This window comes from Equus caballus, chromosome 1 (genome assembly GCF_041296265.1).
Source record: "Equus caballus isolate H_3958 breed thoroughbred chromosome 1, TB-T2T, whole genome shotgun sequence".
In the NCBI taxonomy this organism is placed as follows: domain Eukaryota; kingdom Metazoa; phylum Chordata; class Mammalia; order Perissodactyla; family Equidae; genus Equus; species Equus caballus.
Window position 1 is genome coordinate 82942572 of NC_091684.1, and position 60948 is coordinate 83003519.

Consider the following 60948-nt stretch of genomic DNA (forward strand, 5'->3'; position numbering starts at 1 on the left):
GGGAAAGACCAGTGTGTTCCTAACCCTACTCTGGGAGACCTGTTAACGTGTGTTTGCTCATATAAAGGTGATGAAGACACCTCAGGGCCTCCAGTGGTTTCCTGGGTAATACAACATTCTCCACGTGACCTGAACTCACCTCAGCCTCATCAAAATGCCACGTTAAGTTCTGGCTCTCTGACACAGTCTGTAACGTAATCAGGACAGGTCACTTTCTGAACTAATCCAAAACGGAATACCGTCAGAAATGGGAGGCCGTCTTGGCCGCCACCTCTGGTTCCCCGACACAGTCTTGTTTTTCATTCCATGATAGACATCAACATAAGGGAGGAATGAAATGACAGAGCAGCAAGTGGTGCTCGGCTCCTGAGCCTTGAGGGTCCTGGTCCCTTCTAGGGCATAGAAGACTTTGCTGCCATGGGGCTCAAAGGTACCTGGAGGACTCAGGAAGGCAGCAGAATGGAGGGTGCCTGCAGCCCTCAAAGCCCTCCCCGTGGGCCCTCCCCATTTACGAGCCCTCCCCGTGAGCCCTCCCCGTGACCTCTCCCCTTGCCCTCCTCGTGCAGCGGATGGCAGGATGTAAGGACACGGTTCTCCCAAGGGAGCTGATCCTGCCCTCCACTGACACCCGCTTCCTCTCCCAGCACTGCCCTGTGGAGGGAGGGGCAGGGGCCCGGAGAGACCTGGCTCCTACCCAGCCCCATTTCTGTGTCAAGTGTGTCATCTGGGACGGGTCACCCACGGTGGGTCACTGAGCCTCCTGAAGCCCCATTTTCTCCTGTGTCATCTGGGGGTGAGGGAGTGTAACCTGCAAGAGTGGTTTAGGGATTGATGATCTGTAAAGCTCCTGGCACACAGTTGGCTCTCAACACCTGGGAACACAAATTTCCTGGGTGGCGTCTTCAGCCACAGAAAGTGCAGCCCTCACACCTCCAGCTGCAGGCCCGGCTCTCAGCGCATTTACAGGAAAGGGAGAGGAGGAAGTCACCGGTGGGACATGAAGCAGCAGGCAGGTCAGCAGAGGAAACTGAGGACACCGCAGCCGTGTTATCATCGCCATCCTTGCGTTATCTCCCCCTGTCCAAGGCCCTGACAGTTCTCTGTCCAACTGGCAGCTACTCTGACTAGTCGGACAGTGGGGGTGTGGGGTGGGTTTGTGGGGAATCCTGCTGAAGCCAGTGAGATCTGTCTGAGGACCCTCAGCCTCTGGGGCAGATCCAGGCCTGGAGCCCAGGCTTCAAGAAGCCCCTTGGAGACAGCTGACAGCACTCGTCATCTCCTTCCTGACGGCTCCACTCATGGAAGCCACAGAGTGCTGGCCAGAGGGCACAGGGAGGGAGGAGGCCAGCCCTCCCCGCCCCCCGGCTGAGGCCAGCTCAGAGGGAACTCCACTCAGCCCCACGTGGAGGGCCACATGGGACAGGGGAGCACACCAGGGCAGACCCTTGGAGACATGCCCGGCCACTCGGATGCACTTGGAGAAGAGGTTCTCTGGGAGCCACCCAGGAAACCTGCCCTCCCCACAGGGACCGGCTCTCCTGCAGCGTCCTCACCTGCACCTAGTCCTGCCTCGCTTAGAAAACCCAGACCCTCGACTTGGCCCCAGACCCTGACTGCAGCCCACCCTGCACGGCTCCCAAGGCCCCCACTCACCCGGCCATCACTCCTGCCCGTCCCTCTGCCTGGAAGGCCCTGTCCCCACGTTTCGACCTGCACGACACTGAGTTGCCCCTGAGGTCAGTCCTGGGTGCAGCTGCGGTGGGAAGGTGGGGGCTCAGGAAAACCAAGGAGTAATGTGCACCCTTCATCTGTCCCGTCTCCCCCCCAATCCCAGCGTCTGCTGAGGGCACACTCTGGGCCGTCCTGGGGAGAGAGCCCACGGGAATGAACACAACGCTTTGTTCTGATTACAGCTTTTTCCCACAACAGAGAGAATTTCTGGACTCTCCCCAAATTTCCTCTCCTCTTAAAATTTTCGATTAAGAGCCTAACCTTGATGGAAAATGGCTGTTTTCCGGAAGGTTCTCCAAGGTGCTGACTCCTCATTGCTGAGTGCTTTTCCTAAACAGATGAAGACTCTTGATAATTCTGAATTAAAAATCAGAGCCCAGGACTTCACTCAAAGAAGGGAGGAGGGGACAAGACACCCTGGTGAGGCCGGCCCCGAGCTGGCCCCTCCCTGGGGGCTGTGGGCTGTGCAGGGGCTCGGAGGACCTTCCAGCCTGGAGAGAGGCTGTCGGCCGAGGAGCAGCAGGGACGTCCCGGGAGCCAGGCTGGGCTGCCAGCACAGCAGCTGAAGTCTTGAGGAAACTTCCTGATTGCATTAACGAGGTGGCACCACCAGGACATAATCAGATCTCCCTGGAGGACGTGGCTTCCAGAAGGGCTGCTGCTCACACGTGGCAGAATTAGGGCAGCCGGGGCCAGACCCAGTGGAAGGAGGGAAGCCCGTGCTGGGACCTAGGGCAGGAGGTCCGGGGCCGCCCCGCAGGGGCTTGTGGGTGCAGGGCCAGCGAGCAGTGCCATGGCCCAGCCCTAGGAAGCAGCATTTCCCAGCGATCACGTGTGCAGGCACCTGGCGTGGGAGGCCCAGTTGCAGGCCGAGCAGCCCCCCATCACAGGCCTTCCTGGTTTGACAGGTCAAGAGGGGTGCCTAGAAAAGCTGCGTGCTGCAGGCAGGAGCAGACCTGAGCCGAGCCTCTCACACCAGGGCTGGGCACCCCGCTCAGGGCCATGAGCCTGGACTCAGAGGACGGAGAGAGCGAGCTCTCGTTCCAGTTCCCCCGTCTACGCCTAGCTCTGGCCCGTCTACGCCTCAGTGGGGCAGGACTAATCACAACAGCTTGTCAAAATTGCTGTGAGGACCACCGAAAACCCCAGCACAGGGGCTATATGATGCGGGGTGTAGGTGTAAGCGTCAGAGCTCCACAGGCCTGGCCAACCTACGCGCTGCCTCCTGCTGGCTGAGACCTTGGGCATCTGCTTATCCTCACTGGGGCTCAGTTTCCTCATCCATGAAATGGGGTAATCCTAGGGTGGTTCTGAGGTTTGAAATATCAGAATGTACGTAAACCACAAAACAGAGCCTGGCCCAGAGAAAGCACCCAGTAGACATCAGTGGCTGATGTGAAGTTTACTGTCACTAGAAAGAGACGACAGGACCACTCCTGCCAGAGGTAGCAGCTGAGGCAGGTTGTGGTGGCGGTAATCTCAAAGTCTGCTCCTTCACTTTGCAGTTCCAAGACCCTTGGGGACACAACTCCTATTAACCCAACCTCAGAAGACTAAGGGTTATACCCCAGGCCAACGTCCTGCAATGATGCCTCCTGGTTTCCTCTCTAAGAATACTTTTTATAGAAGTTCCCAGGGCAGCCAGCTCTATATTCCTAACTCCTGACCATGAAGAGAAAGTGTATTTGAGAGTTTCTCAACATAGGTTTGATGAAGAAATGTACAAATGCAGGGATGAAGGACACAGCCAGAGACCACGACACAGAGCAGCTCAGGCGACCTGCTGACATGCACAGGGCAGCCTGCTCTGGGCCTCCATCCCCAGCAGGACCCCTAAACCCCTGCCTGTCCAGCACAGCCTCCGTCACCTGGGCCAGCCTCATCCTGCCCTCCTCTGCCTCCGACCCCCTTCACCTCTCTTCTCTTCCCTCGGCCCTGGGACTTTGCTGATGCTGACTGCTCTCACAGCCCCCAAACCTCACACCTGCCCGAATGCATGTCCATGTCACCCATTTGAGTTCTGGGAGAGGGCGTTTGTCCTGCTCGCCTGTATAGAGTGGGAAGGGCTCGGCTCTGGAACCTGGGTGTGGACCCGGCTCTGCCACATGGCCTCTCTGTGCCTTTGTCTCCTCGTCTGCCCAGTGAGGCTCACCGAGTCCTGGACTCACAGCGGAGCCCAGGCTCAGCACACTGAACGTGCTCAGTAGCTGCACCTGACACAGGAAGGCCTGGCATAGACTAAATGCCCAATGAATGCTTGGTGACTGAGGAGAGCATCGCTTCTTCCAAGAGGAAGAGAAAGAAAGAGGACTAGAGACAGCCGAGATGGTTTTGAGTGTGGCCTTGAAGGATGGGCAAGGATGGACAAGCAGGCAGGGGAGGGTGAAATTCAAGGTGCAGAAACAAGAGGGCGTGGGAGTGCGTGTGTGCATGTGTGTACATGCACATGTGTGCACGTGTGCCGGGAGGAGGCCCTGAGTGCACTGTGAGGCTCATAGAACAAGATCCCTCTAGAACCTCACCCTGCGCCTGAAGTCAGGGGGACAAGGTGACTGTTCAACAAGCATTTGTGGCTCCTTCATGTGGGCCAGGCCCTGTGGAGACCCTGGCGGCAGTCCGCCTTCCCAGAGCTGGGAGAGCCAGTCATCTCCATCCCTCAGGGAAGCCCTGGGGCTGAGGGGCCGATGGAGCTCCCTGAGACCCCTGGATGGACCCAAGGAAGCTTCTGGCAGGGTCTCTGTTAAGATCAGAAGGGAAGCTGGCACAGGGAGAATGGATGGGCTGGGGGCAAGCCAGAGGGGAGGAGGATGGAAACAGTGACACCCTTGGTCTCGTCACTCCACCTCTGCAAACTCCAGTGCCTCTTCAGTAAATGGGGTGACAATCGTGCCTCTGCTTCTAGTACAAGGGCGGAGACGAAGTTCCTGGTAAAGCACCTGAAATTGGGCTTGTGCATGGAAAGTTTCTCCATCCACACCAGAGTGATGGAGAGGATGGTGGAGAAGGTGGACGTGGAGATGGCAAAGCAGCACAGAGCCAGGTCCACCCGGGAAAGCCCACGCCCACCGGCCGCAGGGAGGCCCGGGGCAGATCCCTTAGGACAGGAGAGCAGAACGCTGACGACAGCCAGCAAGTCCAGCCGTGGGGAGATTTCAGCAGCGGTAATATCAGGACTAAGTGGCATCACAAAAGGAAACAATCCAAGTATTAAAATCAAGTGGGTAAGACAAAATTACTTAGAAGCGTACCTTTCCATGACTGCAGCGATGGGGAAATAAGCAGGCCTGGAAAGAGCTGTGGAAGGGGCTAAGAAAGTTCAAGCAGGTCCTTAGGCCACGGTCTTGGGGGTCTGGACTTTTCTCTCTTCCCCAAACCTGCAGCAGCAGGTGATGCTTGCGCCCAGGATGGTCTTGGGGTTTCAAACACTGTGTCTCCCTGAGTGTTCCTCTCTCCTGACCCAGGGAGCCTGGACGTGCAAGGCGTCCACGCTGCTGAGGAATCCCTGGGGGCAGCAGCAGGAGAGCCCCACCCCACCCGTGTTCTGTGTGGTCCTCAGAGGCCCCCCCTCTCCACTCCCTCACCCCTGCTTCCTGGGATCACCATCAAGTTAACCACCAGCTTTTCTTTTTTTATATTTCTTCTCTTTTTCACATTTAAAATTTTAATCCATTTATTCTAAAGCATAGTGTAAGAAGTGACTTTATGTTTTTTCAATGGATTAAGCACAGTCATGCACCAAGGAACAACATTTCAGTCCATGACAGACTGCATGTATGACGGTGTTCCCATAGGATTGGTGCCATATAGCCTAGGTGTGTAGTAAGCTAGACCATCCAGGTTTGTGTAAGTGCTGCAGGGGAGGAAGAAATTTTCCTCTACCCTCTAGGTTCTTCTGGCTGGCCTAAGAGTTAAATTGACATGAGACAGATTAACAGGAGAAAAACAAACAAAAGTTTAATAACATGTATACAGGGGAGAAATCCAAGAAAACTGAGTAACAAAATGGTCGAAGGCCTCACCTTAAATACCATCCTCAGCCAAAGACAAAAGAAAATGTTGGGGGTGGAGAGAGTCAGGGACGTTTTCAAAGGGAGGGAAAGCAACTCACAAGCAGGTGAAAAGGAACAAATATTTGGAAAACAAGTGTTTGGCTGCACAGAAACAGAACCCAGAGGGGAGCCCATAGAACAGGCTTCTCCAGGTTCCTCCTTGTCTGCCAGCTGGTTCGTGTTGTGCTAAGGTGAGAGCTCGCTTCCTGAGACAGGTTTTTTAATCCGAATTCTTTTAGGCAGTTAAGGGGGAGGTAGCAAGAAAAACTGAGTCTTGTTTCTTAAAAATAATCAGCCTAAAATAATCCTCATTTTGGCGTGGCAAATTTTGTTCCCCTTTGGCACACTGTGATGTTTGCACCATGAGGAAATCATCTAACAACGCGTTTCTCAGAACACGTCCCCGTCATTAAGCAACGCAGGCCTGTAGTTGTCTGAACCACACTTGTTAAATAACTCATCTCTCCCTCGTTTCCCTGGCGCCTTGAAGTGGCACCCCCATTGTTGTGTGTCCACTGTGTGGGCCCCCTTCTAGGGTTTCTGTTCTGATAATCCCATGAGCATAATCATGCGGAGCAGCCACCTTCCCAAGGGTCAGCCTTGGCCCAGGCGCCAAGATGCCCTCTCGGCAGCCTGTGCATTTCTTGATGTCTCGGACTTCCCCTGCCTTCTCCAACCACTCTCTCCATCTTCTCAGTCATGCTCCCTCCACCTCCCCTGAGGTGTAGCACTGTCCTGGTCCAGCCTCCAGCACTCCTATCTCCCTACCTTAAACAGGCTCCCCAGCTTCTTGCCCCAAAACATGACCCCCAGGAGGCATCCTCATCTCAGCTTCTCTCCTGGGCACCAAATGCCCAGCATTAGCTGCCTTCCCAGCATCTCCCCTTAACTCCTCAACTCCACCCTGGGGGCCTTAATGCACACGTGCAAGCACACACACAGGCACATATATGCCAACACACACACACATGTGTACACACACAGTTATGCTAAAAAATCTATTTTATGTAGAAGAATCTCAGGTTCGAAGATGTGTCGAAAGTCATGCAACTACTGAGTGGCAGAACTCAGGTCTCTAGTACTTTTAGCTCTACTCTGGGTATTTTTTAATAGCAGGTTTACAAAAACACAGGGTTCCAAATATTGGGGAAATAAAGTGAAAGAATCCACGTTATGTGGTCAGCCCAGTGCCAGGGAACATAAGAGCTAAATATGCACTAACTGTGGTGATTCATAATTATTTCTGTTCTTATTGTCAGCCTCTGGCATGGATGAGAGACGCAGACTGCCCGCTCCCTCAGGATGAGGCTGAAGAGGAGCCGAGTTCACCTGCGGCCCCTCGGCATTTGCTTGTCTTTGGCGCCCCCTCCTGGCCTCCGTGTGTAACTCCCTGTGACGGGGCCGGGAGGAGCCCAGCGCGCGGGCGCTCTCGCCCCAGGACATTCGACCACATGGCCGCTCTGAGACAGGCGCACTGTCCTCCTCCTCTAACCCCCAGGATCGTGAGAAGAAGAAAGTCCCCCGCACTGCTGGGAGCTGGGGCTGTCTCCTGTCTGAACACACAAATGCGCACACTCTCACACTCCTATGCGCACACTCAGGTGCGTTCACGCATGTGCCCACACACTCCCTCGCACACTCTCTCTCACCTGGGTGGGCCCATTAGGCTTACACGCGACTTGACACCACTTACCATCATAAAGACACACAGTATTAGAACGATGATGACCTGTTATGTTTATTGTATAGTTGGGGAAACTGAGGCCCCAAAGGAAGATACACTATGTCCAACTCACAGCATTGGCTGAGCGGGCACCCGGGCCAGGTGTTAGGGCAGCAAGGAACGTGACATTCGTCATCAGTTCCCAGCCCAGAAGCAGCACCACGGAACCAGGCTGGCTACAGTAGCGAGGGCCCAGCGAAGGTGCCCGTGCGACCTCGGTGAGTGACAGCTGAGGACCTCGTCCAGGACCTTAGCATCCAGTGAGGGAAGCAGGTGTCTCAACTACAGACACCTGTAATAAAGTGTTAGGCGAGATGGGACTGACGGCTGTGCGGGGCCCGCGCGGAACCGGGAGGCCCGCGGTCAGGGACCAAGGGAGGCGACTCCAGAGCTGAGCGTGAAAAACAAGACGTTCTTGGAGGTCATGGAACAAGAAGGGCACGATGGGCAGGGAGGGGTTGCGTAGGCTCCGGTGGGAGGAGAAGCATGGGAAGAAGGCTAGCGATTAACGAGGTGGTAAACCCAGGCCCCTTCTATGCAATCCCCACGGAAGCCCCAGGGAAGGCGGCCGCAGCCTCACAACTCCGCACGGGGGCCTCCTAACAGCTCTGCCAGCATCAGCCCCCGGAGCCATGCCTTCAGATACTAGGATTCCCGTTGCACAGAGGAGGCCTGAGGCTCAAGTAGGGTTAGTAATCTGCTTAAGGCCGTAGCACTTAGTGCTCGAGGCAGGATTTGAAACCCGCACACTGGCTCCAAAATCCATGCCCTTTGTAAAAAAAAATTGTGGTAAAATATACATAACATAAAACTTACCATTTTAAGCATTTTTAAGTGTACGGTTCAGTGGTATAAGTACATTTACATTGTTGTGCAACCATCACCACCGTCCATCTCCAGAACTTTTTCATCTTCCCATCCTGAAATGTGCAACCTATTGGACCACTCCCCTTCTCCCTTCCCAAGCCGCTGGCAACCACTGTTGGACTTTGTCTCTATGAATTTGCCTATTCTAAGTACCTCATAGAAGTGGAATCGTATAGTATTTGTCCTTTTGTCTCTGGCTTATTTTACTAAGCATAATATCTTCAAGGCTCGTCCATGTTGGAGTATGTGCCAGATTTTCCTTCCTTTTTTAAGGCTGAGTAATATTCCATTGTATGGGTACACCACATTTTGTTCATACGTTGATCCACTGGTGGCTACTTAGGTTGCTTCCACCTTTTGGCTGCGTGAATAATGCTGCTATGAACACAAGTATGCAAATATCTGTTCAAGCGTCTGCTTTCAAAAAATCCTCTCTCGGCACCATGCAGAAGTGGCTCTCATAAACCTCAGGGAAGTCGAGCAGCGTGGGAGAGCAGAGTGAGAGCTGAAGGAGCTGGGCAAATGTAGTGCAAGAGAGACAGGTTGCAGGCTGAGGGGCCGCCCTGAGAGCTGCCACAGGAGGAAAGCCTGCTGGGGAACAGGTGTGCGGTCTCCCAGACACCCTCCATGTCAGGGCAGCAGCACCCCCGGGGGCTTGGCGCTCTCTCAGGAGCCTTGGTTCCTCTTCACTCCTGCTGGCCCATCTCCACATAGTGGGGCAGCCAGGAGCCCAGGCCAGGTGAGAGGCAGCTAACCTACAAGAAGCAGAGAAGTGGGCAGTCCCTCAGCTGCAAGGACAAACAGAATTGGGACACCACCCCACCCTCACCCCCCTTAACCCAGGGGAAATGCACCCACCCTGCAACTAACCACCAACTGTGCTCACTACGCTCTGAGACAGCGGATCACTTACCTGGCAAGGAACAGCTAGAGCAGATGAAAATGTCCCCGTCCTGGGCAGACAGAGCTGGCCTCTCTCCACTGCCCCGCCTCCCGACCCCCTTCAGCCTAAGCATGTGTTCAAAGATTGACTAGCTCCAAAGATCTGAGCAAACTAAACAAAACAGGAGAACAGATTGCAGTATCTCGCTCATTTTTACAGAAAGATTTGAACCCACATCCGGCAGAGGGTCAATGCTCCTGTCCGGCTCGTGTAGAGCATTTGGGAATACTAACACTGCCAGATGAGCAAGGAACCTCCACACCTTTCACAAACCACATTCTCTCACCAGGTTACGATAAAAGTAGAAAGAATAAGAAGACAATGTTAAAAATGCATTTTCGAAACAAAATTAAGTTTCATAATGAAATGATGAAATGTTTGGAACTCAATGACAATAAGATGTCCACATAAAAATTATAGAATTTAAAATTGGTATTTAGAGGGAAATTTATGTCCTTAAAATGAATTTATAATAAATAGGATTAAAAAGGCAGAAGGAGAAATCTGATGGGAACTTGGGTTAAAGAGAAAATAAAAACTAAAATGAAAAATTATTGGAAACAGATAACAATAAGAGCATGACCTATCAAAACCCATGGGATGTGTCCAGAGAGGTATTCAGGGGCAACTGGATAGCCTTAAGTATACATGCGTGTACTTAAATATAAGAAAGCTGTAACTAAGCAAATAACACAAGAAGCTTTTTTTAAAGAAAGAAGAAATAAACTGATTTAATTTAAAAACAACCATAATAAAAGTAGATGATAAATAAAACCTCAAACCTGTTCTTTGAAAGGACGATTAAAATAAGCAAACTTCTGGGAAGTCAAGAAAAACAAAAAAGGGAAAAGGTGCAAATGTGAAAATAGAAGGTTCCCAAAAGAGGCATGACTAGGGATCTGAAGGAAATGTTAAACCACAAGAAGATGTAGGCACAGCTTCATCCTGGCCGATTTTGTTTTATCATGATAAAATGGAAGATTTTCTGATACATAAATCACCAAAATTGGCTTAACAGGAGGCAGAAAACAAGCAAGGAAAAAACTAAAGAGGTAGTGAAGGTATGGGAGGGGCCCCAGCAGCCCCAGGGCTGGAGCCAGCAGTATGGACGTGACCAAAGCGTAGAAGAAAATGGGAGGCTCCCCAGCTCTTTCTACGAGACTAACAAACCAAACAAGGGTCTCACACACACATTCACATGCATGTCTGCACAGATGAGCACACACAGACACCCCTCCCACACACACACACACTCACATGCACACACTGCTGTGATATGGAAAGATCCCCCAAGACACTTATTATAGTTAAAAATAGAAAGTTTCCAAAAAAAACAGTCCTGTTTATTCTTGGGGTTTTTTTTGTTTGGTTGGTTGGTTTTGGTTTTTTTGTTTTTTGCTGAGGAAGATTGGCCCTGAGCTAACATCTGTGCCAGTCTTCCTCTGTTTTGTATGTAGGATGCCACTACAGCATGGCTTGATGAGTGGTGTGTAGGTCCTCACCTGGGATCCGAACTCGGGAACCCCAGGCCACCAAAGCAGAAGGTGTGAACTTAAGCACTATGCCACCAGGCTGGCCCCTGTCTTTGTTTTCTAAAGACTCCACCATGCGATTTGTGTTTGTTTTTCAAAGACTCTGAAGTATATGGATGTAAGTGTCCAGAAAGAGATCTGGAAGACACACTCAGACAGAGGAGCAGGGTTAGCTGTGGAGAGGAGAGTCAGACAAGAGGGTGGGGAGGGGGTTAGAGAGGAAATTCGTTCTTTTTAAACTATTCCTATACTTGGAATGTTTACAAACTGAATATATTCATATATTCCTTCAAAATAGCTAAAGTAACTGTAAATCAATCAATTTATAAAAGTAAATAAAACCAATAATTAACTTAATTCAATTAATATGAAAAGTAATTAAAACTTCAATAATTATGAATTAAATACTTTTAAGCTCAAGAATAGAAATTAAAAATTTAGAAAACCATGTGGAAAGATCTTTTATACCAGGAGGATATTTCAAATAGAAGGTCATCTCTGTAACCAAAGAGGCAGGAACGACTCATCCAAACACGACACACAACCTGAAAGCCATGAAGGAAAATGCCAGATTTGACCGTACGGACATTTAAAACTGCTACACAAAGAAGGGCATCATGGACTAGTCAAAAGATAAGCGTCGTATTAGGGAAAAAATATTTATAAGATTCATAAACAGCCACAGGATTTATACCCAGAATATGTAAAGACCTTTTACAAAATCAATATGGCAAACAACCCAACAGGAAAATGAGCAAAAGATGCGCATAAATCACAGAAGATACGAGAATGGCCAATAAACGCTTGAAAAGATGCTAAAGCTCTCTAGTTAACTAATAAAAATGCAAATTTAAACAATAATGAAATATTTCTTGTGCCTACCACGCTGACAAAAACTAAAAGCACTGAGCGCATTCACCACTGGCAGGAATGGGGAAAATTTTCAGTTATTTTTTAGATATTTCCTCTTATCTATTGATCTTTTCCTCTCCTCCTGGCTCTCAAGTTAGATACCTGTGAACGCTTCTTCCTCCCACTCCGTCCCTCCTTAACTCTCTATCTCATCGGCCCCTCCCTCACTCTTCTGGAAGACCCCCAACCTGATCTGGCTCATTCTTTTGTTCTGTTCTTTAATTTTCCCGTCAAGTTCATAATTTTGGCACTTGCATTGTTCATACCCAATATCCCCAGCTGGTTCTTCCTCATAAGGGCTCGTCTAGCCTCCCATTTCCAATATCCTCCTGAGGATATTTATCACGCACACGGAAATGCTTTTCCTTTCTGGTCTGTTCATCTGCTCCCCCTGGTGTTCAGTTTTCCCTCTCGCAGTTTACTCTTCTCACATGTCTCATTTTTGGGCCACTCACTGTCCATGGGGAAGGTCAGCCACCTTAGCTGGTCAAGGACACTGGGAGGAGGGGCAGGGAGCCTTAGCCCCAGTCAACACCTCCCAGGTAAGGTTAGGGAAGGTGGGCGAGGGTGAAAGAACCTGGCTCAGCCTCCCCTCTTTGCTTGTCCCCTCAGGGCTAATCTGGCCCTCAGGGAACTCCCCTGTCCTTCTAGTCTGGGTGCTGTCTTTGTCCAGGGGCTGCAAACCTGCTTTGTAATTGACTGCCCCTTGGGATGGGGAGGTGCCATGGGGCAGCCAGTCAACCTGCCCAGGTGTGGCACTCACTCCAGGTAGGTTCCGGGCTGCTCTGGCACTGCCTGGACACCTGTGGCTGGTACAGGATCCCTGGGCAGGCAGTAACCCCATATCAGTGCAGGTAGGAGAGGAGCCACTCCAGCCTGGTCCTGGATGGACTCAGTAGCTGCTTCCACTTCATAATATGCCTCACCTCCCATCGCAGACCCCACTGGGCTCTGCCTCCCCAGGGATTTCTCATGGGTTTTCATCTTAGGTTCTGGGTTCCATCAATTAATTATACCTTTTGTGGCACCTCCAAGGTCTGGGTTCATAGGATACAGCCAGCAGCCCATATTAATTAATCATCTTATTAGGAACCAAAAGCAAAATTTAAAACAAAAATCATAACATCAGATGTTTTCATGGGTGAAGAAAATGGAGGCATGCTGACATTGCTGGTGGGAGTATGAATTGTTACAACCTTCTGGGGGTTGGGTGTTGTGGCAACATGTTCCAAATGCTTGAAAAATTGATGACAAGATGGTGTAGACTCACCTGTCACTGCTCCCTCCCTCTAAATATGACTAAATGCACTGGAAATAAGCTAACAGATAACCATGAGGACTCTATAAGGTGGAAAGAGGACGAGACTGGCTGGGAAGCAGAGGACTTGAAGGACTTGAGCTGAGTTTCTGGGTTTTCTTTTTATCTCCCATTGTCTTAGTCTGTTTGGGCTGCTGTAGCAAAAATGCCAAAAACCCCGTGACTTAAAAAACAGAAATTCCTTTCTTATAGTTCTGGATGCTGGGAAGTCCACGATCAAGGCACTGGCAGGAGGGGAGGAGGTGGAGAGGAGAAGGGAGAAGGGACTAGGCAAAGAGTTCTTAAAATTGACACCAAAGGTACAGTCCATAAAAGAAAAAATTGATAAATTGGATGGAATCAAAATTAAAATTTTTAAGACAAATTACAGACTGGGATAAAATATTTGCAAATCACGTATCTAACAAAGAACTTGTATCTAGAATGTATAAAGCACTCTCAAAACTCAACAATAAATAAACAGAATTGAAAATGTACAAAAGACATGAACAGATATTTGACCAAAGAGGATATACAGATGGCAAGCAGATGAAAGGATGGTCAACATCATTAGCCATTGGGGAAGTGCAAATTAAAACCACAACAAATTATGACTACATATCTATTAGAACGGCTTTAAAAAAAAAAAAAGAAAGAAAAGCAATAACACCAAATACTGGTGAGGATGCAGAGAACCAGAGTGTTCATACATTGCTGGTGAGAATGTAAACTGGCACAGCAAGTCTGGAAAATAGTTTGGCAGTTCCTTTTAAAGCTGAAAATGAACTTTCCACTTGACCTAGAAAATGCAATCTTGGGCATCTATACTGGATAAGTGAAAACTTATTTTCACACAGAATATCGTACATGAATGTTCATAGCAGCTTTATTTCAAAAACTGGAAACTATTCAAATGCCCTTCAATGGTGAATGGTTAAACAAACCATGGTACATCCATATTATAGAATACTATCCAGCATTAAAAAGAAACAAACTATTGATATGTGCAACAACTTGGATGAACTCAAGGAAATTATGCTGAGTGAAAGAAGCCAATTTTGAAAGGAGAAATACTACATAACTCCATAAAGTTGTGAAGTAACATAATTACAGAGATGGAAAATAGACTAACAGTTGCTAGGGGTTAAGGATGGGATAAGGGGGTGTGGCTATAAAGTGGTAGCATGAGGAGGCCTTGTAGTGACAGTAGTCATGGATCATGATTGTGGTGGTAGGCAGACAAAGCCACACACATGATAATGTTGCACAGAGCGACACACACACAATTACTACATGAATAACTCTGAAATCTGAATAAACTCTGTGGATCGTAGCAAGGCGAATTTCCTGATCGGGATACTGTGTTACAGCTACGCTGTATGTTAGCACTGGGAGAAACTGGGGAAAGGGCAGAAGGAACTTCCCTGTACATTTTTTTGGCAACTTCTGGTGAATCTATAATTATTTCAAAATAAAAAGTATTTTAAAAAATGGCCTCAGGATCTCACTTGTAGGAATTTATTTTGAGGAAAAAAAGGAAGGGGATTTCAGTTCAGGGAAAAATGGTGTAAGTACATTTCACTCCATGTCTCAGACTGAAATACAACTATAAAAACTGGGTAGAATGCATGGAGAAGCTATTTGAGGACTTTTAAAATCAAATAACAGCAGGAGACTTGGGAAAGGAGACCATAGTTCAAGGTAACACTGAGCCGGTGATGAGTTTTATGATTTCCCTTCCCCAGCACCTCACAGCCTCTCCTCAAGGCAGCCTGAACTCTGAGGTGGACATTGGTGCAAACAGAGAGCTCAGGAAACCCTCGGGCTCAGGCTGAGGAGCAGGTGAGGGTCTCCTAATACCCAGAAAGATGGCGAGAGAGTCCCCCTTTTCGCTACTCTATTTTCTCATGTCCTAGTCCCCTGCAGCCCACAAGTACCTCCTTTCTTGACAGGTAGAGCTGTGATCCAAGTAGGGTGGCGTTTCTGTTGTGTGTGTGTGTGTGTGGTTTTTTAAACCATTGTTTCATTACTCTCTGTCCTTTTACTGCTTGACCCTGGATGTGGGCATCGTCACTGCAAGGAAGCTGCAGAATGGAATAAACAATGCCCCAGTTTCTTGGATGGAGGACTAACGAAGAGAGCCCCAGGGAACTAGAAAGTACCAGGGAGATCATGGAGTGGGAGGAGTTCAGGACAGTGGCCCCCAAAAGTTCTTTATGAGCTCCTGGGCTCCCTCCTCAGTTGTGCATGCATAGATCCAACCCTAAACAGCATGCCATTGACTTTGAGAATGGACCTAAGAGATAGATCGATGTCTAGGTCCCACATAGGCTACTGGGTAGTGCACATGTGGAACTGACCCAGATAACACTGCAAGGGCTTTGTAAATGGAGCTGACATTGTGACCACAACCCACAGAAGGCTGGTTGGGACTCGCAGCTAAACAGTGCTTACAGGGACATGTACAGTATTCACTGCTTATACTAGAAAAGAAGACAGACCTCAAGTCATTTATATAAGCTTCAACCTTAAGACATTAGAAAAAGAAGAGCAGAATAAAATCAAGGCAAGCACAAGGAAAGAAATAATAAAGGACAGAAACCAATGAAATTGAAAACAGCAAAGGAATAGAGAAAAATCAATGAAACCCCAAAGCTCATTCTTTGAAGAAAATCAATAAAACTAATATACCTCTAGGAAGACTGACAAAGAACGAAAGTAGAGAAGACACAAATCACTAATATTAGGAATGAAACAGGTGATATCACTGTAGACCCCCAAGATAATAAAAGGATATAAGGGAATCCTACAAATAACTCTGGGCTCATAAATGTGACAACTTACACGAAATAAATCAATTCTATTTCATAATCTACCAAAATTCACTCAAGATGAAAGAGATAATCCAAATAGCCCTATAACTATTAAAGATATTGAATTCATTGTTAAAAAAACATTTTTAAGACATCTCAAGACCTAGATGATTTCACTGCCAAATTCTAACAAACATTTAAAGAAGAAATAACACCAATTCTACCCAATCAGTTCCAAAAACTAGAAGGGGAGGGAACATTTCCCAACTCACTTTATAAGGCCAGCATTACTCTGATACCATAATCAGATAAAAACACAAGAACTCTCCAGACCCATATCCCTTATAAACATAGATGCAAAAATCCTCAACAAAACATTAGTGCATCAAATCTAGCAAAATATTAAAAGAATAATATACCACAACCAAGTGAAGTTTATCCCAGGAATGCAATGTTGGTTCAATATTTGAAAAATACACCAATGTAATCCACCACATTAACAGTCTAAAGATGAAAAAAACCACACGATTATATAAATTGATGCAGAAAAAGCATTTGGCAAAATTCAACACCCATTCATGATAAAAATTCCTAGCTAACTAGGCACAGAAAGAAATTTCCTCAAACTGAGAAAGAGCATCTACAAAAAAATTGGGAACAAGGCAAGGATGCCCACATTCACCACTCCAACCATTCCACTTCCATATTATACTGAAGTCCTTGCCAGTGCAATACATCAAGAAAAAAGGGCATATAGTTGGAAAGGAAGGAATAAAAATTGAACCTATTTGCAGACAATACACCAAACATCAGGTCTATGTATAAAACCCCAAGGAGTCTTCCCCTGCCCCAAAAGACCCAGAACTAATAAATAGATCTAGTAAAGTTGTAGGATATAAGTTCAACACACAAAAATCAATCAGTTTTCTAAAAACTAGCAGCAAACAATTTGGCACCTAAATTTAAATAATTAGTATCATTTGCAATGGCTCCAAAATTATTAAAAACTTAGGCATAAATGTAAAGAAACATGCACAGGATCTGTATGATGAAAAGTATAAAATAGTGATGAAACAAATCAGGGAAGAACTAAGTAAATGGAGAGATATGCTATGTTCATAGATTGGAAGACTCGACAGAGTAAAGATGTCACATCTCTACAAATTCACCTACAGATTTAATGCAATCAAAATCACAGCAGGACTTTTTGCAAATGTAGGCAAGCTTATTAAAATTTATACCAAAAGGGAAAGGCCCTAGAATGGTTGCAACAATTTTGAAAAAGAGGAATAAATTTAGAAGACTCACACTACTCAACTTTGAGATACTATAAAGCTACAATAATCAAGGTTGTGTGGCAAAGGGATAGACAGAATAGAGAGCCCAGAAATAAACCCTCACAAATATGCCCAACTGATTTTTGACAAAAATGCAAATGTATTTTAACAGAGAAAGGATAGTCTTTCAACAAATGGAATTAGAACAATTGGTTGTCTATAAGTTAAAAAAAAACAAACACCAACCTAAATCTCACACCTTGTAGAAAAGCTAACTCAAAATGAAAATCATAGAGCTATAAAACTTCTAGAAAAAGACATAGAAGAAAATCTTCATGACCTGGGGCTAGAAAAAGAGTTCTTAGTCATCAAATTCACAATCCATAAAAGAAAAAATTAATAAACTAGGTACATATTTAAAATTTTGCAAGACACTGTTAAGAGAATGAAAAGACAGCTATAGACTAGGAGAAAATATTTGCAAATCACATCTGACAAAGGACTTATTCCAAAATATAGAAAAAAACTCTCAAGGTCAACAATAAGAAAACAACTCAAATGAAAAGTAAGCAAAATGCTTAAACATAAACTTCACCAAAGAGGACATTGTATATGAAAGGCAAGTAAGCATATGAAAAGATGCTCAATATTATTGGTCATTAGGGAAATGCAAATTAAAGCCACAATGAGATACTACTACATACCCACCACAATGGCTAAAATAAAAAAGTACTGGCAATACCAAGGGTTGGTGAAGAGACAGAGTACTGGAACTCTCCTTCATTGCTGGTGGGAATGCAAAATGGTGCAGCCACTCTGGAAAACAGTTTGACTGTTCTGTTAAACCATGTGACCCAGCGGTCCTACTCCTAGGTGTTTACCCTGGAGCAATGAAAACTTATGCTCACACAAAAACCTCTACACAAATGTTTGCAGCAGCTATATTCATAACTGCCCCAAACTGGAAACAACCACAACGTTCTTCCATTGGTGAATGGATAGCCAACTGTCGTCTATCTGTGCAGTTGGATACTATTTGGTCATCAAAAGGAATGCACCATTGATACGCAGAACAATTGGGATTAATCTCAAAGCCATGCTTTTTAGTGAAAGTAGCCAATTACTAAAGATTACCTACTGTATGTTTCCTCTTACACGATATTCTCAGAACAACAAAGCTGTAGTGATGAAAAACACATTCGTAGTTAGCAGGGAGTCAGGGCGGGAGAGGGTTGGGCTACACAGCGTGAGGGAGTGTTATACGAATCTATATATGTGTCAAAATTCATAGACCTATACACTTCTTTAAAGTGGGACCAGAGGTGAAACAAAAAATTTAAAAATCTATTCTGTACCAGTCACTTTGTATGTAGTATCATTAAATCTTCACAAACTGCAAGATCAGTTTATTATCCCCATCTTACAGCCAAGAAACTTGAAAGTTAGACATACTCAGGAACTTGCCCAGAGTCACATCACAGTGAGTGGCAGAGCCTGGAGTCCCCTACCCAGACCCTCTCTGCACCTCAGCACCGGCACAGTCAAGTCTGTGTGTAGTGGTCTAAGACATTGGGAAAGACAGGTTGCCCTCTTTGCTGATGTCGCTTACACCTCTGGCTTCTGTGCACAGCCTTGCTTAGCTGGACCTCCTCAGCTTTTAGCCAAGTGAACCCCAGCAAGATCACCTGGGCTTCTCGGGCACTGGTCTGCATAGCTGGGTTGGACTTGTGATCTTCTTTGCAGGACATGAAGATACTGAACTAACAGAAAGAATGTTGGACTAAGACCTACCTGTGTTCAACCTTGACCCCTCCCTAGATAATTCCATCCACCCCCAGGTAGGTGTTGATGCCTCTCAGGAGTGCATTTTAAGCTCAGATAAAACATCAACCTGAGCTTCAGACAGCGTTCCTAACTACCTCCTCAGATGTCTCCACATGGCTGTCCCATAGATACCATGCCCTAAATCTGAGCTCATCACTCTACCTGAATCCCAGCCAGCTCAGCCCCCAGTGCAAGCCAGACACCTGGGAGTCCTGGGGCCTTCTCTGACAACCCATTTCTCCTCACAACTCCCAGATCCAATGTACCTCCAACTTTACCTCCTAAAGCTCTAGCACCCACTTCCTCTCTGCACCACCTTCCAGCACTCCTGTGTCAGCCTCCTCCCAGGACTTATCCCTGGACTCCCTCCAAACTCTTCTCTACCCGGCAGTAAAGGGAATTTTTAAATCACGCAAATCTGACCATGTTGTCCCAGTTAAGTTCTCCAAGGTCTTCCCAGTATCTTGGGATAAAGATAGGATCTTAATGCAGCCTCATCCCTTGCCTCTCCATTTCCTTCTTTATCTTCCACTCCAGCTCCCTGCAACTCTCTGCCTGTCCTGGCTCCAACCACTGCCTTGCAGTTATCATGCTGCCTTGTGCCACAGGGCCTTTGCACATAATTTCCTGGTGCCTGACACTCTTCCCCTTCCCCATCTCCTATCCTTTGCCAAATTAACCTGCTTCTTCAGATTATGGATCAAGGTCACTTCCTTCCTTTAAGCAAGGCTTCCCTGATCTCCATTCTGTCTGGAGCCACAACGTCCTCAACATGGCCACTGACACAAAAGCCATCAAGTGATTGAAATGTGTGACTGCTGCTGAGGAACTGGAAATTTAATTTTAACTACTCTAAATTTAAATTTTAAAACTGGTACTAGATTCAGTTATATTTGAAACAAACCAGGGTATATGAATCTTACTTTTTCAACTAATTTTTGTGAAATCTAAATGTAGATCAAGTATTTTCCAAAAAACTTAGCATTTGAATTGAGAGGTGCTGAAAGTAAAACAGACACCAAATTTCAAAGACTTGACAAAAAATAAGAATGTCAAGTATCTCATTAATGATTTTTGTATTGATTATATGTTGCAATGATAGTATTTTAGATATATTGGCTTAAAAATATGAAAATTCATTTCGCCTATTTCTTTTTCCCTTCTGTTAATGTGGTAGCACCGTATTTCTATCAATCAGATGGCAGTGTCCAGAGAGAAAAACCTGGTCACGGTGGCCCTTCAGGCTGGCGCTCCGGCTGCCTTCCCTCGGTGGAGGGCAGCAGCTTGCACGGGCCAGGCTCTTTCTCCTTGAGTCGAGCCAGTCCTGTGTGCTGGGGCCATCTTCAGTCAGTTCACAGGAGGGAAAAGAAATTTAAGAGGATGGTGAAGCAGCTCCACTTAGATACCAACTTCCCTATTAGGTTCTCATCATGTTCTTTGTTAACTTTGCCAGAACTTATGGGTTTTTGTTTTTGTTTTTTGCTGAGGAAGATTCACCCTGAGCTAAAATCTTGACAATCATCCTCTATTTTGTATGTGGGTCACCTCCACAGCACAGTCAACTGACCAGAGGTGTAGGTTGATGCCTGGGAACCAAACCAGGGCCACTGAGTGGAACACACCAAACTTAACTTCTAGGCCACAGGGCCAGCCCCCAGAACTTATGGTTTTTAAAGCACATTATCACTTTCAAGTCCCCCCTAACCCTGAGATTGGCAAGCCACCTCCTACACATGAGGTCTTGGGCAGGTGGAGCATGCTCAGAATGGCTCAGGCAGGCAGAAAGCTCAGCAGCAGCTCCCCTTCTGTCTTCTGTGCACTTGCTGCCAGGCCACAGGGTCTTGGCAGGTATGGAAAAATCCCAAAGCACATTCACTGATAGAGCAGGAATTTAATTAGCTCCTCCATTTACTGCAGCCCCCTGAGGTGCCCGGCACCGGCAGCACTAGGTCTGAGGACACAGTGGCGAGCAGCACAGGGTGGCCCTCTCAGGAGGGAGTAGTTCAGGGCAGGAGCTCCCAGATATTTGGATCTTAAGATCTTTACACTCTTAAAAATGAATGAGGACCTCAAAAAGTTGTTTTTCATGTGGGTTGTATCTATCAATTTTTACTACATAAGAAATTAAAGCTGAGACAAATTTAAAGTATTTTTTATTAATTTGTTTTAAAATAACAAAAACAAGCCCATTATGTGGTAAGATAAATAGCATATTCTCGTGAAAAATATTTCCCAAAGCAAAAATACTTTGTGGGAAAGTGGCATTGTTTTACAGTTTTGCAAATCTCTGTAAATCTGGCTTACTAGAAGCAGCTGGATTCTCGTAGCCGCAGTCAGGCTGCTGCACTATTGCATGTCATGTGGCCTCTGGAAACAGGGCTGTGCACTATACCATACACTCTGCTTTAAAACTTTACTCTAAAGCTGAGGTTTCAAGTTAATATTTTTCCCCTTCTGGAAGACTCGTCATGAAGGTGGCAAAATAAGTAGTTATCCACAATCATCAAGCATTCATCCCTAATGACAACTACTAAGCCAAAATTAACAGGAAAATATTTTAATGATATTTTTGTAGCACAAATAATTAAACTGAGATAGGTAAGAGGAATGTGAGGGAATCTACAAAATCATAAATTATATTGCTTTAATCTCAACATAACTTAGATGCTGCCAGCAGTTTCCACTTCTCCTCTCAAAGGCACAGTCTGGGCGATATATCCAACAAAGACGGCTTTCTTGGGCTCGTCCCCTGACTTGTCGTTTATGAGTACTATAATATTTGAAACCATCCATCTGTATCTGTCTGGAGCTCACTTCGACTGCTCCTCAGGCCCCTTCAGGCTGGACTTCTGATTTCTTCTTTCTTTCTGACCCTGAATTCGGAAGAGCTTCTTCCTGAGGTCCTTCTGTCGCTTCAGTTTCTCTTCCTCCTCCTTCTGCTTCGCTTTGAAGTGTTCTTTATTGTGCAGATGCTGTTGCACCTTGGCCTTCTTCATCTTCTGACTGTGCACTGTGCTCAGGGCATCCAGCAGTGCAAGGATCTGACAAGGACAAAACCTAGTGAGCATCACGACATCCTTAACAGTTCAGCACACTTTCCCTCCAAGAGTCAGGGGCCCAAACACTTCAGCTGACTATCAAAACTAGAATTGATCCATGATCCAAATGAATATTAACCCAGCGAAAATTGATACTGAACTAAGAAAACATAATTTGCATGGCGATGTAAGTAGGAGCATCTTTATTTAGCAAAATACTTAAATAACAACCTTCACCACAAAACCACCTTCGTTAATCACTCTGTGGATACTACGTACCACTAAAACAGAGTGATTCGCCAGCTGTGTGCCTATTACTCCCCATTAAAATGCGTAAGGCAGAGCAGGACTAAACAAAACAAGGGAAATGGACTTTGGCCTTTCCTCCAACTTCTAGTTTCTAGTGCCTTGAGTAAGTCTGGCCCTTATCCTTTCCAGATGAAAAATGAGAATGCAGTAGAAACGCCAAGTGTGCTGCTGAAAGCATTATTTTCAAGTCTAAATGCAACGTGCAGAAAGCCATCCGTCGACAGTACCTTCCTTTCATGAGGCTCCCGTACGACAGCTGGTCTCAGCCTGTCCTTCGGCACCTTGCCTGCCTTTGCCTGGGTCTTGGGTTTATTCTTAAATGGCAGGGCCTTCTGCAAGGCTTTTGGAATGTGCAGCGAATTAAAATGTTTCTTTTGCCTCATGATCGGCTGAAAAGAAAAATAAAATACAGACTATGACATACTGATTTTTCACAAGATTAATAACACCAGAGTCTGCTGACTATCAGAAATGAGGATTTCAGCATCCATCAAAATATGGACTGCCTCAATGGACATGCACGGCTCTAGGCAAAACAGAAAGACAGCTAGAATGTATTTATAATTCTTCAAGAAATCAACTGTGCCCACTTCTACAGGATGGATTATGGGGTCTCAACAGAGCAGAGGAACAGATGCAACGTTTCTTTTAATGGAAAATTCAAACCTGATCTTTGGGGCACTGAGGTGTTTTTTCTCCTGAGGAAGATTTGCCCTGAGCTAATATCCACTGCCAATCTTCTCTTTTTGTATGTAGGCTGCTGCCGCCAAAGCATGGCTACTAACAGACGAGTGGTGTAGGTCTGCACCCAGGAACCAAACCTGGGCCACCAAAGCGGAGGGCACTGAACTTAACCACTAGGCTAGCAGAGTTGGCCCTGAGGTTTTTTTTTCCTAGCTTAACAAGAATAATCTAGCTGTTCATCTTGACTATCAACCTCTCTGGATTTAAGGATGTAGTTCTTCCTCCAATCAGCAGCCCAAGTGTCCCCATTCCTGATTCTCATTAAGTTTAACTTTACTGTGTTTCTAATGGAAGACCAGCTGAGAAAAATGAGATTTAAACAACAGAGGAAGGCAAAATACTCTCTACATTCAATTTTTAAGGTAATCTAAGTTCTATGCTTAAATTGAGATGACCAAAATTCTTAATTGCTTCAGAAATAGTTAATAAGTTGAAAGTTCTGCCCTAGACCTTTAAAAAGGTCGATGTCAACTATATAGACAATATTTCTTCTGTGTCTTTAAATTTATTACTAAAGACACCATCCACGATAATATTCAATACTCTCTGTTTAGGAACCTAAAATGCTTTAAAATAAAACAAATCAGAGAAATCACCTTCTCCAAAAAAGAGTAAGCACCACAGGCTGGACAACAAGTACCATGTCTTGAAGTGTATTTTCCCAGAAATTCATGTAGCATGATTCAAATTTTATTATTAACTATTATAGAAAAAGTAATGCTTGGGAAACCTCTGTTTCCAGCAGAATGGCAGACTGATATCCTGAACAATCCTCTTATTTCAAAACAATTAAATATCTTACATTAACACAAACAAATCTTTTCAAATGTAGTGTTAAACTGTGAAGAGAATAATGGAAGTTCTCAGAGACCAAAATCTAAATGAAAATGGAAATCCAGACAGGCACTGAGAACTTAAAATAAAATACTGATGAGGCCAACTACTGGCAAGGACGCGGAACAACTAGAACTCTGATAAACTGCTGGTGGGAGTCTAACCTGCTATGACTTCAGAATACTACAGGCGTCATCCTCTGTAACCCGGCAATCCCAGCCCTGGGGATCTATGCAACAGCCGTGTGTGCACACGCACACCAAACAAGTTGCACGAAAGTGTTCAGGGCAGCATTTGTAAGGGCCAAAAATTGGAAGCAATATCCATCAATGGAGAAATTGACATTGTCATATAATAGAACCCTACTCAATGATAACAATGAATGAATGTCTGCTATATACAAGAACATGGATGAATCTCATGATACCGAATGAAAGAAGCCAGGCAAAATAGTATACGCTATATTTTATAAAAGTCAAAAAGAGGCAGGACTGATTTACAAGTTGGGAGTCAGAACAGTGGCTATCTTTGAGGTGGAGCTGGGGTAGTGACTGGGAGAGGTCACAAGGGGGGCTTCTGTTGTGCTGGTAATTCTATTGTGTGATCCAGATGGTGGTGATTTGGGCGTGTTAAAATTCAGTGAGCTGTACACTTATAATTTGTGTACTTTTCTGCAGGTACATTAACACTTCAGCAAAACATTTATTAAAACTTTCAAAAATCCAACATTACTTCAGTAAGAATTAGCACATTGTTTGCAAAAGTAATACATGTATATGGTGGAAAAAAAATAGTTCAAAAGAGTATACAATGAAAAGTTTAAGTCTCCTTTTTAAACCTTAGAAAACCAACATTACCACTTTACTGCATTCTTTCTAAAATACTCTATGAAGACACAACATGTTCGTTCAAATTTAATGTTAGACTTTCTACTTGAAAATTCAAAGCTTAGACAACATTATGTAGAAGCATCTGGATGACCTCCATCTACAGGGCACATGCATGGCCGTACCTTATACAGAGAATCCTTGTTGGGCTTCAGTTTGACACCATGGGCAAGGCGGAGTTGACCAGTTGTTCGCATTCCTGACCAGGTATCTTTCTCACCAACTGGCTTCAACAAAGATGTTACTGGGTTATAGAAGGCTGGAATGGAGACAGGATACCAAGTTCTCATGAAGACAATATCTGGAAAGAGAGGAAATTACTTTAACATTTTCAAAAGAAGATTCATATCTATCTAGTCAAACAAAAGAACAAAACATTCACCCCAAACTTCCGTAGCTGGTAGCACAGCATTTGAAGAGAGACTTCACCTAGTGAACTGCTCTTGAATATCACACAACTTTTACTGGGTGTGAACCACATGGCTCCAGACACAGTGTGACTTGGCACACTGCACAAGATGCTCCAGCTGGGGAGGGCTGGAGCCAACCCTGCTTTTCTAAAGACCTAAACTACAGCCTCTACTCCACGCTGGCTAGAAGTCAACAGTGAATGGTGACATGCTGTCGTGAACACATCACAGAGGATATTTACCACTCATCAGCAACTTATCCTCAAAGCTGGCCCGGAAAGCTCCTTCTGGAGCTCGGAGTGCTTTCTTGATCTGCCCCCTTATTCCACTGACAGTTCGAATCACAGCACCTTCAAACTTTGCTACTTCCAAGGCAGAATTAAACATTCCCTACAGGTACGTGAAAAAAAATTAAAACACACAAAATCAGATACTTTACCTCTTAGTTCAAAAATATATCCTTGGTTAAAAAACTCATTGAAGGGGCTGGCCCCGTGGCCGAGTGGTTAAGTTCGCGCGCTCTGCTGCAGGCGGCCCAGTGTTTCGTTAGTTCGAATCCTGGGCGCGGACATGGCACTGCTCCTCAGACCACGCTGAGGCAGCGTCCCACATGCCACAACTAGAAGAACCCACAACTATCTACCGGGGGGCTTTGGGGAGAAAAAGGGAAAAATAAAATCTTTAAAAAAAAAACAAAAAAACAAAACTCATTGAAGGGTGATAAAATAATTAAAATGTATTTTTCCCCCTAAAAGTGGAATCACTAGGTCAAAAAGAATACAACTGTATTTTCCCCAAAGTAACACTAATCAAGACCCTATTGTGGACTCATTAGCATGTCCATCACTGGTATCTCTGTAGAAGAGAAGGTCAAAAAAGATACTTATTGGACTGAACTGGCCTAGACAGCCTTTGCTATCATCTCACAGGCCTGGACTACAGCTCATACGCTATGACTCAGGCGCACAGACTCAGAAAATAAACAGAGCTAGATAAACACTAATGGTACTATTACCTTATATTACAAGAACATTTTATGATAATCTTAACTGTGTTTTTAATGGAAACACCCCCACTAATGAAATTTTCAATAAATGTTGCTCAAATTATCCTCCCACGTTATATTGCAAGACAGAGTGCCCATTTTTCTGCACCCTTGCCAACAAGTATTTTTTTTTTAATTCAATTCTACTTGCAACTTTTTTTTTTACTCATTTTTTTTTTTTAAATCTTGAATTTATCTATTTTTTTTTTTAAGATTTTATTTTTTCCTTTTTCTCCCCAAAGCCCCCCGGTAGATAGTTGTATATTCTTTGTTGTGGGTTCTTCTAGTTGTGGCATGTGGGACGCTGCCTCAGCGTGGTTTGATGAGCAGTGCCATGTCCGCGCCCAGGATTCGAACCAATGAAACACTGGGCTGCCTGCAGCGGAGTGCGCAAACTTAACCACTCTGCCACGGGGCCAGCCCCTTGCCAACAAGTATTTTGCAAACTATTTTGTCTACTTTTCTACTGATCTGTTTGACAAGCCTATAATTTCTCCCCTTTCTTAACACAAACCAAAAAGATAGGAAACAAAGACTAGTGAATGATTGCATATTTTCAGTATTAGCTCTGTGACAGTCTCACACGGAAGTAACAAGTAATAGCCTAAATTATTAAATCTATTTTACTTCACCTGAAGATTTCTGAGCATATTTAAGTAACACAGAGACCAGTATAAATAAGTAAATTAAAAATATCAAAGACCAAGTTTATTAAAGATTTCAAATACTTTTCTGAAAACATTAGACTTATATTTTAGAAGTATTTCATTCCTCCTTTAACAATATACACTTTTATAAATATGTGAATATACCGACATACAGACCTTAATGAATGAAGTATTCTTGAAAATTTTAAATGGAAAACCAGTTAGCTTTAATTTCTTCACAATTTTTATGGATTTATCCAGATCAAGGACAACTCCTGTGGCAGCTATCCGGAAATCAGGCTAAAAAGGAACCCCCAAAATTTGAATACAGGACTAATATCGGCAAGAGAAAAACTACGATTCTTTGTAATGCAATAAATTACCGAAGTGCCTTTCACTTACAATCAGCTAAGAAAGAAGAACATCTGAAAGGCAAAACAGCATTTTAACAAAAGCAACCTGAAACTGTAATGCAACTAATGATGATGTCCTGAGTATTTTCCTGAGGGTGATTTCATATAACATAATTTCACAACAATGATCTATTTGGAATGAAAAGGAATATGAAAATTTGCTCACAACGTTTAATAAGTTAAACTGTGGACCCGCAGGGAGGACTCCATCTGCTCATTACCCTGTTTTCTGTTAAATAGGGCCAATAACACCTGCTCTGATTGATCAAACAAAGACTGTGTGAACAGACTTTGCTACACCAGCATTACTCAGGGTAGTCCTATGTCTGAATGGTATCTGATATACCTACATATGGTGTAAATATAACTTCTACATGCCCTGGGAAACCAAAAAGCTCCTGTGACTCGCTTTACTGCGGCATTTGCTTTTTTGCAGTGGTTTGGAAGCGAACCCGCAGTATCTCCGAGCTACGCCTGTATATCACTCAGCACATGGTGAACGCTGCTTAAATACTGTTCGAAAAGAAGTCCAAAAATACATAAAAATATGAAATGCCATCAGTACCATGACAATTATCCTTCTATCTCCCTCTTCTCTACTCCCACACCCTATTTAAAAAGATGTAAGAAAATTAAAAGCAAATTTTATTATAAATACTAAAAATGAGTCATTTTCCACTTAAAGTTTCATGTACATATTCCATATTCATATATACTTCTCAAACACAATCTGTAAAATAAAACATCCAAGATATTTACCATTACACCACTAACAGACTGGACTGCCAAGAAGCCAGTTCCCTGTGGAGTGATAGGACCTTAAAGAAAACAGAAACAAACAAACAAACAAAATATATATAGTGAACCACACATTTTGGATTCTGTTTTACATACATACTCCAATCCAAAAAAAGAGAAAAATCTTACGAATTGGGATTTCATGAAAGGAAAAAAGCAAAACTATTAATGATGAAGCCCGAAAGGTTTAAATTAACCTAAAAGCAAGTTATTCTAACCATATTTTACCCCAAAAAGTAGCTCCACAATGCATGTGCTGTGGGGTGTATTTCAGAAGCCTCTGTCTTCCATTGTGGTCTTCAATATAATAGAGCGGGATGGTCTGAAATCTCCTCCACCCTACAGAAAAAATGATTGGATCTCGGGACTTTAGGATTTTCTTATACCAACGATGTTTCTTCAGACGCATCTGAGGGAGAAGAGATTTCAGTAAGATTAGTGGTGGAAGCATGTTTGAAGACCCTCAAGTGTCAAGAGTGCAGCAAAGGGTACCTACCTGTACATAGCCGACATTGCCCTCACTATTGCCCAAACCACCCAAAATAATTGGGTAATGGGGGTCAAAGTTAAGCACGAATTCACAAGGGACATTTTCTATCTCAATTCGGACATACATCCCAGGTCGAAACCCCTCATATTGAACTCTGGCTTCATCGTCTTGATCTTCAAATTCTGCCCGGTTAAGCTATATATGAGAGGAGAAAAGAACAATGAAAACCCCACAATGCCGTTATCTTTAATAAATTAAGATTAACATTTAAAAAATGAGCAATTTCTAAATAAAAGAACCATGGACAGAATTATTTAGGCTTTATCGCTATTAAAAACAATATACATTTCACCTTTACAGTTTGTTCAGGATATGTCCCAATTGTTTTCTTCTCTGCTGCTCTAAGGTATAGAGAATGTAAACAACCCTGAAAGGAGCCCTTAACGCTGGTCAGCAACCACGCTTCACTTCCCCAGTCCACACTTTCTTTTCTTACTCTCCAAACAATTATTTCACACTTTTTCTCCTTTCTTTGAACACCCATTATCTCCTCCCTCATCCTTACTCTCAGCTGTTGTCTAATTCACTCAAAAACTAAGCAATCTAAAAGAACTTCCACAGTCACCCCATCTACCAGGGGTGACACTCATATCCAGCCTTTTATTATAGCTCTGCATTGTTCAATATGGTAGTTACATGTGGCAACTGAAATGAAATTAAAATTAAATAAAAATGTAAAAATTCAGTCCTTTAGTCACATTAGCCACGTTTCAAGTGGTATCAATATGTGGCTAGAGATTACAAAACAGGAGAACACAGATAGACATTTCCACGATCGCAGACAGTGCTGCTGGGCAGCTGTTACAGATTACTTATCCATGCCTCTATTTAATGCCAAACTCCGCTTGCACACTGGATATTCATCCATTCTTGTTGGACTTTATTCTAACAGATCTTGCCTGTTATTTCTCTCACCTTAAAACCTTCTTTTGACTTCACTTCCTCCAACTATTGCCCCATTTCTCTGCTTCTCCCTGAAGCAAAATGCCACAGAAGTTTTCTACAGTTACGGTCTCCAGTTACTCTGCTCCCATTCTCTTAAATCCCCTAAATTGGACTTTAACCCACACTCCATAAAAATGCTTGCCAAAATCACTAAAGGCCTCCACACTCCTAATCTAGTGGTCAATTTTGTTTTCATGATAGTTAACATATCAGAAGGGTTTAAAACAATTTATCACTTCCTTCTACGGTGGCTTCCTGCAAACCTCACGTTCTCTTAGATTTCTTCTATCTCCTGAGCATTGCTCAATCCCCACTGCTGCTTCTTCCTCTCTGCCCAGCCTCTTACTATGGAGCACCCAGTGTCCATCCTGGTCCTCTGTTCTCCTGTCTCTATGCTCATTCCCTGGGGTATCTCATCCATTCCATGGCTTTAAGTAGCATCTAAATGCTGAGGACTGAATACGTAAATCCCTGGCCCCAACCTCTCTCCCAAACTCCTCACTGACTACTCCACTGTCTGAAAGATTAGCTCAAACTTAACAGATCCAAATTTCATCTTCTGGGACAAACCTGCACCAACTACAGGCTTTCCTATCTTAGTTATGATGACCCAATCCTTCCAGTAAGCCACCCTTATTTCTCTCACACACCCGACATTCAATCCACCAGGAAATCCTATTGTTCTACTTTTCCAATAAAGTATATCCAGAATTTGACTCTTTCTCTTTCACCTCCACTGCCACACTGCTCCTCAGCTCCCAGCGTGAGGCACTTTAATCTTCCTGAACTCTCGCTGGAGCAATCCTTTCAAAGGTAAGCAGATCATGCATGTCTCTCCTTTGCTCAAAACACCCCACTGGCCCCCGTACACTTAGAGTCAAAAATTACAAGTCTTTTACAACAGCCCACAAGGTTTTAGGTAACTTTAAATTGTAAATGGCCTGAAGCAAACACTTCACAACTAGCTTTACATTTCTTAGTGATGTCTATCAAAGGTCCGCAAAGACGTGAAACCACTATGTTAATGACTAACCAGGAGATACTTCTTTGACTAGATGAAGGCCTACATTGAGCAAAGCCTGTTGTTCACATTTTCACAAAGTATATACTTAACTTACATAAGGCACATGAAGGTATGTTCCAGCTTAAAGGGTTTCTTGGGAGCCCCACTTGTCAAAGCACAACTTAAACACTCACCATGACTGCATACGTATCTTGGTGACTCCTTCAGAGTGAGTTCGTCAACTCAGCCTGTTCAGCCTCCCCAGGCAGGAGGGCCAGACTATCTCCCTTTCAGCGTTCCCCATGCTCCCTTTATCTCCATATCTGACCTTACACTTGAAATATCCTCTGAACTCTGACCAAGGTGAATTTTCAGAAACCCTTCCCTGGAGAGCACGGGTGTGTTCATAAGCCATACAGGCCAAGAATCACATACCCATTCAGAATATATCATTATGGTTCCAGGGAGCAGTAATCAGAATGCTAAGGCAACGCTTGCATTTAAATAAACACACTGTCTCAAATCACTACACTGTGAGACCCTCAAAAGTGGCGGCTGTATCTCAGCCATTTTTGCTTCCTTGACGCTTGGTACAAAATAGGCACTAATATCTTTCTGGTGAATTTCTGACTGAAGAAACAATTACAAGACTGCATGAATGAACACCCATCTGCATCTCGACCTAGGAGTCCAAACAACAGGCAGAGAAGCAGGTCAGGGAGCAGACACTTAAATAAAGTTACATATTCACAACACTATACTATAGCCTTGAAATGAGGCTGACAGGAACTGAGTTTTCGTACCTGTGCTTGTTTCTGCATTTCTCCTTTAAGATCGTCAAAATATGTGCTTTCTCCTTCATCATATTCTGCATCAAACATTTCCTTCAATTTTCTCTTCTTATCCAAATGCTTTTTCTTGGCGCTTTCCTCTGTGCTGCGGTCAATTTCTTCCTTAACTTCTTCCTCTACATCTTCAATCTTCAATTTCCAGAAGAAAAAATTGTATAAAAGTTTGCAGAGATCTTTTCTTTAAACATTAAAGCAGATTTTAAAAGTTCTATTTGAGCTGCAAAAATCTTAACAATCAATGAAACAAATCATAATGAAACAAATCATAATGAAAACAATCATAATGAAAACAAAACAAAACAAGCCTTTGGCTCTAAATAACCTGTATTGCTATAAGAGACATTTAGACATCTGCATTACAATTAACTGCCATTCCTTAATCTGGCTGGGAATGCCAAAGCACCCAACAGATGCTCCCCAGACACTGTTCTAAAGAAATATTAAGGAGAACAAGGAATTAGTATTTTAAAAAGGGCACTTAAATTTAAGAAGAGGAGAATGATGGCAAAAGGAATGGTGGAAAGGAAGACAGTGACTCAGAAGCTAAATCTTTCAATGACTGAAGAATCCTAATGACAAGAAGAGGTAGTAAGTGCCACCCAAAATATCAAGAATAATAAATAAACCAAAAACCTTTGATCTGTCCCCACCCTCCATATTTTTAGGAAGGAATCCATCCATCTATAATCTACACAGATAACAAGTAGGATTTGCCTTCTCAATATGGGCCTCTCTCAGAACATAATGACCACAGATCAAGGACCAGTGATTGAAACCTGGCCACAGCAAAGTCATACCTGAGTATCTGGGCCTGATTTTCCCTTGTGCACATCTCCTGTTTCCAGGTCTTCAAAGTCACCATAGAGCTCCTCTGGGAAAAGAACCACCAAATGAATCTCCTGTGAATACGGCCTGCATGTGACACTCGAGCACCACCAGGTGGACTGCGCACTTCAATTTCACTGTTCCTATTGCTGCACACTCCAGAAGAATCCTGTACTTACACAGGCTTTTTTTTCTTGTTAAATTATCAGTATTTCATCACCTGCTTAGATTAAGTAAATGGACCCAATCCACGTTTCCATACTTTACTTCGAGATCCCACTTAGCCAAGAGCTACTTTTTGAGTATAGGTGATGGATACTCTGTAGCAGAGAAGCACACAGGTGGGATGCATGGCCCTACAGGTGAGTGTCCAAGACCAACAGTCCAAGGAGTGACTTGAAAAAAATCAAGGCTTGATAACAGCACATGTGAAAAAGAGTCTTAATAGTAAGATCAATACAACACAATGTGTGCCCTACCTAGGGAAAATCTCAGATTACGTAAAAGACAGCATTTAGAGTAAGAGCAGTATGCAGAACAGCGCCGAGCCACATGAAGAGCTCACTCATTCACACATTTTTGGAGCTTTGACTTTAGTTATGGGTCCTACCTTTAAAAGAAAAGATGTTACAACATCTTAGGAGGCAACATCTAGAATGGTACTAAAATATTTTCATGTAAGAGCCAAAAAAACAAAGAGCCAAAGAAAATATAATAGATGGGAAGATTCCATTTGCAAAAAAAAATTTAAAAAGGATAAAATACTCAGGAATAAATCTAACAAGAAATGTGCTAGAAGTTTATTTTAAAATTTTAAAAGCTTTAATATGCTACCAAAGGACACATGGAATAACATTAGCTAACACTTTTAAGTGCTTTACACAGGCACTGCTCTAAGGACTTTACACGCCTTAACTACATTCTTCAACATGACCCAACAGAGGTGTTATTAATGTTACCTACTGAACAAATAAAGATGACCATGTATCTGGAAAGGAAGACTCAATATCAGGAAGATTCCACTTCTCCCTTTAACATAATTACAGTAAGAAACACCAGTAAGGATTTCTGGTCTGAAAAAGATAGTGTAGACATGTTTCCTCTGTTCCTCTCGACTAAGGATAACCAACTCCAGAAAGAACACAAGAGCACTGGAGACAACCAAAGAACTGTGAAAGGTGGGAAGAGAAAGAGGAGCTAGTGAGGGTCCCCAGGACCAGAGGAATGACATAGTGGCCAGTGTCTCACTACTTCACAACCCACAGAAAGGAGACTCAGGGACATTGTTTCCCAACCCCCAAGCTATCAACAGAAGGCAGCTCAGATGGGCTCATTCTTCCTCCAGCTCAAACTGGATCTCACCAGGAACATCAGGCAAACCAGGCAGCACTGGCAAAGGCGATGGATTGGAAGCCCCACTGACAGTGAGGGCAAGTGTTGCCTTCCCTGAAGATCTGAATCTCCTTTCCTCCACCAAGATACACCAGGTGGGCCATTGAGCCAGGCATGAGACTCTCCTCCCCTACCTAAAAACAATGTGTGCCCAGGCAGGACCAGCAAAGAAACCCCCACAACAACAAACTGGCCCCACTGGCCAAGACAACCTTCCCCCACCTAGCTACACCAGGCAGCCCAGCCTGGGGAGGCTTCTCTGTTCCCTCAGGTGACACCAGCAGGGATCAGTGGCACCAGATAAACCAGGCAGACCAAAATAGCACTGCAAAGGCTCTGAAATTAAATTGTCCTTAGAACCACAGTTCACAAAGTAGACCAGGACCTGCACACTAAACCTAAATAGGATGACTGCCTGCTAAACTAAAACATTACATAGGACCCAGTCTCCTAACATAATAACCAAAATGTGTAGGATACAAGAGAAAATCACCTGTCATACCCAGAACCAGGAACATTCTAATTGGAACGTGAAAAGACAAATGACTGACACCAATATTGAAATGAATCAGATATTGGAAGTATCAGACTAGCATCTTAAAGCAGCCATTATAAAAAGGCTTTAACAAGCAACTATAAACCCTATGGCAACAAGCAAAAAATTGAAAACCTGAGCAAAGAACCAAACGGAAATTACATAACTGAAAAACACGATACAAGAAATCTTTAAAAGCTCACTAGATGGGCTCAATATTAAGAGTAGAGATGACAGAGGATAGAATCAGAGAACTTGAGGCCAGATCAATAGAATTCACTGCGTCTGAACAACACAGGAAAAACAGACTAAAAACAGATAAACAGAGCCTCATGAACCTGTGGGACAGAAACAAAAGATCTAACATTTATATATCCCACAAGGAGTGGAGGTGAAAGAAATGATGACTGAAGCTTTCCAAATCTGGTGAAAGACATAAACTTATAAATTCAAGCAGCTCAGCAAACCTCAAACAGAGTAAACCCAATGAAATCCACACCAATCAAACTTCTGAAAACTAAAAACAAAGATAAAAATCTTGAAAGCAGCCAGAAAGAAATGACAGATTACCTGTAGGGGCATACCAATACAAACCACAGCGTATTTCTCCTCTAAAACCATGGAGGCCAGAAGGAAGTGGCACAACATTTTTCAAGTGCAGAAAGAAAACAACTGTCAGCTGCGAATTCTATATCTTCTGAAACTATCCTTCAGAAACGAAAGGGAAAAAAAGGACATTCTTAGATGGAGGAAAACTACAGGAATTTGTTGCCAGCATACCTACCCTTAAAAAATTGCTAAAGAAAGTTCTTAAACAGAAGGGTAATTACAAAAGGAGAAATCTGGGACCACAAGGAAAAAAAGAAAAAACAAAAAAGGCCAGAAATATGGATACGTGCACTAGATTGTCCTTCTTATGAATTTTTAAAATCATATTGAAGATTAAAAAAAATTACACCACCATCTAATATTCAAGCCAATGATATTTAAAAATAGGGAAAGTAAAGGGGTCTAAATGGACGAAAGGTTTCCACATGTTACTGAGAGTGATAAAATGTTAGTATCAGTAGGCTATGATATTACAGTATGGATGTCACAATACCCAGAACAACCACTACCAAAACTATACAGAGATACACTCAGAATACTGTAAACATATCAAGATAGAAAGAAGAAAAGGGAAACAGAGGAGAAACAGAAGAACTAGAACCAGAGTTCTAATAAAATATCAGACAAACAATTACATATCAGTAAATACCTTAAATGTAACTGACATAAATACACCAATCAAAAGACAGATTGACAGAGAAGATAAAAACAAATAACCCTACTGCATGGTGTTTACAAGAAATTCACTTCAAATTTAACAGTCTAAGTAGGTTGAAAGTAAAAGGACAGAAAAAGATATACCATGCAAACTCATCTTTTCAAAAAGCAAGAGTGGCTATATTAATAGCTCATAAAGTAAACTTCAGAGCCAAGGAAATTACCAGAGCAAGAGAGGGACTTAATTGAACTGTAGGACCTAGAATTTCATGTGCTGCCTTGACATCTTTGAGCCTCACAGGGCCCCAAAGGCCTAGCTGTGAGTAGGCCACCAGATATGCTGCACCCTTTGGGAAAGGATCCCCATTCCGCTAGTTCTTTTATCAGCTGGAGCAGCTACACCCCACCCAGTCCTCAACCTAACAGATCTCACTTCACCTCTCTGCCAGCCCATGAATTTATTCAAACAAGCTAATCACATTCTCCCAAGGGAACCACTGGTCATCCTAAGCTCTTTTAAGTATGAAGCCTGCCTCCCAAAGACCTGGTCGTTCGCTCTGCTCCCAAGTGCAATCCCTGCATGGCATGCAGTGTCCTCGTCCTTCACGCTCTGAGTGTCTGTGACTAATAAACTGCTCTCACTCTCATCTGTCCAGTGTCAGGTGTTGCCTGTTCTGCCATCCCCATGACTCTGGGGCTGGAATCCCTCCCTCACCAATGGAGTGAACAGGAGGTCACCATAATACATAATGACAAAAGGATCAATTCACCAGGAAGATGTAATAATCCTAAAAGTCTATGGACCAAATAGAGCCTAAAATATTGGAAGGAAAAATTGATAGGGCAGAAAAATAGACAAATCCACAATTGTGTCTGGTGACTTCAACATCCTCCTCCTAGCAACTGATAAAACTGGACAGAAAATCAGCAAAGATACATAAGATTTGAACAACACAGTCAACTCACTAAAATCTAACCGACATATATAGAAACTATACCCAACAACAGCAGAATATACAATTTTTAAAGCACCCACAGATCATCTACCAAGACAGGGCACATTCCGGATAATAAAGCAAATCCCAATAAATCTAATAGGTTTGAAACCATAAGAGTATGTTTTTAGAATATAATGTAATTAAACTGGAAATCAATATAGTCATGCATCACTTAACGATAGGGATGCGTTCTGAGAAATCCATCATTAGGTGACTTCGTCGTTCTATGAACATCAAAGAACGTACTTACACAAACCTAGATGATATAGCCTATTACATGCCTCGACTATACGGTACTAAGCTTACAGGACCATCATTGTATACGTGGTCCATGATTGACTGAACCTTATTCTATGGTGCATGACTAACAGAAAGGCAAAATGAACATTTCTAAACATATGGTAAACAACATGCTTCTAAATAACGCATGGGTCAAAGAGAAGTCTCAAAGGAAACATAAAAATGCATAGAACTGAATGAAAATGAAAACACAACATATGAAAGTTGGTGGGGTGGAGATAAGCAGTGCTGAGAGTGCAATTTATAGCACTAAATGCTCACATTAGAAATGAGATAAGGTCTCAAACCAATAACCTAAGAAAACTGAAAAGTGCAAAGGAACCTAACAGAAATAAAGAACAGAAATAATAAAGATAAGAGGAGAAATGGATGAAAGTGAAAATTAGAAAACAGAGAAAAATCAATAAAACCAAAAGCTGGTTATTTGAAAAAACCCAACAAATTTAATACATCTTACTGACAAAGACAGAAGACACAAATCACCAATATTGTAAATAAAACAGGATTCTTGAAACAGATCATGCAGCCATTAAAAGGGTATTAAGCAAATACTATGAACATTACACTCAGAATACCCAAGCTGGCCTCTTGGAGAAGGCACTTAATGGAACTTCCACTTCCCCAACAGGCTTTAAAATTCCTTGAAAACCATGAGCTACCAAGATTCAGAGAAGATGGAATAGATAACCAACCTAAAAGTCCTATAACCATTAAAGAAATAAAACTTGTGAATATAAGCTAAAAATTTCCAAGCCCTAATGGTTTCACTGGAGAATTAAACCAAATATTTAAAGAACTCATCCCCATTCTACATGATCCATTCCAGAAAAGAGAAAAATTGGGAACACTTCCCAACTCATTTTATGAGGCCAGTATTACCCTGTTATCAAAACCAGATGAATACAAAAGAAAAAAAAAGAAAACCCAACACTACAGATCAGCTTTTCTCATGAATGTAGACATAAAATTCCTCAAGAAAATACTATCAAATGAAGTTCAACAACATAAAAAGAATTATATACCATGACTAAGTGGGGTTTATTCCAAATATGCACAGCTAGTTCAACATTCAAAAATTAATCAATGTAATCCACTATATCAAAAGGGTAAAGAAAAATTCATACGATCACATCAATGGACACTAAAAGGCATTTGACAAAATTCAACGCTCATTCATAATTAAAAATAAAGCAAAACAGAACAAAACTAAAACACCTGTCAGTGCACTAGGAATAGAGAAGACAGAGCACATAAAGAGCATCTACAGAAAATCCAAACTAACGTCATACCTAACAGTGAAAAACGCTGGGAACAAGGCAGGATTTCCACTCTAGCACTAGTCCTAGCCATTACAATCAGGAAAAATATAAAAATAAAAGGCTCACAGCTTGAAAAGGAAGAAATAATACTCTCCCTATTGCAGATAACACAATTGTTTACGTAGAAAATTGCAAGCCATCTAAAAAAAAACCCCTCCTAGAATAAGTGAGTTCAGCAGAATAAAGATAAACACAAAAATCAATCAAAATGAAATACTTAAGTATAAACTTAACAAAATATACTCACCATCAGCATGCTGAAAATTATAAACCACGGATGAAAGAAATCAAAGAGTTTAATAAATGAAGAGACATATACCATGTTCCTGGATTAGAATACTCAAGATAGTAAAGATTCTGCCTAAATTGATCTATAGGTTTAACGTGACTCCTATCAAAATTTCAGCAAAGATTTTGTAGCCATAGACGAGCTTATTTTAAAATTTATATGTAAAGTCACAGGCCCTAGGATAACTAAAACAATCTTGAAAAAGAAGACTAGAGTGTGAGGAATCACTCCACCCAACACTAATATTCATTACATAAGGACAGTAACCAAGATAGTGTGGTCTTCGTGGAGGGACCGATATACGAATCAATGGAACAGAAGAGAGAACCCAGAAATAGACCCACACGAAGATGCTCAACTAATTTTTGACAAATGTGCAAAAGCAATTCACCGGAACAAACAGTGCTGGAGGAATGACGTACATTCACAGGAAAAACAAACCCTGACCTAAACCTCACATCTTATAAAAAATCAAATAGATCACAGACATCAACAGAAAACAAACAAAAAAAACCTGTAAAACTTTCAGAAAACAACATAGTAGAAAATCTTCAGAATCTAGGAATAGGAAATGATTCCTAGACTTGACACCAACTACACGATCCCTAAAATGAAAAAAACTGATAAATTTGACCTCATCAAAATTAAAAACTTTTGCTCTGTGAAAGGTCCTATTAGAAAACAAAAAGACAAACTACAGACTAGAGAAATTATCTGCAAACTACATATCCAACAATGGAATAAAATATATAAAGAACTCCCAATATTCAATAGTAAAAATACCCCACCCCAATTAGAAAAAGGGCAAAAGAAATCCACAGATATTTTACCAAAGAATATATACAGATGGCAAATAAGCATACAAAAAAGTGCTCAAAATTCTTAGCCATCAGGGAAATATAAAGTGAAACCACAATGAAATACCACTACTCACTTACTAGAATGGCTAAAATAAGTAACAGAACACCAAATATTGGCAAGGATGTCAACAAACTGAATCATCCATATATTGCTGGTAGAAATATAAAAATGGTCCAGCCACTGTGGTAGTTTCCTATAAACTAAATATGCAATTATCATAAGACCCAGCAATTGTATTATTGGGCATTTATGCCATAAAAATAGGAAGTTTATATTTACATAAAAACCTGTACACAAATGTTCATAGAAGCTCAATTCTTAACAGCCAAAAACTGGAAACCCAGAAGTACTTCACTGGGTGAATGGTTAAACAAACTGGTACAGCCATACCATGGAATACAATAAAAAGGAATGAAAGGGATACAGTCACATGCAACAACTTGGATGGACCTCTAGGGAATTATGCTGAGTGAAAAAAAAGTCGACCACAAAAGCTTAGCTACTCTATGATTCTATTTATTTAACATTCTTGAAAATGATAAAATTGTAGAAATGAAAAACAGCTAAGTGGTTGACAGGTAGGAACTTGGGAACAGGTGACAGCAGGGAGGTGGATATGTTTATAAAAGAGCAACACAAGGGATCCTGTGGTGATGGAAATGTTCTGTATCCTAACTGCTGATAGATAAATAAACCTATGCAAGTGGTAAAATAGCAGAGAACTAAACACACACACATAGACATGCATATGAGCATAAGTACAACTGGGGAAATCCACATAAGATCAGTGGATGCTATCAATGTTAATATACACGTTGTGGTCTTGTACTATATACATAGTACAAAATAAAAGATCTCTCTGTGTTAGTTCTAACAAGAGCATGTGAATTTACAATTCAATCTACAATTATCTCAAAATAAAAAGTTTAATTAGAAAAAAAACCCACCAACTTTTCTTTTGGATTGGAAAAGATAATTCTCAAGTTCATATGGAAAAATAAGCAAAATCAGGAGAAAACAATGAGAAATCTTTTTTCTATTTTCACAAAAACTTCTTAAGGATAAGATAAATTCCAAAAGCTCTTTAAGGCAAAACCGATATATCTAATTTCATTAAAAAAAAAAAATTCCAGGGGCCGGCCCCATAGCCTAGTGGTTAAGTCCAGCGCACTGTGCTTTGGCGACCCGGGTTTGGTTCCAGGCGTGGACCTACACCACTCATCTGCGACCACGCTGCAGCAGCAACCCACATACAAAACAGAGGAAGATTGGCACAGATGTTAGCTCAGGACAAATATTCCTCAGGAAAAAAAATTCTACATAAAAGAATCATAAATAAAGTTAAAATATAAATGTACAGTTAAAATATAAATGTTAAAATGAGGGGGGGTAAATGTAGCACCTCATTATCACAAAAAGCTAATTTCTCTAACATATAAAGAATTCTTATAAATAAGTAAGAAAAAGATCAATAATAACCCAATAGAAAAATGGGCAAAGCATGTGCAAAGACAATTCATGGAAAAGGAAATACAATTGACCCCTTAAAGGCTGCTCAGATTGGAAGAGATCCAATATTTTGTTAGCACTCGTTTATTAACTGTAACAAATGCACCATCCAAATGTAAGATGATAACAATAGGGCAAATTGGATATGAGGTATATAGAAACTCTGTATCATATTCACAACTTTTCTCTAAATCTAAACTATTTTAAAATAAAGTTTATTTCTTTAAAAAAATAGGCAAATGACTTGAACATCTCACAAAGGAAGATATTCAAATGGCCAATAAGCACAGAAAAAGATACTCACTGTCATTAGTCATCAGGGAAATACAAATTAAAACCTCAGTGAGACACTATTTCACTCCCACTGGGATGTGAACTGAAAATTCTCATCCTCTGCTGGCCTTCTCTTTGAAGACCTGTGGGGCAGTTTACTTTGTGGTCACCCCATAGAGACAGGATGGACCTCCCACCCAAAATTTGGTTTGGATACTAAGTCAGATGACAGCCCACCTGCATCAAGAGGATATGGAAAGATTTTTGACTTACATAATTAGTCTTTCTGGGGAGAGCAGAGCAGACTTCCCAAGGTAGTTCAAATATAGTTTGAGAGGGAAAGGAGAATAGCTTGTGGGTGTTAATTGCGTTAGCTGGTGATGCTTGCGTGAGGGCAGGGGTGTACGTGGTTTGAACTCATTCATGGTGCCAAAAGAGGAGCACCTGGGCTTTTTAATCAGCTTGCCCAAATGGAGGACAGGAGGGTACTTAAGAGCTGTCATCAGTCAAACATAGAAATGGAGTCAGACACTATTACAGCTTCTTATCAAGTCGGGCATCCGCCTCCTCTATAGTCCAGCCATTCCACTCCTAGGTGTTTACCAAGGGGAAAAGAAAACCAATTTCCACAAAAAAACCTTTGTTTTTTTTCAGAGCGGCTTAACTGTAACAGCCAAAAACTGGAAAAAATGTTCAAAGTAGCCTTAATTGTAACAGCCCAAAACTGCAAACAACCTAAATGGCCACCAAGAGAAAAACAGATAAATAATTGTGACATACCCATGCAACAGAATACTACTCAGCAATAAGAAGAAACAAACTATAACATGAATGAATCTCAAAAAAAGTATGCTAAGTAAAAGAATCTCTAAACAAAAGAAAGTATATTTTATTATGTAATTCTGGAAAAGGCAAAACTAATCTATAGTACAGAAAGCAGACCATTATTGGTTGCCACGGGGCTGGTGTGGTTGTGAGGGCAGGGACCGACTGCAAAGGAGCATGAGGGTACTTTCTGTGGGGATGGTACTATTTTATTTCTTGCTTGTAATGGTGATGTATGAGCACATACAATTGTCCAAACTATATTCTTAAAACAGGTGTATTTAATTGTATGCCAAATGCATCTCAACAGGGTTGATTTATTAAAAAGTAAAACATCATGCTGAGGGAAAGAACCCACTAAACACACTGTGATTACATTTGTAGGAAGTCCCAGATCAGGTGATACAAATCTATGGTGATAGAAATCCAAAAGCGGCTGCCTGGGGTAGGGATTGAGCACGGACGATAAAGTGCACAGGCAAACATTTTGGGGGTGATGGGAAATGTTCTTACCCTTGGCTGACGGGTATAGGTGTATATAATTGCCAAAAGTCATTAAGCTATAGCCTAATTTTTAAAAAGTGCCTTCCTTAAAAACAAAAATAAAAAATTTCTAATCCCACAACTAATGAATACAATTAAAAGGAAAAGTCAAACTTCATTAATTTTCTAATCATGAGGTAAACAGAATTGAAAAATAAATCTAAAAGTTATGGAATTAACAAAATAGATAACTTGCAAATCTAACTTTAAAAAAAGGGACAATATTAGAAATGAGCAAGTGCAAGTAACAGATGGCTTATGTGAGTTTTTCAGTAATGGAAACCTGTAAAACAACCCAGTTAGTGCAGCGATATGAAAGGGATGTCTATGAGAAAAATAAAAGTAATAAACTCGCCCCCAAAAGACTGATAGATCTAACCACACGATATTTTAAAATGTATGTTTAATGTAACACTAAACAAAATTTAAAAATTAAATGATAAAAAGCAGAAAAAAAATTTGCAACAAATGAAGAAGGATAAATATTCTTTAGAGAGTAATTTTGCAAATCAGTAAAAAATATATTAACATCTCCTTAGAAAAATGGACAAAGGATACAAACAAGGAATTCAAAGAAACGCCAAAGCCAACACACCTTAAATAAATATTCTCACTTACTCGTAATCAAAGAAATGCCAGTTACAAATAGAAGAAACCATTTTCATCTATTAAATTGGCAAAAAATCATTTTTTATGGTCAGTACTCAATACTGAATGAAAGCAGTAAAATAAGTCCTAAGATACACTGCTCAAGGGCACATAACACAACTTTCTGCAAAACTTTTTGGCAACTGCGGTCCACAAAAACGACTCAACAATTCTCACTTTATGAATCTATCTTATGAAAACAAAAAACGTGATCCAAGAGTTACTTCAAGGTGGTCCAACACAGGGTTATTTATAATATGGACAAAGTAAATTGCTTAAATGTCAAACAGAACTGTAAAGTGAATTATAATACTTAAATCATAAAGATGAAACCTTTGAAAAAATTTAAGGACACGATTTATATAAAGTATAATTATAACTAGGAAAGTTTATATTTATATATACATATAAAATTTTAAATGATTGGAAGGAAATATCTCAAAAGGTTAACAAAGGTTTCTTACAGGTAGTGGAGGCTACGGTATGATATGTACTTTTTATTCTAAATGTTCTACAATGCATATTACCTTTATCATCAAAATCAGAGCACATTTTCCACACACAAAAATCTATGTTTAACAAATGCATGATAAAATTTATGGAAAGCCTTCCTTTTTTCCTCAAGGTCCATATCTAATAAGTCAATTAACCAGGTGGGGAAAAGAAGATCACCACGAAAGGAGGAACCAGAATACCAACCACAAGTCCTGTCAGAGTTCCCCAAAGCATTTCACAATTGACCAGTATTTTCAACTTTACTGTTAAAGATAACGGAAGAAAATAAAGAGAAGGCAGTCTTCTCTGAAGAATACAGCCCTTTACTTACCGTCTTCTGCTAAGATCTTGGCTGCATCTTTATCCTCTTCCCACTTCCCAGTCACGAAGCAATCTCTGATACTGTTCATAACCTTATACAGAAAAGTCAGCCTGAGTTGACATGCTCCAATCACTCAACAAAACAACTCCTATTAAGTAGTAGTAGTAGGTGACAACTTGCCCTTAAATACTTTCCAAGCCATTTTATGGATATTCTAATTCCAAGTGGGCCTGAGATAGTATACCCTAGATGTAGAGAGTATAACCATAGAGATAAAAATATAAATGTCATAACATTAACCAGTGGAAAAGCAAAGTACTACCAGCTTCCCTTACCTCATAAGTAAACAAATACTAATTCAACAGATTTTCAAAGTTTCTTAGTGTTCCTAAGGTTTTTACATTCTTAATTAATGGATCTAGGCATTGACCATTTACAGTTGCTAACATCACAAGATGATGTTATGTGCTTCCTAATTAAAAAAACACCACCACCTAGGAAGCCAAAAATAAAAATCAAACCTACATCCAATCAAACTTCTAGATGTGCTGTCTATAAAGGAGCTACAACCATGTGGTTATTTAAATTCTAATTAATCAAGATTAAATAAAACAAATAAAATTAAACATTTAGTTGTTCTGTCTCATTAGCCAGATTTCAAGTGCTCAACAGCCACAAGTAGCCACACCAGACAGTGTATACATAGACCACTTCCATCAACACATTCAGCTTTATTGATATTGCTCTGTATCAATTTATAGGAAATACAGAGGAGAAAGGAGTCTGAAAAACTGAACACAGGGATGCAATGCAATCTACAAAATTCAGAATATGAGAAACTCTACAAATCAAATACTTGGTTTCTTAAACAAGTAAAATCTAAGGGAAAAAAAGAGATAGGCAAAGGCAAGGATTATAGATTAAGAGACTTAAAAGGCATAGTGAAAAACAACAACAAAAAAACCTGGTAAAACTACACTATGGTGTTTAATGAGGCAAACTTGGAGGATGAAACTATGAAGAAACGGATTACCATAAGAGTTGTGGTTCCCTCTGCAGGGAGGGGGAGGACTATGACCAGGATGGACACATGATGTACTCACCTAGTAAGCCCTTAAGTTAATCAGTTGTTTTTATGTGGTCTTCTGTAACCTGATTTACATTTTAATGTAAAAAATGGTTACATAAAATCTCACAAAGTACATAAGTGCTACCCAGTGAATTACAATTGGGAATGTGTGAGTGACTGGGTTTCTCTGAGGAGTGACATTTAAGCCAAACGGAATGATCCAAAGAAGCCAGCCTTGGGGGATCAGAAGTACACTTCAGAAGAGGAAAATAAGAGCGGGCAAGAGGTCTAAGATGGGAATAAGCCTGGCAAGTTTGAGACCTGAATGAATTCCAGTGTGACTAGAGAGTTGTGAGCAGAAGAAGAAAATTTACCATTGTCACGGATTTCTGTTTGCTTATGAATAGTAGAAACTCTAAATTTAACTCAGGGACACTAGGTATATCCTAGTTATAAAACACAAAATATTTCAAATGTGTGAAAACTTATGTGCAATGCTTGGAAATAAAGATTAATGCTACTATCCACACTAAAAGTTGAACATTTTCCTTTTCTCAGTAACACATGCACGTGGTCTGACTAAACTCTGAACATGTTATTGCCTAGGATGCAAGAAATATTTACTCCAGTATCTGGTGAAATGCCCTTTTATCTTAGAAAAAGAAAAAGCTAATAACAGGTAGGCAATACTGAAATCACATAATCTTCTTTCAGAAGAATTCCTTTATTCTCAAATCAAACATGCTATTCACACCCAGCCTTACCTCCTCTAAATCCCAATCATGAGGCGCCTCCACATGAAATCTGGAGCAGTCCAGAGAGTCGGCCTTGTGCTTACACTCTCTGGCAGGCTGGCTGACACGAAACAACCCTCCAATCTCTTCCCTGGTATCATCATCGTCTTCTTCATTATCCTCTGTCACTAAAAAGACCACCATGATGGAAAAGTGAGAACAAATCCACACTGTAGAGGACTTGGGACTGAGCATCCCTGTTCAAGGTATGTACGGTAGGGCCCAGGAGCGCATCTGCCACAGACAGAGAAAGGCCAAAGAACTACTGTCAACATGTCTGGACCATGTCTGCCCTCCCGCAAGACAGCAGCAAAGAGTCCACTGAGGAGGGAGAATACTAAGGGTTGTGGGAAGAAAGGGACATTTAAAGGCAGGGCTTTCAATTACCATAAAGAGTTTCTCTTGTAGAGTGTTGAGTCTCTAACCATTAAGAGTACTCAGGCAAAACCTGAGTGGAAACAGGTACACACCAATCCTCTGATTTGATGCTCCTGACTCATCTATACTCCTTTGGCCTTGGTCTAATCATGTATTAACAGAGGACCACAATATAAAGTTCACCACTTTATGTTTATTTTTTGCATCATTGATTTACATTTTTTCCAAAAACAACATATAAACAGTTTAATAAAATACAACATCAGAGGACAAGGGCAAAAGGGAAAAACAGAATGAGTTACACAGAGTTCTCATTCTCGGAAAGGAAAAATACACATTTACAGGTAGAAATATTTTTCTGGCACTAAATTCTATGCAAAAATTCCCATGTAGGACTTTGTATAGGAGGCATAAAATGATGTAATGGAAAGTATTCTCATCAAAAGTTTTACAGTAAACCCATAAATCTAGTTCATATGATTGATTTATGGTCCTCATGAGCTAATGGCTAAAAACACCTGCCGAATATAAACTATGACAGCCAGGAATATCTTATGGATATCAAAAGTAGCACCCAAATCCTCCAACCAATTCCTCACCCCCTTTTCAGAAAAGAGCCGAAGACACTAAAATGTTTCTAGATCTGAACCAGAGCTCTTTACCTGTTCCATAAATAAGCTTTCGAAGGTTTGGAGTTGCTTGTTGCTGCCTCAGAAAGGCCTCAGCTGCCTTCCTGGAAAGGTCTTCCTTCCACTTGAGGGCACCTGAAAGGACCAACGCCAACATCAGTTAAGTCTGTTTATCTTTCCTCTGTGTTTCAAGCTTACTGCTCATTCATCCTGAAATCCTTTTATGAGGTGCAATATCTGAACTGCTAATAAAATCTCCAAAACAGCAGACCCCCAAATGTAGACTCTATTTGTAGAACATTTTCAGTGTCAAGTTTAAAATGGCAGTTAAATTAAATTTGAGCATACCTGAAGTTTCTGTGGGAAACTTATTTTCTTCCTTGTAACTTTCTTCCTCCCTGAGTAAGTCTTCTACATCACTGGTCTCGTTAATCAAGTTCTCTAATCCCAGCTTCTGACCACTAACCACCTGAGAAGACTCTGGAATCTTTTTTCTAGTAACCTCTTCGTTTTCTGAATCCTCTCCCTCTGTACTGAGAGAGGAGCTTTCTTCAGATTCATCTTCAGATGCAAATGCCTCTTCAGCTGTGCAATGACCTGAATCTGAAGTGGTGAGGATTGCTTTTTTCATTGTCAAAGACTTCTCTGGATTCAAACTGTCACTCAAACCTGCTTTACTACCTTCTCCAACAGCCTTAGATTCTAAAATATCCCTCTCTCCTTCTGAAGCGGAATCCTCTTCTTCACTGCTTTCATCGGCTTCCTCTGCTTCTTCTTCCTCTGAGCTCCTCTCAAGGTCATCGTCACTATCAGCAAATGCTGGCAAATCCACCTCAACATCTTCTTCCATCTCCTCAAGTCTCTGCCGTTTGACACCTTTCCCAGTCATATACTCTTTATCAGCCATTTCAGCATCCTCCTCTTTTTCTGTTTCATCATCACTAGAGCTATTTTCCAAGCTGTCACCTTCGGACATTTCTTCATCATTTTCATCATCGCTATCTCCAGACTCATCTTCTTCATCTCCAAAAATGGCTTTCCGACGGACTCGACCAGTTTTCAAATCCATCTGCTTTTCCTCTTTTGGCATCCACAGCCTATATCACCAAGTAAACGAAAAATAATTCAATTCGTACAATAATTGGCCAATCTAGAAATGGTAAGTCAATACATATGCAAAGAATTAGAAAATAATGTCAAGGAATGGCTTTAAATGACATAGCATAACAAGTGATTCGATAATACTGGAAGAATTAATAAGCAAACTCATGCACAATTCCCTAATGCCACTCTTCAAAACAAGTTATAAAGAGAAGCAGGAGACAACTTTTTTTCCTAAAAAAAAGGTCTAATTTTAGGAAAAAACTGCTCAAAAGGGAAGTGAGTGTTTAACAGATCTTTCAGAAGATGGATCATTTCCAGATGGTCCTTAGAGAAATGGCTGAATCCAGGTCCACGGCAGGGAAAGTACAAAGTAAGCCTGGAACATCTTGTGTCAGAAAGCAAGGAAGTACTCAAAGACTAATGGGGACATGCCAAAAGGACACAAGAGGCAGACAGAAGGGACAATATAGAATAACTGTGAAATAACGATAGTCATGGGATAATAACAAATGAAATTTTTAAAAAAAGTTTACTAGTCAACAGTGATACTAAAATAAAGGGGTGGAAGTGAAAGCCCGTTGTTAAAGAATGCCAGCTAACAAATGTAGAAGGAGAAAGATTAAGAACATTGCCACTTTGAAATCACCTATGCAATACCTGATAAAGGGTCATCATCAAGATGCTAAAACCAGAGGATAAAATAAACTAAGAAGCTACTAATGTAGCAGTGTATATAAAACTGCTGTATATAGAAAACTGAAAAAACCCATTAGGAAAATACTAAAAATTGTACTAAAAGAGGACAGATAAGTTAGAATGCACCAATAATAACAAAATGATAACTATGTAAAAAGACTATAGAAAGAAAATGCTCACAACACAGATATGAACATTTTACATGTATTGTGACTGTAACTGTGAGAAAGAGTATACATGGGGACAAGCATGGCTAAAGGAATACTCAAAAGAAGAAAATAGCTACTAACATTGATTGTAATAATGGGGATCTTTTAGTGAATACTTCTTACCTGCCAGACATCATGCTAAGGAGCTTATGTCCACTATTGTATTTAATCATCACAACAACTACGAGATATTAGGAAATTGAGGTTTAGAGCAACCAATTTCCCCAAACTAGTAGGTCTATTGCACTTAATTACCATGCTATATCATCTGCTAGTTAGAGCGCAGCAGATAGATGTTTCCAAAAAAATTTCCCTTCATTTGGATATATTTATAATAAACTACAAACTCAATAATCTCAATCATTTTCAGACTGATTTTTATTGAGAGTCATAAATCACCACAATAAAGCCAAACATCCACTATAAGGTATACAAATTCCCAATCCAGACTGAAAATAATTCACATTAGCCAGATATTAGTGGAAATCAACCCACAGGAGATACTACAATGCAATCTAATTACAACTTTTAGAGACAAGCTATGTGGCTTCTGGACAGCCACCTGAACAGGCTCCCTGACTCTGCTTGTTCTGTATGTTGGTTACTAAAAGAAAGCCAAATGACCTCAGGTTTCCTAAGAAACAAAAAGCAACCTACGGAAAAGGTTTTGTGATATCTGAGGAATATTCTGGGTCTGTTAAAAACTGACTCTTGTACACTATTTCAAGAAAATACTTCCATGTAATGTCACATAAGTGAAGAGCCCTCAGAAACGTAGGCACACACAAGCAAAGCAAAACAAAACCACCTGGAATGAATTCCAACAAAATGTGTTATGACGGCAGAGTTATGGGTGATATGGTCTTCTGTGATATATTTTATTAAAAATAGGAAAAAAAGGACACTTACCCTTGATTATCTATATCCTCTGACCCCAGTGGTTTTGAATCAGAAAAAAGTGTCACTCTACTTGAAGCCATCTTGGCATCGATAGTGGAATGGGTGGAAATGAGACTCTGGACCAGTTCATGGGTGGGCCTCGCCTCGTCCTGTCAAGGCCATCAAGAAAGGGAGAGTGAGGAACGCACAAGGATTCTGAACAGACACACTGGTTTCAATCAGTTTCTCAAAATTATCCTAAACATAGTTCATGAGAAGCTTTCTTACTGCCTAAAAAAAACAATTCTTACAACAAAGCCTAAAATTGATCTGTCTTCATTAAACTTTTCCAAAGGTCATGGAGTATACAACCTGATAACCTTAATACTAAGCTAGGAAAATCTTAGGTGCCAATGCTACAGAAAGCATTTTTTTTAGCCCAATAAAATCCTATTTCAGAACAAAGAAATAAAAATCTGGAGACCATTTAAAAAAAATTGTGCTACCGTTTGATTAAAAAATTTCACTTCAAGGGTTCGCTGCATAGAAAGATCTCTCCCAATGAGCAAAGCTGCACGCGTGAGGGTGCTCACTGCAGCACGGCCCAAGCCAGGGGGCAGGGGTGGGACCCATGGCTCTCCGAGGGGTGCTTCAGTAAACGAGGCTTAGCTGTACAATGAAGTACTGCACAGCTTAAAGAGACCGAAGCAGCTTACAAATACTAACAGGGAACAATGGCATCACATATTCTTAGGTGCCCCAAAACGTTGCAAAAGCATTTATAGTCAGATTCCATGTAACAAATATTACTTCCCTCTCTCACACCCACAAATACCATATATATGTATATTTGTATACATATACAATAATCTAAATACATAGAATATAATCTAAATAGATACGTTTATGTTTAGAGAAAAACAGAAAAAAAGAGAAAGACCAAAGAGAGCTAGAAAACACACTGATTTTGTATACAGAGACGGGAAGTACGGTGCCAGACTGCCTGCACTGCTCACGCTAGGAGACACGAGATCCATGTGTCTTGGCAGCAGGGAGGTATGGAGGACATGACTCTTACTTTCTGCCTGGTGCAATTAAGTATTCTGTATATTTACAATGTGCATTGTGGCCTTTATCATAAATATGAATAAAGATAAAAAGCTTCAGTAAATAAAAGCTGACTACATTACTTCCTGCAACCTCTCTCTCACCGATTCCTGGAAACCATGGCTGCCACCAAGGTCGACATAGACAGCATCTTTGTCATACAGCACACCACCAACTCCAGAGAGAGGTGCGTAAACCAACTTCTCCTTCTCATTTAAACAGCGCTTCTTTTGTTGTTCAGGAAGTGCACAAGGGTCTGGGAGGAAACTGACATCACTCACAGCAAAATCTCCTACACCTGGAAGACAGAGACGGGAAGACAGCTTTAGCTGACAGGTGTACTGACTGTCAGTAGAAATGGCCCAGTCGAAAGGCTTCAACCACGACAAGCACATTGTTTGGCACTGTGCCTCTCGGGCCAAACAACACCATCAGAGCAGAGGGGATCCGGTCAACTCAACACCTTTGCTGGCCGATGCAGAGCTGGGTTACTCTTAAAACTTTCAGCAACATGGCTCTATCTTATTCAGTCCTTTTTCAGTTTTCCTGAGAAAAGAAGTCATCCCAGGAGTTTTACAAATACAGTGTATTTTACAAGAAAAGCATACCTGGCATGTGAATTTGGCTTCTATTTTTCAAGTGTGCTCCTCTTAAGTAACCGTAAAGAGACACCTTTCGGTCACACTTGATATTTGTTCGGATATCTTCTGGGTTTGTCAAATCTTCCATCCTAGAGAAATAAAAAGCAATTATACAGCAGAAATGAATGTCAGAGTTCTTGTACCTCCCTTAACGTGTCAATGATGCATCACATTCGCTAGTTCACTAAATATGCTGCTTAGAAAATTATTAAATTCAGAAATAAGGAAGCACAGTTAACCATCTACCAGAGGAAAAGGAGCCAACACATGACTGCATCTCTCTCACCAGAAATGAGAAGTGACATGCACTAGGGGTTGAGGAAGAGTAGAGAAAATATCCCAAAAAACCCTTTATGAAAGAGGACTAAGCTGTGATCTGGGTTTTTTAGTGTGGCTTGGATTTTACAAGTGGAGAAAGGGTACTCCAGGCTGAGAAAACAATATGAAAAAAAGCCTAAAGGCAGGAAAGCACAGGGCACATCTGAGTGACTGGAGCACCACAGTCCAAAGACAGTATCACTGAAAGTTAAGGCTGAAAAGGCAGGATAGGCCCACATCCTGCAGCCTTAAATGCTTCAAAATCCTCATTTTCTGAACATTTCACACTTTACTCTCAAAACTACAGCATCTTTAAAAATACAAAAAAAGTAGATATTTTCCATCAACTACATTAAAAAATAAGCAGAAAATAAACCTTATTACTATTCTTTTTTAACCTTTTTAGTTTTGAAATATGTAGGCCAGGAAGAAAAAGTTTGCATTCACTTTTTACCTGTCTACCAGGATATAAGGGTGAGAGGTTTGCCATGTAAGAGGCCTAAACTTCATAACTGTAATAAAACGGCCCAGATTGTGTATTTCTTGGTTTTGATATTCTCCATGTACCATTCCAGAGAGGTAGAACAGCTTGGCACCCTAAACATTAAAAAAAAATTAATTAATTAAATTCTTGTCGATATTGCACCAAAATAAAGGTCTCTAAATGAGAAGCAATCCTAAGAAAGGGCGACTTCTAGCAAATCACTGTGCAATGCTTCCAGAACTTCTCTGGCTTCTTTTCAGGACTCCTCTTATTAGGGTTTCATAGGGGCAGAACGGCAAACACATTCAGTTTCAAGACTGCTCTCCAGTCAAGCAGTGGCATCGGTCTTCAGTACTGCACAGAGAGGGCAGTGAGGCCTGTGAGCACAGAAAAAGTTCTGTGACTGCTGGGCCTCAGTAGTATGGAGGGGAGGCAGGAGTAGCAATATGTGTGCACCACAGTTCCTGGTCCCATAACTAGGAGATACTTCAGACAAACTCTATTAAATCACAAATCAAAAACACTCAGAGTCAGACACAACCTGGTGCTGGGGGATATGGAGACAAATGACACACCCCAGGAGGTCTGCAATCAAGACTACATCGTGGAAATATTCCACGGACTATGAACATACACATAAAGGAAACTCAGGAGGTGAATCCTGTAAAGATGTTCGTTAATTTCTCTTACTCATCCTGTCTATTTTTAAAGGTTAACAGTATTAGTATTCAATAATTAATTCTCTTCCTACCGGGTAAACTTCTGTCCAGAACCTGTGTTTTAATCGTTTCTTTGTCTTCTTCAGTTGTTTATTATACTTGAAGGAATCTAAGTGAGTGAGAACGCCCATAATTTTAGGAAAGCCATGTACTTGACAGATGTTTAGAAACTCAAATGTTTCCATTTCAAAGCCAAAGCTGGCATCTATAAGCATCAGGACCTAAAAACAGAAAACACAATTTCTCAAGGAAGCTACTCAAAACAGATCATCAGCAAACTATGACCTGTGGGCCAAATATGGCCCATCACGCATTTTATAACTCAAGTTTTACTGGAACACAGCCATGTTAACTCGTTTACGTATTGTCTACAGCTGCTTTTGCACTACAATGCAAAATTAATTAGTTGCAACAGACACTATGATCCACAAAGCCTAAAATATTTACTATCTGGCACTTTACAGAAAAAGTTTGCCAACTCCTGCTCTAGACTAAATCAAATGATTACTTAGGAATCACCATGACAGAGAAAACACCAGGCTTTGACTTGCTCTAAAAGGCAACCGTGAGACAATATCCACCATGATATAAACTTCCATTTTAAGAATTTGGATACATGAGAAATAACTCAGAAAAAGCTGGGTCTAATTGGGTCTTCATTTGAAAAGTACTCACTTCAAGAAATAAAGGGGTTTTTTTTGGTGAGGAAGACTGCCCCTGAGCTAATGTCTGTGCCAATCTTCCTCTATTTTCCATGTGGGACGCTGCCACGGCAAGGTTTGATAAGTCATGTGTAGGTCCATGCCAGGCATCCCAACTGGTGAACCCGGGGCTGCCGAAGCAGAGTGCATGAACTTAACCACCACACAACTGGGCAAGCCCCAGAAATAAAGTTCTTTGTAAAGTATTTTTAAGCCAAATAACAGATCCCTGACACCCAAAAAAGGAGAGGAAGTGGTGATCAATGAAAAATTTCAAAAATGTATAGAGGGGCCAGCCCCATGGCTCAGTGGTTAAGTTCGTGCACTCTGCTTTGGCGGCCCAGGGTTCGCCAGTTCGGATCCTGGACAGTGACCAAGCACCGCTCACCAGGCTGTGCCGAGCCAGCGTCCCACATAGAGGATCTAGAAGAACCTACAACTAGGATATACAACTACGCACTCGGGGGCTTTTGTGAGGGAAAAAGAGTAAGATTGGCAATAGATGTCAGCTCAGAGCGAATCTTCAAAAAAAAAAAAAGTATAGAAAATCATTTTTGTTTCAATCTTCCCATGGGGGAAAAAAAGGTTTTTGCTGGGAAATCTGTAGTAGGAAAACTATATCTTATATGTTAATTTGTAATAAGCAAATTGCTCAGAAACTAAAAAGAAGGCTACCAGTTTAGAACTGAGTCAAAGAACAGTAAAGTTATAAATGGTAATCTATAAGAGAATATAAGTGGACAAGTTCAATTTTTAAAATTTATGACTCTTCAAACATGCAAAATAATTTCAGAGTTGATTCCTGCAGACTTCTAGTTTTAAGATATTAAAGACATCTCTATTTTCATATTTGTGTAGCTAACTAGAAAAAAAATTTTTTTTTTAAACTTATCTTTGATTAAACCAGAGAACATTCATCGCCCTAAACTGCAAACACAGGAAGGTGGCCACCGAGCACTGTGAGACAGCCTAGCTGCCACTGCAGACTACAGGCCAAGCTGGCACATGGAGTTCTCCAACACCACCAGAAGAGGTCGAAGGTGAGTGGGGTGGCTGTGGACCATCCCTATACCCCATTTGATACCACAGAGCGCCAAGCGGCAAACAATTAACAGTAGGGTTAGAAGAATAGCAAACAGTCTTTGGTCACCTAAAGTAAGCCTGTATTACTCCTCCAATGCACAGACATGTGCACGCACACACAAATCCATGCATTATGTGAGCCTTCACTGTGACTTAGGAGGCTTTATGACAACCTAGAGCAATCAATACAAGCCAGGTCAAACAAATCTTGGTACATACAACGGAATACTTTAAAAAAAATGGGGTTGAGCTACAGTACTTATTACATACCTCCAAGACACATTAAGTGAAAAAAAGCAAAGCACAGAACAGTGTATATAATAAAGAGTGTGTGCTTTAAAAAGGTTGCATGTGTATTTTATACATGTATCTAGAAGGATACTGCTGAGAGGAACTAAGAGACTAGGGGTCAGAATAAGGAAAGAGAAAACATGAATTGTGCGTAACCTGTAGTGCAGTTTGAACATTTTACCAAAAGTGTTGTGTTCCTTTTTAAATCTTAAAAAGATTTATACAAAGGCATCTTTCTTAATATGTGTATGTTTCTAAAATTAGAGACTTGGTATATTTTACGTAAAAGAGAAACTAATGACTCATGCTGAACTATTTCAATCATTTCAAATATACAAGGCTTAATAAGTTTATACTATTTTGTGCTGATAATAACACTTATTTTTATTAACAGTAGCATTACATGTTCAAAATTTGAGTGATATTTAGTTTTCTGACATTAAAATGGCACAGTTGTAAGATCTATATTAAATTACTTTTGATTTTATATTTTAGGAGACTTTCTGAGCCAAAGGAAGTCACCAAACAGCTCGTCAGAAAGTGTTGAATCAAAAAAACAAGGTATCTGTTACCCTACACCTCCTAATCAATATGGCTTAAATTTTTTTTCATTTGGCTTTATCTTTGCTAGTTTAAAAGGTAATTAATGAACATGACCATTTTTGTAAATGTAATGGAGGCTGCACAAGTTCCATATGCTGAGTACTGTCTAGATTTTCTATTACAAACTCTGACAACTTCTCAAGGTAATCCATGTACTTAATCATTAAGCATGGAGGTTCTGCCACCATTAAGAGCAGAGCTCCCATCCTCAGACAAATTACTTAACTTCTGGGAGCCTCAGTTTCATCATATATAAACTGGAGATAATACCTACTTACCTCTAAGGCACACTAGGGGATTAGATGAGCTAAATTTGTAGAAAGCTGTTAGCACAGTGCCTAATAAGGGTCCAAGAAATGGTACTACTATATATGTGAGCTTTTTATTAGTTACGTCCATTAAAGGTTTTCGCCATCCTGTGGTTAGCTTTAAGATTTTAGAATACAATTCACCGTGCATATTCCATTTTTATTATAACAATTATCATCATCATCAATTCAAACAAATCTATCGTATCCTTGATGATACTCACCATTCGTTTAATAATCATAAACTTTTCTTCCCTTCAACATGGGATAAATAACTTATCACGCCGCTGTAAAGAAACCCAGGTTGCCTCCACTGACTTACCAAATCTGCTACTTTAGCCAGATCAATCATCACGTTAATGTCACACCCACATTCAATAATGGTGAGTCTGCGCTTTTTACCTATAAGTGAAAAGATGAAAATTTTATTTTATTTATTTATATTTTTGAGGAAGATTAGCCCTGAGCTGCCATCTACCGCCAATCCTCCTCTTTCTGCCAAGGAAGACTGGCCCTGAGCTAACATCTGTGCCCATCTTCCTCCACTTTACCTTATGTGGGATGCCTGCCATAGCATGGCTTGACAAGTGGTGCGTAAGTCCGCACCCGGGATCAGAACCAGCAAACCCTGGGCCGCCGAAGTGGAACACGTGAACTTAACCACTGCACCACAAGGCTGGCCCCTGAAAATTTTACTTTTAAAAAATCTTGGAAAAAATCTATCCATTAACTCAAATTATCATTTTTAACTACATCCACTAAAGCATCACATATACTTATAGAAGTATGCCAGAAGTTCATTCTTATAGGAGAAAAGTGATGAAACAAAATAAATTCCATCTTGGTTTTCTTGCTATGTTCTCTAATTTTAAACTAGTATCAAAAGTCCACCCATACGAATAAAATACTCAAACTGGAACAGGCAGACAAGCAGGCTGGATGACAACCGTGATCCTGCTGTTTAGCAGCAGACCAATGTTTCTATTTCTATCAAAGTTTCCTGTGTTCCCACCAGAGCTAAAAACATTCTCAAACCTAATGTAACAGAATGTTCATGTAACAATCATTATTTCTAAATTAAGTTACAAGAAATCAGTAAAGACAATAGGAATGCTTTAAAGATAAAGAAAAGCTTCAGTCCAACTATATTATTGCTATAATAGATTTCAGATTCTACCATTGCCATTTTGGGAATTTGTTTCGTCTTCTCTCTTAGATCACACAGGACAAACTTCCTCACTTCCACAAGAATGTGGCTTCATGAGGGCAAGCAGGTGTGCCCAGTGCACAGCAGGTACTCACTATCTGTGAAATACCTTCAGGTGCTCCCCATGGCCAAGCCAGCCTGCCAGGCCTGTCAAGCCTTTCCGAAGAGCACACTTGGCAAATCCATATAGCAGTCAGAGTAAGGTATACATCTACATCATTATTATCCCTGGGAATCTATCCTTTTCTGAAGCTACAGGCAACTCAGCAAAAGTACGAGAGATGAACTGAAGTGACAATATTACTTTAACATTTACCAGTCAAGAAAATGTTCAACAAAGACATGCATGTCCCTCAGATGATAACACTTGCCACGACAGTCTGTGGCAGCACCCTCCTACCTGACACGATTGTTACGGGCCCTCTGATCTCTGTCAACTTCTGCCTGGTAAAATTCCGAATAAGGCACTGAATCAAAGTGCTCTTTCCAACTTTTGGAGGCCCCATCACCACCACCACTATTGGTGGGGGCTCTAGTGGAGTTCGATCAACCACTGGAATGTGATGCTTTTTTGTCTTCAAATCCTGAGTCCTATTTGTAAAAAAAAAAAAAAAAATTAAATTCACTTTTAAAATATAAAAAGCCTCATCCTTATAAGTAAAGATTTTAAAGAGAGCAAAACAGACAATATATGGAGACCACTGACTTGTTAACTCCTGGCCCCAGGTATTTGGATTAAAGTGGACTACACTTCAGTACATATATTAACAGATTGACTTCAACAGTACAGACTAGTGAAAACTATACACATTTTACACCTGATTGTTTTATTAGTTGACTGTACCAGTTTAAAAAGAAAACAAAACAAAAAAGGCCAACATGGAGGCACTGTATCATAATGAATAAGAACAGAGGCTTTGGAGTTAAATTTGGCCGTCCTACTGGGAGAATTCAATTCAATAATGTTTAAAGCACACTGCCTGGCATATAATACTCACTAAAAAAGCTATTTAACACTACATATTACAATTATATGAAACATATCCAGAAAAAAACACAAGCACACCTATTACAATAGAAATTATTTAAAGTTTATGAACAAACAAATTCTCTAAAGAAAAACTCTTGGGGTCAGCCCCGTGGTGCAGTGGTTAAGTTCACACACTCCGTTTTGGTGGCCTGGGTTTGGATCCCAGGCACAGACCTACAGCCTGCTCGCTAAGCCACAACATGGTGGTGTCCCACATACAAAGTAGAAGACGACTGGCACAGATGTTAGCTCAGGGACAATCTTCCTCACCAAAAAAAAAGCTCTCAACCTTTTCTCTTGGGCCAAAAATGCCAAACAGTGTGCAGATGCTGACAGCAAGGTGGCTTCCACAGAAAAGACTTCTCTCCTCTTATTAAAAGAAATATGGCACCATCCCCATGTCCTTCAGACCTGGAATAGACTCATGAATCCAATGTCATCTGGAAAGGCTCCTACTCTCTAAAAAGAATAAATGGAAGAACCACTAGACTCCAGCTAAACACACCTGTGAAAGGATCGAGCCATCCGCACAGCAGACTGCACTGCAAAAGCTTTGGGGTTTCTCTTCCGCGCATCTTCCTCGTCTCCAAGTTGGAGATCCTGCAGGTGCCGTTTCCTTTTCTTCTCAGCTTTGGGCCCACTGTTTTTCTTTCTGTGTTTCTTCTGGTCCTTAGTCTCCATAGTGGCTTTTTACCAATTCTCAAGTAACTCTAACCCACACAGAATTGGGTGAAGGTAGGGGAAACATTTTACAATCCAGATAATACCCAGGAAAAACAGTAAAATTCATTTACTTCTTTATGAAAAGATATGTATTTGTTCACCCAAGAGGGATAGAAACTGCTTAATATTATCCCCAATTTCACTTCTCTCTGTTATGAGATAAATTAAATTAGTTACCTCTGCTTAGGTTACTCTTTATTCATTGTAAGTGTCTACACCAGCACTGTCCATTTCTGTAATGATGGAAATATTCTATATCTATACTTTTCAACCACTAGCCACATGTGGCTACTGAGAACTTAAAATGTACCTAGTGAAAATGAGAAATTGAATTTTTAATTTTATTTATTTCATTCAATTCTAAATTTAAATAGCCAAGTATGACCAGTGGTTACCATACCAGATAGCTGAGGCCTAAATATCAAGTGGACTAAAGAAGTGGTTTCCGAACCTAAACGTTTTTAAGATATTTTATTTTAAAAAATTAAAGCACTTTAATAACCCTCCAACATGACAGCAGTATTACTTTTAGTGTTTGTTGACTCTGTAAAACTTTTAAATTACAATAATCGTCTATTTACATTAAAAGTGAGTATCTATGTGTGCGAAATATGATTCTGGATGATGCCGGGAGACCACATGGATTTGCAGAAACCCTTACAATAATTTCTGAGAGTTCCAGGAATTCACGACCCACAAACTGGGAACCACTGGATTAGTGAGTTTTTTAGGAAATAAGGCTGCACACAATCCAAGCGCTTGGTTAAAAACAAGGGGGAGGAGGGGCCACTTCATTCAATTACAGTACTGAATTGATTTCAGCTCAATAAACATTTGTGTCTGCCTATGACGTGCCAGGAGATGGCTACAGCTATGATGTGGCCAATGAAGGACATCCAAATGTCTTCCGTGTGTATTAAGGCCCACATCAAAAGGCTACACTGTAGGAGGTCAGTCAGCGATTTCCCACGGCCACACACCAGCGGCATAGAAAGTCCATATACACCAGCATAATGTCAAGAAACACTGGCCGGGAGCTAGGAGAGCTGGGCTCTAGGAACGCTTACAAACTAAATAGCTGTGTGATTTCAGAGATATTATTTTTCTTCTCTACTATATTTGGTTCCGAACTTGTACGGATCCCTTTCTCCCAGCGAGGGGGCGGGGAGCGGGACAATTTGGAGTCAACAGATCGGACTCAGGTCTACGTCACTTGCTAGATTACGCCGCCATCAAACGACCCCTCATCCCTCCCCGCCACCTCCCCTCCCCGTCTGGGCTGTCTGCACCGATTCATTCAGCCACTCCCCCAACAACCTCGGAGCACTTCTCCGGCAGGTACGAAATATGCCTGTCCAGCGCATGAGGCGCTCCTCGGGACTGTCCGGGAGGATCGAGGGAAGACCTTACCACGCGCGAGACTCGAGATCCTCCCAGAGCCTCAGTCCCGGGGACCCCACTACCACCACCTCCCCCCAGCCAGCGGCCGTTACCGGGTTCACACTTGCTACTCCGGCTCAGGCCCGCATGGACAGCGCCGGAAACGGAAATGCACTGTGCGCGCGGCCTCTACACGCCGGCGGGGAACAAATAGACAGAAGAAAGAGACCGGCGGACTTTCAGGGGAAAGCCGGAAGGCAGGCTTGTGATTGGCTAAGGGCGGGCGCAGACGGAGTCTGCGCTGTGCGCTCCACCTGGAGCCACGCCCCGCCACGCTCCGCCCCGCCACGCTCCACCCCGCCCCAGGACGGCTGGCGCCCCTGGGCCAGTGGCCGTTTGGAGAACAGTGCGTGAGCTAGTCACGCCTGAGTCCTGCCGGAGGCTGCGGCGACAGCGCGGTTTGGAACCCGTTCTTTGGTGCGGGACAAAAGCCGGAAGTAACATATTTAGCTCTGGTCACCGGGGAGTCACCGCGCCTGTCCCCTCCGAAAGCCTCAGGCATCACGTTCCCCAACTGCCTAAAGGAATATCTCCTGGTTGGGAGTCGCTCTGGCTCGTCCACTTGCTCATCTTTAAAGATGACAGAGCTGGAGACTTCTCGGGCTTCCTTAGTGCTATAATTCCCTCTTTTCCCAGGACCAACAGACTCTGAGGACAGGGACAAACTCTGACCCTGCATGAAATTCCTGGGAG

General features: G+C 41.7%; 1 protein-coding gene across 3 annotated transcripts; it reads right to left on the reverse strand.

The window, feature by feature from the left end:
- Nucleotides 1–21509: 21509 nt before the first annotated feature.
- Nucleotides 21510–60493, reverse strand: BMS1 (BMS1 ribosome biogenesis factor). 3 transcript variants are annotated; one of them, XM_023646747.2, is made up of 23 exons: nucleotides 60309–60493; nucleotides 58598–58802; nucleotides 57463–57653; nucleotides 56178–56257; nucleotides 52902–53090; nucleotides 52121–52263; nucleotides 51316–51437; nucleotides 50812–51005; nucleotides 49631–49770; nucleotides 47061–47809; nucleotides 46746–46847; nucleotides 45676–45833; nucleotides 43852–43933; nucleotides 32240–32313; nucleotides 31395–31571; nucleotides 28590–28778; nucleotides 28322–28502; nucleotides 28055–28113; nucleotides 27060–27182; nucleotides 25433–25580; nucleotides 24906–25081; nucleotides 22543–22704; nucleotides 21510–22009 (listed from the first exon to the last, which is right to left on the reverse strand). In XM_023646747.2, the coding sequence occupies exons 2-23, from the start codon at nucleotides 58771–58773 to the stop codon at nucleotides 21779–21781; spliced, it is 3846 nt and encodes a 1281-aa protein (XP_023502515.1). In that variant the 5' UTR covers nucleotides 58774–58802; nucleotides 60309–60493; the 3' UTR covers nucleotides 21510–21778. The 3 variants fall into 3 exon arrangements, with proteins under 3 accessions (XP_023502515.1, XP_005602702.2, XP_023502525.1); XM_005602645.3 differs by having other exon boundaries at nucleotides 60226–60351; XM_023646757.2 differs by having other exon boundaries at nucleotides 60133–60319.
- Nucleotides 60494–60948: the final 455 nt, after the last annotated feature.

Excerpts from the sequence above, each read along its gene's own strand:
- BMS1 (XM_023646747.2), bottom strand. The coding sequence starts at position 58,773 with ATGGAGACTAAGGACCAGAAGAAACACAGAAAGAAAAACAGTGGGCCC. Across the intron at positions 31,572-32,239 it reads AATCAGGCCCAGATACTCAG|ATTGAAGATGTAGAGGAAGA; the intron begins GTATGACTTTGC and ends TGGAAATTGAAG. Across the intron at positions 22,705-24,905 it reads ACAAGGATTCTCTGTATAAG|CCGATCATGAGGCAAAAGAA; the intron begins GTACGGCCATGC and ends TTTTCTTTTCAG.